The sequence below is a fragment of the Phascolarctos cinereus genome, unplaced genomic scaffold (genome assembly GCF_003287225.1).
Source record: "Phascolarctos cinereus isolate Bilbo 61053 unplaced genomic scaffold, phaCin_HiC Scaffold_726;HRSCAF=1367, whole genome shotgun sequence".
NCBI classification, from domain to species: domain Eukaryota; kingdom Metazoa; phylum Chordata; class Mammalia; order Diprotodontia; family Phascolarctidae; genus Phascolarctos; species Phascolarctos cinereus.
In genome coordinates this window covers 22,545,589-22,617,677 of record NW_027556098.1, presented here as the reverse complement: position 1 = coordinate 22,617,677, position 72,089 = coordinate 22,545,589, and the positions used below count along the sequence as shown (strand labels likewise).

The following is a 72,089-nucleotide window of genomic DNA, read 5'->3' as shown; positions in this document are numbered from 1 at the left end:
GAAGGCTCTCAAAAGAGTATCATAGACTCTCTTAAGGCCTGAAGATTTACAATTCTGAGGCTCTCTAGCAATATCTCTTATTCTATCTCTTTTCAGCCTCACATTGTTTGGCACCTGTTGCACCAGCATGGAAGGCCATCTGGATGCTTTCCAATACCTTTCTTTTCTTGCCCCTGACTGCTCCTAGATTAAGCCGTGTGGTCTTCCCTAAAATGTGTGAAATAAAAGGTCCCAAGGGTATGATGAAACCAACTTGAATTGATCTCAAGAGCCAATTGCTAAATTCAGTATGAACATTTTCACTTCGGAAATTTGTAAATACCACATAAATCAGGGTTTGATTTATTGTTTATTGATGGTATAGATTTGAGAAAGCGATGGAAAATGTTAATGTAGATTCAACTTTAAATTAATATATATGCATATGTGTATATATGTGCGTGTACATATACATATACATACACACATGTATACATAAATGTATATATGTATGTGTGTGTGTGTGTATACACATTTTCTTCCTCAGAGGATCATGTTTGTAAACATTTAACAGGACACCACTGAAAAAAATAAACCTATTGCATTCACCATCGATTGGCTTGTTTAGTTATTTTAAGAAACCTCTTTAATTAGAGCAGTGAACTCCAAAAGAGATAAAAAAGAGATACAATAAGTGTGATCAGGAGGCCTTAAGCTAGGGAAAGATGTACTTGAAGACCAGGTAGGGTATGATTTTTGTTGTTCAGGAACTCAGGAAGGATTGAATTTAGCCCTGGAAAATCCTAGAGATCATTTAATCTAAACCTGCATCTGGTAAGATGAAGAAGTTGAGCACACACACATACATACACACACATGTACACACACACACACGCACACACGCACACACACACACACACACACTTCTGTATCCATTTTGCATAGTTTGTGGGGTTTTTTGGTAGTAGTATTAGAGATTGGCCAGGTGGCCACTTGCCAGGTGGTACAGTGGATAGAACACTCATCAGCGAGTCAGGAAGACCTGAGTTCAAATCTAGCCTTACAAATTTACTAGCTATGTTACCCTGGGCAAGTCATTTAAACTCTGTCTTACTTTCCTCAACTATAAAATGATGTTAATAATAGTACCTACCTCCTAGGATTGTTATAAGAATATTTGTAAACCTCTTAGCACAGTGCCTGACACAGAGCAGATACTTAATAAATGCTTACTTCCTTCTTCCTTTCCTCTTTTCTCTCTCCCTCCCTGTCTCCCTTTTTCTTTCTGCCTTTCTTCTTTTTTCCTTCCTTCCTTCCTTCCTTCCTTCCTTCCTTCCTTCCTTCCTTCCTTCCTTCCTTCCAAAACAGGAAGGAAAAATAAAAGGCAGACCAACACAGCTATAATGATTCATAAACAGATAGTATAGCCCTGACACCAGTAGAATTCTTCTAACTCCTTTAGAGTACCCTTATCTAACTTACACATGATTGGTATATACAAAGGGTTCCTGGTAACTGCTTTAACTAGACCAGTACATTGTAAAAAAAGCTCTACCTGGCTTTGCCTTCCATCTTAATGTAAGATAGTGTTACTTCTAATAACATTGCCATTTTGATCAATCTGTAGTCCTGGATGGGGCTATTTTTCCTAAAACTATCTCTCTGCCTAAGACAATTGAAAAATTGAGTTGCCAGAAATCCTGATGGGCACATATATCCTTTTGGTATTTGTGTACCACCAGTGCTTTGGAACCATCAATAAATCCTACAGTTAGTTTAAACCAGTCTGGTTCTCTTTTAGATGCATCACAGGTACCTATGAGTAAATGAATGGAATTTTTAAAAATATTGAGTGTTTACTGTGTTTAAATTTAAGTTAAGGGTTTGATTATTGGAGGCAACACTATTCATCTGTTCGTAAGGGGGCTATACTCAGGCATTCTGTGATCATAGGATCTTCCCCAAATCCTGACACAAGTGATAGGTAAGTATTCAAGTATGTAGACATACTACTTGGTTGTGAATTTGACAATGAAAAAATCCAAATAATATTTTAAAGTAGAGAATATTAATTTCTGAAATTATTAGGTCATAGCATTATATGACAGAGCTGAACTAATTTTTGGTTGTTGTGCATTCAGAAACCTTTCACTGTTGCCAAATTTTTGCAGCCCCCATTCAGTTATGGGATCTCATATCCCACAGTTTAAGAAGCACTGATCTAATTCAACACCCTCATCTCATGGATGAGAAAATGAGTGATCCCAGAGGTGACATGCCCAATATCACATAGCTGGTAAATAGTAGTGGGAGTACTTGAACCTAGGTCTTTATGCACCTTAATGAAAGAGCTCTTGTTTTAGCGTCAAAGCACTAGGATTGAAAAATGCCTCTGCCACTTATATCAATATGATTTGGGAAAAGTCATTTAATTTTTCTGGACTTCATTTTCCTCATTTGTAAAATAAGGGATCAGGTTAGATGATTTCTAAGATCCTCTCCACCTCTAAATCTCTGATCCTATTAAGACTATATTTATTGAAAAAATGACAGATTAGTTAGAAAACAGAATTTATTCTTGCATAACTTTCTTTAAATACTTTATGGACCTGTGATGTCACTGGTCTCTAGCTATTCCTTCTATCAAACATAAAGTGTAACCTATCTAGTCTTAGTAGACAGTCTTCATGAATTCATCCTTTGTCCAAATGTATCTTAAGCCTCTGTAAACTTATCTAGACTAGTTCTTGGAGAAAGGAAGGAAGGAAAGAAAGAAAAAAGGAAGGAAAGGATTTACTAAGTGTTTTCTATGTGCCAGGCACTATGCTAAGTACTTTACAAATATTTAATTTGTTCCTCACATCAACCCTGGGAGGTAGGTTCTATTATTATCCCCATTTTGCAGTTGAGAAAACTGAAGTGGATAGTCACTCAGCTAGCAAGTGCCTGAGATTGGTTTTGAACTCCAGTTTTTCTGACTTTAAGCATAATACTCTATCTGTCAAGCTGCCTCTAGGTATGATTTTAGCTCTTATTTCTCTGGCAGACCCTGTTTCCGACAAAATATCTGGTGCTATGGAATACAAATAAAAATTGAATACATACACATATATGTACACACACACATGCACATACATTTCTCTTTATAACACTAATGTTGATGAAGCATGACTCAAGACAGGGCTCACATTGACTCCAGAAGTCATTGATCTCTTTTAAATAATGATGGAGTTGGTATATCCCCCACATCAGTGGTGTCAAATTCAAATAAAAACCAAGGTGGGGCAGAGTGAAAAGGTAGGTAGAGATCCCTTTAGGGTGCACATTTTCTTAGAAAATTGCATATTAACATAATCTAAGTTCTATTATATTTTTATTTATTTTGTTAAATATTTTCTAATTACATTTTGATTTAGTTGAGCTACATTCTGAGTATTTGATAATTCTACTCCATGAAATAATGGCAACAACTTGAAAGTCCAAACCTGAAAAAAAAAACTTCTTGAAAATGAATCTACTTGATGTTCCAAAATACCTTCAACTTGTGGGTGCTGCCCTCAAACCTTTGGAGAACTGCAGATTTGATTTCCTGATAAGTCAGTTAATAAGCCCATAATGTTTTTGGAAATTTACATGGATTTGATGAATGTCAGCTGTTGTCAAGACTGAAGGACAGGATGGAAGAATGAAAAAAGCAAGGGATAAAGATTTAAGTAACCTGGGTTCTACTATTGAGTCTGTCGCTAATAAAATGTGTGACCTTGAACAACTCACTGTAACTCTTGGGTTTTAGTTTCCTCATTTCCAAAAATGAAGAGCTTGAATTATCTGTATTCTAGGATCCCTTTAAGCTATAATGATACATGACTACAAAGCACTACTGCATAACATTGCTCAATGGTAGCAATAATGACAAAAATGTGACTAAACTACATTTAAGAAGTAATTTATCTTACAAAATGTGTGCATAATGTTGCATCACAAATTTATTTATTTTTTTTCCTAATGTGGTATCCAACATTTCTAGCCCCTAAATTTACTACATTATTTCAGCAGTATGTTCTGGCATTGGGTGGTCTTTATTCCACTGTCCTCTTGGATTTCTAATGTTGATGTTGTGAAGAAACATTTTTTTCTCCTTAATTTTTGAACATATGAAGTACAGCAGATTTTTTTTTTTTGGCCAGGAAAATCCCAACAATGATCTCCCCACAACCTCCATTAGTTTTAAATCCTCACCTTACAAATACCTCACTTTCCAAAATCAGCAATAAGAAAATGAGTCTGCATTCAAATGAATAGCACAGAGGATTTTAGTCTCGATTCTGATGGTGGGCGATAGCTATCTTTTTTTACTGTGTTCATTTGCATATATCTTTGCATGCAGTTAATCCTTTACCTAAAAAAGAAACTTTCTTATATGACTTGTCCTACATTTTACAATTAAAGCTGGAAGGAATTGGTAGACTTCACTATAGGGATTATTTCGTTTTCATGATTTTCACAAACAATCAACATACCTATGAATTGTCAAGACTTTAATCAATCTGAACATTTATGGCATATGTTCATTTTCTTGAAATCTTCATTAATTAAATTGTTATGTTATTGAAGCAGTAATAGAAAGAAATCTCACTTTTTCTTTCTAAAATAAACATTACTAAATTCCATAAATGGGAGATGGGATATACTTTTGGCTAAAACTTCATATTCTGTTCATGACTGCTTAAAAATGTATATTACTGTCATATATTTGATACTCCAACAGATCCATATCTTATTAATGTGCTTATTACTTTCATTGCAGATACCAACCCATTTGTCCCTTCTTATCCTGTGTAATTATTGTTCATGTCCTTTTAAAAATCTTCAATAAAAGATATACCCAACATGAAAGAGACCTTCCTCTAGGTCTTTTAACATTTTCTGGGTATAAGTGGAGCACATAGCCTGTTTTTTTTTTTGTCCCTTACTCTCACTTCGTGATCAATCTACTTCCTTTTGCAATCAGAAATGTCCTCCATCTTGTGTATTTATTTTTATGCTTTTATATTTTTATTTTATTTTGTGCCACTTTTGACAAACAAGTGATCACTGACAATAGGCTTCTGCCTCCTTTAATTCCTCTTATGCCACTTTCCATTGTCCTTTAGCTTCCCTCCAATTCTGCTTCTTCCCAGATCATTGTGTTCCATTATTTGCAGCCAAAAAGTATTTTTCCCATTGTGAAAACACTCCCAAGTGGAATCTTGTAAAATTATTCTTTGTTTGGGATGGTTTCATGCCCCTTTCAACAGTGACTCACTTACGTGTGTGCTTTGAAATATATTGCCACATATATCATGATTTATTAACATTGGTCTAGAATGCAAAAAGCAAAATAATATTTAAGAAACTATGAAGATGACAGTCACCAAAGACAATTTGGGGAATAGGAAAAAAAAAACACTTTTGTATTTATAAAAAGAGACAAGGCAACATAGGGAAAGGAAGGATGCAAAAATAAAATGATAGATGGCTGGAATAGGAAATAATATGGAGATAAGATAGAGAAGAGAATCTGAAAAGGGGGAAATTTAAAAAAATATATTATTAATGACTAGCGTATCATCTTCAACTTAACACAAGTTTCTTAACTAGCTTTCACTTAGTCTAAGTGACCAAAAAATCAGAGGGGAAATGAGGAGGAAGAGAAAAGCTTAAAGATACATGGTATTCTAGTTAAATTCACATCCTCTGATAAAAAAATAATTGGAAGCAGCTAGGTAGTATAGTGGATAGAGTGCTGGCCTGGAGTTAGGAAGACAAGTTCAAATCCAGCCTCAGATACTAGTCATGTGACTCTGCACAAGTCACTTAAACTCTGTTATCATCAATTTCCTCAACTGTAAGGTGGGGATAACAACAACATCTGCCTTGCAGGGTTATTGTGGGATTGAATGAGATAATACTGAATGAGATAATATGAGGTAAGGTGCTTAAAACAATATCTAGAAAGCAGTAGGAACTATGTAAATGCATATTCCCTAGCTCTTGTACAAGAGTGTCTTAGAGCCAGTTCAAACAAGGTCACAAGAACCAATTGTTAAATTTTCAATGTGAGCATTTATACCTAGGAAATTACCAAATGCTACAAATCAGAGCTTTATTTATACTTTTGTTGCTATATAGACAAGAAATCAATGGAGGAAATGGTAATAATACAGATTAAATTTTAAAGTATCTTGACTGTACTTTTTTTTTTTCCAGAGGGCTGGTTGCTTAACATTTACCAGCACCCTATTGCTTGTTCACCATCATTAGGTTAAATTATAATCAGTCATTTATGTAACTTTGCAAGTAGACAGGTACCTTAGTCTACTCCAAAAGTCAAGAAAATGAGGCTCGGAGAAGATAAATGACTTGCCCAAAGTTTCACAGCTAGTTAGACTTGTTTAGGTATTGGCAATTAGTCACACATAAAAGCCAAATGGGCAACTATTTTAATAGTGTGATTTGAAATGCCAGAAAGTCTCTCTGCTTCTGGAAAGTCTCTCTACAAGCCAGATGCATAGCCAGTAATATCCATATTTGACATGTCATTCTTCTGTGCTTTTTATTTTTTGGATTTATCTCTCCTGGAACTTCTTCTTCATCCTCCACCCTAAATGTAAGATTCATTACACCCAGAATCAAAATTTGGCCTTCTATTCTCTCCATGCTGACTCTCTGAAAGAAATTATTCTTTCTCATAACTTTAATAAGATACCAGTGTCCATGTAGGTGGAGAGAACATGGGCTGATTTTCTCAGATTTTCCAGGCACACCCAATCTATGCTTTGTAGATGCCTGTTCTGAAATTTATGGCTATATCATTAGTCCCAATCTCCAATTTAGGTTTGAGTACATCAAAGTGCCTGAAAGATAACAAGGTAACAGTTTTGCTTTTTTTTTTAATGATAGTTAACAGTTTGGAACTACTTCCATGTTTCTAACTGACCACATATTGTCTACTTATACTCTCACCTAAAATTTAGTAAGTTGATTCCATCATTTCCTTTCACATGATGATTCCCTTTCTTAATTTTCTCTTTTCTGAATAGGATCACTATTTTCAAAGCTTTTAGCCTCAAAACATTAGAGTTATCTTGGAATTCTCCCTTTTCATCCCCCACAATCCATCACCATAGTGTTGTCAATTCTTTCTTTGAAGTGTCTCTGGGATTCCTCTGTCTCTTCCTCCCTTTTCTTTTTTAAAGTTTTATTTTTATTTTTTATTAAAGTTTTTTTGTTGTTTCAAACAAGTTACTTCCATTTTGACCCCACCTCCAATAGAGAAAAAACCATCAAGTAAAACCAATGTGCACAGCAACTGCACCTGAATACATATAGCATATGTAGCATTGCACATTCGTAATCCTCCACCTCATTATTTATGGGAAGAAAGTATATTTTATCCTCTGTCCTTTTCTCCTCTCTTTTTCTATCCCCATAGACATGATACTTATCTAGGTCATCACCTACAACAGTCTTCTGAGGACTCTTTCTGCATTCATACTCGGCCCACTCATGCTAAATTTATCTTACTAAAAAATGTTGTCATCACATTGCTGCTCTGTTTAACTGTTTGTGATGGCTACTGATTAGATCAATTCCAAAATGCCCAATTTACCTATACAAACTTATGTCCTATTATGCCTTAATGTGAACTCTTCATTTTGGTCAAACCAAAGCTTAGTTTCCTTTTCTCAAATTTTCTCTATTTTTCTACTGTCTCCCTTGACTAAAATTCTCACCTTTTTTTTTTTTTTTTTACCTTTCCACATCCTACCTATCTTTCAAGGCTTAGGTCAAATCTTATTTTTTTCCCCTTATTATCTGTGCCTTAACTGGCTGTTTTAAGGGTTTTTTTTTTTACACTAAACTTGAGATTTCATAGTGTAGGGAGTTCTTAATGAAGAAACTCCCTATACCAGTGCAGATAGGCACCATCTTTGTAATTTATATTCTTAGAAGTTGCCTGAGGTACTGTGGAGTTAAATGATTATTAGCCCAAAATCACACAGCCAAGTGTATGTCAGAAGCAAAACTTTAATCCAGCTCTTCCTTAGATGGCTCCCTATCCATCTAAATATTATGCCTCTTGGTTTATTGTTGTTGTTGTCTTTGAATTGTTTCGCTCATGTCTGACTATTAGTGACTTCATTTGGAGTCTTCTTGGCAAAGATACTAGAGTGGTTTGGCATTTCCTTTTACATATGAAGAAACTGAGGAAAACAGGATTAAGTGATTTGCCCAGGATCATACAGCTAGTAAGTGTCTGAGGCTGGATTTGAATTCAGGTTGAGGCCGGGCACTCTATCCACTGGTATTATTTAACTTTCTAATTGTTTATGTAGTATAGGGGAGCACTTTGTAACATTCTCCTGTTCTTGTCTCTATTTCCTGTATATGTCTTGTTTTTTTTTTTTTTGGACAATTTACTAGCTGCTCGTTTTCCACTTGTGACTATCATGGTGCTCAGTACCATGTTGGGCACACACAGAGCAGACATTCAATCTATGATTGTCTTTATACAGCCCTTTATGTTTTGTAAAGTATTTTATGTATGTTACTTCAGCTGATCCTCACCACAACCCTGATAAGGTAGGTACTATAGCCTTATTTTATAGACAAGGAAACTGAGGCAAACAGAGGTTCAGTGGCATACCCAAGGTCACACAACTAGTGGTTGAGGCAGGAATTGAACTCTGGTCTTGCTGAGTCCAAACCCAGTACACTATACCCTGCACTAACTAATAGATCCTTATCTGTAAAAGAAGACATCACCAAGAACTTAACCTACACTAAACTTCAATGAACCTGAACTATCACGGGATGTGCTGCTGTAGTGCAGTCTCCATCACTGGTTTGATCTGTGACCTTTAGCAATCCAATCCAACAAACATTCAATAATTGTCTACCATGCATAAGGCACAGCACTGTGTGCTAGAATTCTAACTGAAAAAAAAAATACAAGCTGGTCCCTGCACTCAAGGACTACGCATTCTACTGAGACATTACAATATTAGAATGGATAAATTGTACAATAAGAATAATAGCTAACCTTTACATAGTGCTTAAAGATTTGCAATGTGTTTTTCATATATCAATCTCATTTGATCCTCACGAGAACCCTGGGGGAGGAGAGTAGACACTATTATTACTCCCATTTTATAAGTAAAGAAACTGAGGGTAGAAGAAATTAAATGACTTGCTCAAGGTCACACAGCAAGTAAATAACTGAGGCAGAATTTGAACTGAGAGCTTTCTTTCTCTAAGTCCATCCTTCCATCCACACCACTACCTGAAGAGAGAAGACAACAAATAAGGGCATCAGGAGATGCTTCCCACAGGAGATGGCACAGGAGTAGAATGTTCAATTCAATTCATCTTTATCTATCTATCTATCTATCATCTATCTATCTATTCATTCATCCATTTATTTATTTGTTTGTTTGTTTGTTTACTTACTTATTTTAGGCAATTGGGGTTAAGTGACTTGCCCAGGGTCACACAGCTAGTAAGTGCCAAGTGTTTAGTCTGAGGCCGGATTTGAACTCAGGTCCTTCTGACTTCAGGGCCAGTGCTCTATCCACTGCGCCACCTAGCTGCCCCTCAATTCAATTCAGCAAGCATTTAATAAGCCTTTTGACCTCTCTTCTCAGCAATGAAACTTAGATAATATTATCCATCCTATTTACCTCACAAGGTTAGGGTTAGAGTTAAATGACATAATCTATCCATCAATAAATATACATATCAAGAACTTTGCTAATATGAAAGTATTTTAAAAAGTGAGCATTTAAAAAGTATAAATTTCCATAAAAATGTGCTCCCATTAATGTTTTAAAGAGATTAAAGTGCTCCCATTTTCAGAAGATGTGAATTTTAAATGAAAAAAGGAGCAGGATGATAGGTGCAGTTCAATAGCCTGGCAGAAGAACAAACTCATCTGACTTAGGACAGCCACAGAAAAAGAGTGGAATATGAAACTAGGAACCAAATTTTAAAGAGCATGTGTTTTTCTTCATTGAAAACATGGGGGCAATCAAATGCTTCCAATTTACTGCTAGCAAAGACCTTTTGCATGGGATAGATGCAAACAACTTTACAAGTGCATGCACCAGATGTCAGAAGCTAGTCGTTAGGAAGAAACTATCTTTGGTTAAGAAATTATTATAGAACCATATGCAGTTCAAATTTATGAAGACATATACATCATTGTCCTGGGCAAGAAGTGTTTTAAGTATTAATATTCTCTTCCCATAATTATAGACTTACAGGCTACAAGCAACCTGAAGAAGACACCTGGTTTACCATTTTTTCCAGGTAGAATTACCCTAAGTCTCTTCTAAAGAAACGTCTTCTGCCCCATTATTGAGATTTTTTAGAGAAATTTTTTCTTTCGCTTGGTATTGCATGCCAGTTGATACTATATGTCATTTGGATTAATGCCACTGGTTGGATCCTGCTTGGATGACTCCAGACAATTCCTTCTCTTCAATGTCAGAATTAGACTTCTGTTTCTCTGTTGCCTACACACACACACACACACACACACACACACACACACACACACACACATCTTATTGCCTTTAGATGTCCATTTAGGGAGAGGGGATTAGCTCCTAGAGCATATTGCTCTATCTGCCATCCCATCAACTTTGTTACCGCAATGATGGAACTTAGAATATGGACTGATGCTCACTTATACCTTTTTGCAGGGGTATGCTGGTAAATGTTTAACAATTGGTTACTTGGTGGGGGAGGGGGAGATGTACACACAACACACTGTAAGTTTAATTTTCATTGCTAACCTTCTCTCCATCATTTCCTTAAATCTAGACAATCAACAAAATAAATCAAGTCTTTATTTGCAGCATTTGGTTATTTCTGAGTTGTAAATGCACATGCTGAAAATTCAACTATCTGCTTTCCTGAGCTAGTATGAGGTGGCTCGACACATTCTTGTCTCTTAGTATTCTTAGTGTGTTTGTCATACCAATGGAGACAGATTTGGTTCAACAATAACAAATATCAGAATAACCCTGAAAGTTTGGTCCAAATCTTTCTTTCTCCATTCTCCCTGGAAACAGACAATGGCTATTTTCTAGATTGGATGAATAACACAATGTCATTCTACCTCCAGTCTTCCCTTCTTCAAAGAAAAACCCTCTTTCTTTTTTTTTCTACGTGAGAAAGCTTCTCCAAATCTCTAATCACTTTTGTGGTTCTCCTCTGAATAGGCAGTGCTAGAGACAAAATGAGAGGCCCTTGGTATTAATCTAACCATCTCTGTCTTACTATATATCCTTGTTGTGATACTTTTCCACTCACATGATTAGGAGTCACTTAGTATGACTTAGTTTTTTTATCTGTAAGAATTTCTATTCATGGTAGATACAAGTAAGATGCTTCTGAAAATTATTGAAGCATCATATGGCTAAAGAAGCTTCCATTCAAATCTATTTGAAATTCTTTAATACTTAAATAAAAGCAATCACACTAAATTTTTTTTAATCACTGTCAACTTGTTTGGAAAATATTTCTTTATTATAAAATGTACAGTACAGTGACCATATCAACACATTAGAGCAGTCATGGAAATAACTGTCAACCCACTATCCAGGACTATTTAAGGTTAGATTCTGGATAACTGACTTGGTGACCTAGGGGGTGGGCTGCAGAGAGGTCCTGGTGTACATACCTTTGATACCACAGAGAAGAGTGAGAAGCTTTTTAGGTGGCTCTAATCTATATTCTCAACAGTGCCAGAGCTTGTCCTCTTCTCTGTCCCAACCTATTCCCTTCTCTTATTGTAGCTCAAAACACCCCTCCTAGCTATAAGAAATCCAATATCACCATCCTTCTCACTGCCAGGTAAAGGGAGAGGTGACTAGCAAAATAATAGGGTAGTGAAATTGGGGGAGATTGGACAGGACCTGAAAATCAGTTTCCACATCTGCAGTCATATAGCTGAGTCTTGTAAAGACCAATAATTTATGAAAATGAGACAGAGATCATTGTATGTCTTTTTAGTCTCATAGTCTAGGTTAAAAAAAACCACACACACAGACATAAAGTATATGATGATTGAATTCCACCCCTGTAGAATGGTTCAGAAAGTCCTTTCATGCATAATTTGTAGGGTTAATGTTTGAAAACCTTTTATTAGAAGTAGATCATTCATTTTCTAAATCCATGATCAGCCATCTTGGTTTTGAAGAAACGGTAGAGAAAATAGCAGGTAGGTGAGTAATCATTTGATAGAGTTGATTATGTGCAAGGAGGTAATTAAATGATGCATCCTCAATGTGGTAACAAAGCACTTTATGTTCTTCAATCACTGCAGTTCATTTATAGTTAATACTTCTTTGGTATCCTTAAGGTGCTTGTCAAGCCACTGGGGGTAGCTTTGCTTTAAACAGTAACATGTAGCTGATATCTTGGGTACCATGAAATATCACATGAAACCATATCTATCCTGTAAACATGAAAGGAAATCCCCCAAAGGTGCTGGCTCCCCATTAAAGTGTCTACATTGCTTCCTTTGGAAAGAGGAGAAAGGGTCCAAGTATCCTATGAAACCAACAGGGCATTCATCCATCACAGCAATGTTCTATTAACAGTACTCCCCTTTTCAGTGGTAGCTTCTTTTCTAAGTGACACTTTACTTGTGCTTATTTTTGCAGTTTTCTTGGGAGTCCATCAATGCGGAAAGGTGTATTAGAACACATGAATATAAGTTGTTTTAGAGTCACTGCCTAATATGTTTTTCGCAGTGCACTTGTAAAAGCCCGCATCTCTTTGTGTGGAGTGCTGGATGATTAATGAGCCCTGAGGGTGAAGGAATTTATTGCCATAAAGGCGGGACTGAGCTCCTGCTGTCAGATGTGATTTGTCTGGTAGCTCCCACGTTATTTCAGCTTTGGGAATCCCAATAGCCATGCAGCTCATTTTTACTGTGTTCCCTGGTCGAGTATAAATGACAGGTGTTGGCTCACTGGTGATTCGGGGAGGGTATGCTATGACAATGACAGGAACGCTCATAACAGATGAGCCGTACTCTGTCTCAACCTTGCACTGATAGGTTCCTCTGTCAAACACAGAAGCCTCATGCACAGTCAGTGAGCCATTCTCTGAAAGGGAAAAGCGTCCGACTACTTGAGGGCCCTCTAAGACCATGCCACTGGGCAGTGTCCAAGATATGTGGGCTTTCTGACTTCCTTGAGCAATGCAGTGAAGTTGCAAGGTCTCACCATTGATGATGCTCACCAGGTTTGGGTATTGATTACTAATTTCTGGCTTCAGTCCAACTTTCAAAGACACCAGTCTCTCAGTATAACCAGCTTTGTTCCTAGCCACACAACGATAAGCTCCTGCATCAGCACCAGACAGACTACTGATGTGCAACATGCCATCTTTTTTGTGGTAAAATCTCTGTGAGTGTTTCCCACTCTGCAGTTCTGTTCCATTTGGAAGAATCCAAACAATGCTTGGTTCAGGGCTTCCCTCTGCTGAGCAGTTGAGGTTGATAGTATGACCTGCCATGGCAGTAATTTTTTCACTGACTGGGTTCCGGAAAATAGGTTTCTCCAAAGGATCCATTACAGTGAGCTGTACGATCAGCTTAGCTTCTCCCCCCTCATTGCGTCCAATACACACCAGCTGCACTGAGTCTGTCTTTCTCAGGCTCCTAATATCCAATGTGCCATTGCGATGGACAGTGATGCGGTTTCCATAGTAGGGAGCTGGAAGGATCACACCCTCTGGAAAAGCCCACAAGACCCGTGGTGCTGGGATGCCTTCTGCTTTGCAATCAATGAGTTTGCGGCTCTCTCTTGCAGCTATTTCTCTAACAGTTGTTATGGCATTGGGGTAGCCATTGATTGTGGGGGATTGGACATTAACATGGATCCAGACAATTTTCCTGTCCTCCCCAGCACTGTTCCTCACCACACATGTATAGTTCCCACTGTCAGATCGCTGTGCTTTTTGAATAAGAAGGGTGCCATCTCTAAACACTTGGTATTTATCAGAAGAGATTGGAATTAATCTGTTGGTTGGAGAAAGCCATGTCACCTTTGGGGTAGGTTCTCCTTTAGCTTCACAGGCCACCGTGACAACATCCCCATAAGGAACATGGATAACGGAGTAGGTTTTGTTGTGGATTGCTGCAGGTTCAGCAACCACTTTGACATGAATTTTCATTTCATCTTTCCCAATCTGGTTTTCAGCAAAGCAGGTGTAGTCTCCTTCCTCCCTCATTCCTACTTCATTGAAGTAGAGTGTTCCATTATTAAAAACAACATATCTCTTTGTCCGTCCACCACTGTCATCTGACTGCATAAAGGTATTGACCATACTGCCATCAGGAAGGCTCCAGGAAATCTCAGGGTTGGGAAGGCCTGTAGCAACACAGTCAACCTTGAGGTCCCCACCATAGATGACTTTGTGGTCATTCTCCCTTTTGTGTTCTATCTTAGCAGGTTTCATCATCACATTCACCTTCAGAACAACATAATCATCACCAATTTTATTCCGAGCAACACACAGATAGTCCCCTGCATCTTTATCCGTGACAGAATGCACTACCAAAGTGCCATTTCCAAACACCTTGATTCTGGTATCAAAGCTAAACAGGAAAGAAAAGAAACAAGATGTAAGTCTCTTGATCACACATCCTGACTTCTGTTCCCTAGAACAAAAAGGAAACATATGCTCCTAGAGAAATATCCACATATCAGCTGCTACTGGGAAATGTCAGATGGGTTTTGTAGCCTTAAGGGAATTGTATCCAAATGCTAAAATGATTTACTGCACAAGAGAAGACCTCTGTGGTCTATTGTGAACTTGAGCTGACCCGACCACTGATTTAAGAATTTGAGATTTGGTCAAAGATATTAGCTCTGCTAGTACAAGTGCTTCTTTGGCACATGACTTACTTGAGCATTAATATCAAAAGAAATGCCACAATGAATTTACATTAACCTTAAGGAAATTGAAGTTTATTTTTCTGATTTTTAAAGGAAAAGATCATTTTTTCATTATTTTCACTCAAGATGACTGTGTTTTTCATATATTTCATAATACTAAAAACAGCATGGCAGCAGCTGTCATTTTAATCATATAAAAATACTCCTATACAGAATCTTGTGGCTAAATTAGGCTTCCTCAGCACCTGGCAAAAGGAAGCTTCCATAGGCGATGGTAATTAGAGCTGGCTGACACTTGCCAACTAAAACCTCGACTCTGGCATTAATTTGTCTTTGACTTGGAACGACAGAAAGTGACCATGTGCCACGCTTCCTCTAGGTAAAAAATTTACAAAATGGATTTCAATTAAAGACATATCATCATGATGATCATCACTGGAAAAAATTCTAGCATGTTAGTATGGTTCTTATAAACACCAACATGCAGGTAACTAATTCAGAATTGTTTTTGACATTCAACAGTACAAAATCTAGGCAGTTTTTAGTGAAAATTTAGCTTCACAAGTATCCAGATTAAGACTCAATCAACCAACTAACAAGTATTTATGAAATATCTACTGTATTCCAGGCAGATAATTACCAAAAAACAGAATCTTATGGTTGAAAGAGACCTCAGGGAGTCATCTGGTATAATGGTACCTGAATAGAGAGTCCCTTTTTACAACCTCTTAGGAAAGCGGTCACCCTGCTTCCAAATAGAAAATTGCAGCGAAAGGAACACGACTGCCACTTTGGGAAAGCTGTAACTAATGAGAAATTTGCTCCACTGTTACTTCCACTTATTGCCCCCAGCTCTACCTAACAGAACAATGCTAATTCTACAACCACTTAACACCCCTTCAAATACTTCCCTGCTCTCCAATTTCTTCTCTCCTCTAGCTCTAGCTTAGTAAATATTTTAAAAGTACCTTTGATTCAGAGAGGACTGAAAATGCTGAATAGGCACAATAAGTCATAGATATTATTAATCATTAATATATATATTCAACCACACCAAAAATCACACACCTTAGGCCTACTACATTTGGAAGAGATAATCACACTTAGAACCATGAGGAAGCATATGAATGTTAAAGGATAACTTCAAAGTAATAGTTTCTTTTTTTAATGATTTATTATAAATATACCATTAAACATCAATACAAGCAATCGCACTTAATTTGCAGCAATTTATATTCAAAAAGAATGAATGTCACCAATAAAATGCTCACTTGTTCTGGAATCAGAGAACCCAGGTTCAAATTCTACCTCTGATATACATTAATCCTCCGGCAAGTCACTAAACCTCTAAGATTCTAATTTCTTGTCTGTATAATGAGAAGGTAAAGGTTCATTCCAGCCCTAAAACTAAGATCCTATAACTTTTCATTCCCATCAGAATTCTTTACCCATTGGTTTCAATTAACTTTTCCATATATATATATATATATAGAGAGAGAGAGAGAGAGAGAGAGAGTGTTTTATGCAGTTGTAATTTCTATATACTTGGATCTCCTAGTTCTGTTTTTATTCACACTGTTTTATTTCATAAAACTTTTTCATATTTATTTATATACCTCATATTTATTGCTCTTAAATACATTCTGGTAATCCATCACATCATGAAGGTTCTGAGAACTTGGCAGTGGAAATCAACATTGAAAGCCTTACAAGACTGTGGAGCTTTTAATTACACAAAATAGCAAGTGATTATATAGAGGTCTGTTGTCAAATACCAGGCTAGTTAAATGGGGAAAGACTGATCCTCAAAGTATGACCTTCAGGTGATGAATAGTTTTGGCCACAGTGTCTTATAAAAGATACAGATGAGTTCAGGATCTGTATCTGTGACATTGCCAATATTGACAAAATCACAGCTGTTTTGAAGTGCTGAAGTGTAATCATGGTATTTAGAACGCCCTCAGAGATATTGTTCTAAACACATTCTAAAGAATATCACTTATGAGTGGTGGCAGGGATCAAAGAATACTTCAATATCATGTTGTGCACTCAGCTGCTCTATTGATTCAAGAGGCCACAGGATGCTGAGATCCTCAGCCAATCACCCTGAGGCACCAATGTTTCAGGTCTATGGAATGCCACACCTGCTGCAGTTATTTATAAGAATTGGAGCAATGCTGGCCTATACACCCCTTAATGAGAAGAGTTTGGCTTTATTGTTAAACTATTTGCAATGATTTCTTAAAATATTTGATGAAGAATTCTTCAGCACTGTTTAGTGCCAGTGACTATGAGGTTGCCCTCCTGGATATCATCGGAAAGCTGTCTAAGGAGTCAGAAGCTTTTTGTTCTCTTTGGGTCTCTGTTAAGCTATCTATATGTTCTATTTGTCCCTCTCTTGCACAGATATTGTACTTTAAAGCTGTGTTTATGTAAAACAGAACTGATATTTAAATAGTCTGTTTTGTTTGAGGTAGAAAGTGCAAAGCGGGGTGCTTCAGCCCTTTCTTCTCTTTTAGACTTGCTGCCAGCGTGTGCAAGAAGGGATACAGAGAATGATATGCTCTATATAGGATGTTTCAGTGTATATTTGCCAAAATGCTTGATTTCTTGTGGTTTCATTCCTTTGACACTAAGCACTTTAATGATCCCTGTGAATGTTAAGTGACAAAACACCCTGATTCCTAGTATTAAAGGTTTAATTCATATGTAGCTCTTGACTCATTCATTTGTGCTCATCTTCTTCCTAGTGCTCGAGGTAAACATATTGTTCCTCAAGCCTTTTTCTCCCTGCCCACATTGTTGAAGAATGGTGATTTTTGTCACCGAATTTTAATTCTAATGTACATTCTAACACTGAAAAAAAGCATTATTGTGCATCTATAGTTTTCTGGGAAAGTTGATCTTTCAGGAGCTGTTTTACAAGTCTTGGAAATAAATCTTTTTTCATTTAAAAAAAGAATATCACTCATGTCTTCAATGAGAGATAGTGTGGAATCACAAAGAAAGAACTGGACTTGGGGCCTGGAAGACTAGGGTTCAAGTTCTATCTCTAATAATTACAGGTCATATGACCTTAGGAAAGCGACTAAAACTCTCAATACTTTCAAGAAACTTTCTAAGACTAAAAGTTTCAGAGAAAATTTCTACCTGCATTTTCAGAAGGAGTTGACTCATCGGTATTTCCCTATACCAAAGGTGGAGAACCTGCAGCCTCAAGGTCACATGTGGCCCTTTGACTGAATCCAAATTTTGCAGAACAAATCTTTTTATTAAGGGGATTTGTTCTGTGAAGTTTGGATTGGAATTACAGGTCTAATCCCAGTTCCAAGTTTCATGTGTCTAAAGTTTTTTTTTCTTTTTCCAATTGTATCATTGTTCTAAAAGGAAAATGAGATTCTATATGGGATTGAATTCAAACTACCATCATTGATTATAGAAAACAACTTTTTACCCATCTTGTTTAAAGAAATTGGTCCTGATTAACATTATGTTAATGAAACTGGTTAGATAACCAGTGGGGAAATCAATCAATCAATTAACAAATATTTACCAAACATATCCTTTGTGCCAGGTACCATGCTGAGCACAAGGGAATTCAACAACAACAACAAAATGAAGCAATCCTTGCTGTCAAGACTTGGGAAAATTAGGAAATTTGCAAGGAAATTAAATGGGAAGAAAATGGTCTAATTTCAATTGCTAAGGGGAGATTTTTTTTTCTTTTAAATAAGTAGAATGAATAATTAGAAAAAAAAGACAAATGTGGATAGCTACATTAATTTTTTTAAAAAACATATCACAAAGCAATATGGTAAGAAGAAGAAAAACATACTGTGGAAATATTTATGGCAAATACAACAAATAAAACTTGATAAAATGTAAACAGCTGCTAAAAATGTAGATAAATGGTCAAAGGAGAGTAACAGATAATTTTCAAAGGAGGACACAAATCATTAACAATCTTTTGAGAAACGGTCAAACTCACTAATTTACTGTAACCTCACTAATTATATATGTAATTAAACATATCAGCATATGACTTATTTTTGCATTTATGCATACGTAAATTCATACACATATGTATTTCCTGGTAAAGTAGGACCAAATCTGAAATTCATTAGTGAAGGGAGCTCTTGGTTTAAAAAAAAAAATCTTCTGACAATGAAGATCAGTCAGTAAATTTCCAATTTATAGCCTCAGTTGCCTGGAGCATTGAAAGATTAAGTGACACAGGGCCAGTATGTTTCAGAAACAGAACTTGGACCTAGGGCTTACTGACTCACAGGCTATTTCTTTATCCAGCATGCCTCCCATGAATAATTAATTAACAAATAAGTTAAATTTAAACAGACTTGAGGTGCTACCTCATACCCATAAAATTGGCAAAAAAATTAATTAACAACATCAAAAACCAGTGCTATCAAGGTTAAGATGAAACAGACACACTCATTCGTTGCTTGTAAAGTTCAAACCAGGAGAATCTTTCTAGAATGCAATTTTGGAGTACACAATAAAGGTTACCAAAATAACCATATCCTTTGACTTAATAATTCCGTTGTTATTCCAAGTGCTTTAACAAAAAAAAAATTAAAAGGCTCTATCTGTTCAAGGATTTTTATAGGGGCATCATTCATCATAGTAAAAAATAAACATACAAACAAACAAAAAAAATGGAAAGAAATCAAATGTTCAAAATAAAGGAATAGTTAGATAAATTGTTAAATAGATTGGGCTGGAATACCAGAATGTATTTAAGCATGACAAGTGTGAGACAAGTATGAGGAAAAATTTTGTGAAAAAAAAAGTGATGTGAATAAAAATAGAGCTACAAGATCTGAATATATGGAAATAACAACCATGTTAAATAATACATACACATAAGGAAAAGTGAATTGAAACCAATGGGCAAAGAATTCTAATGGGAACGAAAAGTTACAGAAGCTTAGTTTAGGGCTGGAATGCACCTTCACCCTCTCATTATACAGATGAGAAATTTGAATTTCAGAGGTATTGTGACTTGCCCAAGGATCCATATGTATCAGAGGTGGAATTTGAACTTAGGACCTCTGATCTCAGAACCAATGTTCATGTTATTGGTGACATTCATTCTTTTTGAATGTAAATTGTTGCAAATTAAGTGCAATTGCTTATACTGATGTTTAATGGTACATCTATAATAAATCATTAAAAAAAACCAATTACTTAGGGGGAAAAGGAAACTCTAGCTTAAAAATTGTTTTAAAAGTGCCTTTGATTCAGAAATGATGAAATGAAATGACGTGATGAATAGGCACAATAAACCAGGAATATTATTAATCATCAAGATATATTTAGCTGCACTGAAAATCACACACCTTAGGCCTACCACAGTTGGAAACAATGATCACACTTATAACCATGTGAAAGCATATGAATGTTAAAAGATAATTTTTTAAAAAGAGGTCAGTTACATGTTAAAATGAATTGCATGGTCTCACATTTTCCTGTTGGAATGCCAATTGATTGTGCCAAAGCCAACTGAATAACTATGATGCTATCTCCTTTAAAAATCTACCAAATGGTAGTGTGTATATTCAGCTAGAACATTTGGGGAGGGGTGTGGAGTAGATTTATATGGACTGCAGGTTGAAATTCTAAATTGACTGAGATTAAAAAGGATATTCCAGATGTACAAATGTTTAAGGAATATTAAAAGAATATTAGAAAGTTGTGTGAGGATACATCTCCTTCATGGAAAATGACCAAGAGAGGCTAAACACAGTAGAAAGACATTCCATGTGTAAACTGATACTCTGGAACTTTGCCACTATATAGATGTTTCCTAGGGGATGATCCCTGGGCACTAGTAGAAAGGTTGTGAGGTACCCTAGTGCAAGCCAGATTATACAACAAAATGGCTCACATAAACCAGACTTCTTCATGGAGGTAGAGGTGAGTAAGAGGGTGGGTCTGGATGTATTAAATGCAATTAGCATTTACTTAGCACTTAACTATGTTACTATGTTCAAGGCCCTGTGCTAGAGAAGAGAACACAATGCTTTTAATGTGTGATATTTTAGAGAGAAGCAATAGTGTAGCTATAGACTTTTTTTTTTTACTTTTGAATACTCCAACATCCTGTGTATTTTGAGACAACAAAATCTCATGGTTCTTTCTTACCATTCAGTGGAAATGTTCATGTGAAAATGAAAAAACTGTCTCCCAATAAGGTTAATATAAATACTGCTTGTGAGGCATTTCATTTTAAATTGAATTTTGTATATCTCTTATTTCAATGATAAAGAGAAAACTGATGAACAGACTTCTAAAAAAAGTTTCCAATCATTCTTGTTTGTGGGTTTGTGTGTGTGTGTGTGTGTGAAGGTGTCAGGGTAAAGTGATTTGCCCAGGGCCACACAGCTAATAAATGACAAGTTTCTGAGGCCACATTTGAACTCAGGTCCTCCTGACTCCAGGGCTGGTGCTCTATCCACTGTACCACCTAGCTTCCACTCCAATCATTCTTTAAAAAAATAAAAGAGACATTATTTTCCCCAACAAATATTCTTAGTATAAATAATTCATACCTTATATATTAGGTCAGAGGGCAGTGAATGAGATTCATTTATAGAGAATGTCTGTGATCTTTTGCATAGAGTTATTTTAAGGGGAATTTAAACTCAATAATGATAATAGCTAGCAAATAAAAAAAGCTCTTTATAAATAGTATTCTTATTTTATCTTCAGGTAGATATTATTATAAGTCTTTGTTTTACAAATGAAAAAGAGGCAAACAGAAGTTAAGTAACCTCCCCAGGGTCATATAGCTAATAAGTATTTGAGTCCAGATTTAAACTAGTCTTCTTGACTCCAGGCCCAGTGCTGTATCTACTGTGCTACTTAGCTGCCAATAAACTCCATTATTTATTTCTCTTTTAGAGGGAGGCTGCCAATGTATCTGGAAGGGAAAATCTCCATAGAACTTTGTGTATTCTCCTTAAGAGGGATAATTAAGCTATCATTTGTGTAGAATTAAGTGACAGACTGGATCTATCACTTACCTGAAAAGTGAATCAATCATCCTCTTAGAAGGCAGTCTCCAGAGGATCCTCGGCCATGGATCTCCTGAGGCACTGCAGTTCAGGCGCAGGGTGCCGCCATAAGTAATATCTGTCTTGTGAGGGGAGCTCCCAGTGATCTTGGCATTGGCAGAAGTCTTCTGCACATTGAGATGAACCGTTCTCCTGGCTGACCCAACCATGTTAGCTGCCACACATTCATAGTTTCCACTGTCTTTGGGAGAGATGTTGCGGATGTAAAGCGTCCCATTTGGGAAGACAAACAAATTCCCATTGATGAATTGGGAAGGACGGATTTGAGTGCCATCAAAGATCACCCAGCGAATACTAGGGAAAGGAGCTGCTTTGGCAGTGCAGTGAATATGAATACTGAGTCCAGGAGGCAGTGAGATGTTTTCCTGCCTGTCTTGGTGAATGATGGGAGGTAGAGCTACAACATGTAGGCGGATAGCCAGGCTATCTGCCCCAGCAGCATTACTTGCTATGCATTTGTAAACTCCTCTGTCTGAAAAGGAAGCCTCCTTAATGGTTAGGGTACGGTTCTCATGAAGCATAATTCTAGCCTCAGCAGTTGATACACTCCTCCATACTTTTCTATCTGGAAAAATCCAAGAAATTTGTGGGGGTGGTGTTCCTTTGGCCAAGCATTCCATTGCAATTGTGTCTCCAAGGTAAACTGTGACATCCTGATAGTGGGAAGCTAATATTTGGGGCTGCAGAGCTGTCACAGATAATGTGACAATCATTTTGTCTACACCATGAAGGTTCTTTGCAGTGCACATGTATTGACCTCGATCTTGGAGCTGGACATTCCTAATAATGAACGTGCCATTTTTAAATACTTCAAACCGTTGTGTCCTTGTGTTGGGTGTCATAAGAGCTCCTGGAGGGTTATTTTAAAAAAGAAAAAAAGAAAAGAAGAAAATTAGCAAGGTATAAAAATATTTCAATCAAAATAACTACCAATTAGTATTATCCAATCTGACTCCTTCTTGTTGTGGTAATAGCATATTTATGCAGTGCTTTGGATTTACAAAGAAAATTCTTCACAGAACTGTCTGAGATAAATAGTACAAATATTATTAGCCTCATTTTATATGTGAGCAAACCAAGTCTCAGAGAATTTAAGTGATTTGCCCACAATCATGCAGCTTGTAAAACACTTAGTAGTGGGAATGGAACTAAGTGGTAGACCTAGCTGTGCCTTGCTAGTTGGAGTTAGAACTTGGATCTAGATCTTTGCACCAGACTCTGTTCTCTCTTGGTTCAGGAGGGTTGAGGCAAAGTGGACTTCACTTAAAGTCAGAGGACCTTGGGCCAAATCCTATGTACCTTGTGTGAGTCACCTCTCTGGGCTTTAATTTCTTCATCTGGAAACTGATGAAAATACCACTTTCATTATCTGCATCGTGAGGCAAAATGAGGATGGGGCAGGGTAGGGCTTGCAGTGCTAGAGCCAGCTCTTTTTGGCTCTTGAGAACCAACTTTTAAATTTCTAATTTCTAAATTTCAAATGTGAGCATTTCTATCTCAGAGATTGGTAAATGCTATATATCAAGGCTGAAATTGTTATTTTGTTGATTCTCAAGACCGCAGATGAAAATTTAAGATGAGAGGGCCAACTGCCTCCTGTCTCCTGAGCTAAGGATTTTTTTTCTTTTTACATTTCAAAATACAATAAAATATTATTTTAAAATTGCAAAAGATATCGTTGGCTTGTAGGCCATACAAAAACAAGAGGCAGTAGGATTTGACATACAAATAGTGGTTATGACCACTGGTCTAGACCTAAGAAAGTGGTGGAGAAAATGTTGATAATGTACATTAAACTTACAAGTGTATCATGAGTATATTTAATTTTAGGAGTGCTGGTTGTCAAATATTTAGTAGCACACCCTTGGTTTCGCTAGATGATTTGTAAGGTCCCTGATAATTCCACCACCTATGATCTCATGTAGAAGAAAGAAAATCCTAGTGCCAGACCCTCTATTATCCCTTTGAATTTATTTTCTTCTCTTTGAATTAGGAGATATGCCTTGGCTCAAGCCAAAAATACTTATGATAAATAACAGATTTTGCACAGATAACAGTCACACAGCATTTTTACATCAAAAACTTGTTATTTTATCAATGTTGGATGTAGATTTTTAACTCATCTATAATTCAGTAGGTAAGTCACAGAGAGATAGCTGAGGTGCAGATAGGTTAAGTCACTTGTCCATCATCACACATCTAGCATCAGAGACAGAATTTGAACCTCGCTCTTCTTCCTAACTCCAAGTTCATCATGCTATCCAATATGACATCCTACTTCTTTATAGTAAAAATGACTCTACACAGTTGGTCTATAAGTTCCAGAGCAATAACCACTTACCACTGTTTAAGCCCAGATTTATTAAAGATGCCACCACCCATCCTTCTTCATGAAAAAATTTCATATTTTCTCATTTTTGAGACTACAGATTAGCACAATGGAGGAGCAGAGAAATTTCCCTTCACTCATATGTGTATGTACATATGCATGTGTATATGTGAATGGTAAGTTTGAAAGGGTAATGGTGAAAATTTATTGTCACTGGAAATACATGTTGAACATGATGATGTTGGGTTAAAGGCACTCAATCATATTTCTTTGCCCTAAAGTGATACGCTGTATAATTAGGTTCTCCACTGATCAAAAGCCCATGGGGTAGCCGAAAACCTCACTATTCCAGTGTACAGAACTAGTCCAATAAGACGAACTTAGAAGACAAATAAAAGGAAGAATATTTTAATAATTAAATTCATCTAATAATGGATTCAATGGAGTTCAGATCTGGACTCTGACACTTACTAGCTGCATGACCCTAGGCAAGTCCCTTAACCCTATTTGTCTCATCTCCTCATCTGTAAAATGAATTGGAGAAGGAAATAAGAACCCACTCCAGTACCTTTGCCGAGAAAACCCCAAAATGGGGTCATGAAGAGTTGGACACAAGTGAAACAACTGAACAGAAACATGTATGTATATTGTGTATAACATATACACAATATACATATATGTATATATATACGTGTATATATATATATATATATATACATATATACATATATATATATATATACATATATATATATATATATATATATATATATAAGTATGTTTGTGTATAGATGCACATTACTGTGAAAATAGAACTGAATCCTTTTTATCCAGTGTAAAATATGAAATGGGCAAGCCTTAGCCTCTATAATTCAGTTTAATTGAGGAAACATTCAAACAGTCAAATATTCACTCCTCACAAGATTTTCCCCCCAAACCTTCTCTCATTAAACCCTCCTACTTCCCCTCCCTTCTCCTCTTTCTCTCAGCTGTGGACCTCAGATCTCACTTTACAGACACAATTATGCAATTCTACACTGCTTCTTTCTTTACTATTTCTCTTCACCTCAAAACCTCTTATATTATCCCCTATTCTCTCCACCTTCTCCTAGTATCTGACAATAAGTTGGCCCTTTTCCTTGCCAAGACCAAACTTTCTTCATGTGCACTTGACCTAATCACTTTCCAATCTTCTACAGCAGAATGGGGCTTTAATCATTTTCCCTTTTTCACTGATTTTTAACCTGTCTCTATCCTCTTGTTCCTTTCTACTACCTCCAAATATTACTTAAAAACAAAACAAAACCAAACAAAAAACTTCACTAGACCCTATAATTCCTTAAATCTATCATAGTCTATTTCCCTTCCCCGACTTTAGCCACATTCCTGGGGGGAGGGGAACTATCTACACCCATTGCCTCCACCTCTCCATTCACTTGCTGAGTACACTTTGCAGTCTGGCTTTTGACCTCACCACTTGACTAAAACTGTTCTTTCCAATGTTGTCAATGACCTCTTAATTTCCAAATTAGAGGGTTTGCTTTTTTTTTTTAGTCCTCATTCTTCTTGATCTATCTACTACATTTGGCACTGTTGACACTCTTTCCTATAGGAACTCTGTCTTTTCTGTACTACTTGATCCTGGTTTTCCTCCTAACTGTCTAAATCAAGTTTTCTTTGCTTCACAACTTGGCTCCCAATCTATTTTTCCAGCCTCATTGAAAATTACCTCCCTCCCTGACTCTGTGATCTATCCAAACAGACCTCTCTTTCCTCACACAGGATACCAGATCTTATATATCCATACCTTTGCATTAGCTATTCCTCATGCAACAGTATGTGCTCCCTATTTGCCTCTAATTTATAAAATCCCTCTCCTTCTTCAAGATTGGTTCAAGCACCATGCAACCTTCTCTGATCCCCTCGACTGCTAATCCTTTTCCTCCACAGTTACCTTGTTTTCACTAATTTGTATGTATTTATATTCATTCTTCATATATTTTTATGTATGCACTTGTCTCCCCTCTTAGAATTATATAAGATCCTTGAAAGTAGGATTTAATACATTCATTATATATGTATCCCCAGTGCATAGCACATAGTAGGCAGTTAAATACTTCTTGTTTGATTGGATTATAGAATGGATGAGGTATTTCTCACTTTCAAAAGAGGTAATATTCTCCCAATGACAACATATTTACTAGATTCTGTAGTCATGCTCTGATTGGGAATTACTTAATAAATCCACTATAAGCACTTCTAGGTTCTGGAATAAGAAATTGAGATTTAAATTTGAAACCATTGTTTTTGTATGATAAATGAGGAAAGATAAAAAGAGTCCTCCATCTCACGGGGTGCTTTTCCTAAGGATCCAATATTTCATTGACTAGGTATCTTATCTACTGATCCAGATTACAATTGATCTACACCTGGGTAGATATTTCTCATGAGTTTCTATGTCTGAAAAAAGTTAATCACCTGGTGGCTCGCCTTCTAGTGACAATTGTATCCACATGTAATTAGGCTGATTCTTAACTGAGAAAAACACAGTTAATGCCAGAACTTGTCCTGATAGAATAGTACCTAGCAAGAGCCAACAGTCCTGGCTCTGTGTGTGTGTGTGTGTGTGTGTGTGTGTGTGTGTGTGCGCATGTGTGTGTGTGTGTGTGTGTGTGTGTGTGTGTGTGTAATATAACAATCCTGGTGTTTGAATAAACAATTTTGAGCTTAAGTCCTGACTCTGATTTTTACTATCTGTGTGATGTTGAGCAAATCACTTAAACTTCTGAGGCTTCAGTTTCCTTGACTGTGAAATCAGGAAGAGATTGGAATAGATGGCCTCTATGGCTCCTTTTCCACTCTAATCCTAAGAGTCTTACTTCTGGCATATCCTTGGAGAACTAAGAGTCATTTCCATATTGCAATAACACATGGGGGTTTAGTAGAAGAAATTTTACAACACTTAGAAAGAGGGGACATCCTTTCTGGAATAGTTCTAGCATTAGGTGATTATTTGTCCAAAGTATTCTTGGTAAACCACATCTCTTCCATGGCTACCCCAATTTTCTTCTCATTCTTAGAGGGTATGAATTGTCAATGAGATCCCTTTTGAGTCCCCAGACTCATGGGATGCCTACAAATGACTTATCTGATCTCCCCAATCTAGCCTAACCATTTCTTTTTCTGAACAGGTTTGGGTATTTTTATTTTACAGGATCCTCTCTAATCAGCTTCCCCTTGGGCTGTATCCATTATTAGAGCTGGTTGAATTGAATACTTCAATATCTTACCTGTAGAAACCTTTGTCCAAGTAACAAAAGGCTTGGGCTCTCCATTTGCATCACATGGAAGGACAACATCTGTTTCAGCAATGATGGATAAGGTGTGAGGGGACTTGGTAATGATGTGGGGCTTCTCTCCAAGTGCCCACAAACTAGGAGCAGGAGGTCCTCCACTGAATGTGATTTTAGAATTACTATGATGGACATTTCTGTAGGAATGAATGGTAGATGCTGTATAAGGAATGGTCCTCCAAGTAGGAAACACTGGAGGAGTATTTTTTAAATTAATCAAAGGAGGTGATCTAGTACTAGGACCATGGAATATTGAAGGTGCTCCAGGAATACCTATGACATTGTGGATGGTACCCTGTGTAATCTGGCTGTACAGGCCTGGTGTTATTTGTTTCTCTCTTGTACTCACTGAGACAGGCAGGACAGTTGCTGGTGGCTTAGGAGTGATTCTGACTTGTGTGAATATAGGAGTCCTATTAAATAGAAAAGGAAATCTTCCATTTGCCGTGTAGGGGATTCTAGGACTTGGCATCTTTGTAGCTGAGCCTTTTTGTTCAGAATGTAATTATTTCCAAACACTTTGGGGTTGGCATTAAACTGGTTGGTCCCTGGCTGACTGGGTCTACTAGGGATGATTGGATTGGGCCTCTGCAGTGGGATTGTCATTGTGGTTGTTGTTACTGTGGTCATTCCAGGGAGTCCTTTCTCCGGACTGTTCTGTGAAGGGTATGATGTTATCTCTGGTTTGTTAGTAAAAGGAAGAGGTGGCTGGAAAGTTATAAAATGTCGAGATGAGCCTTGTGTTGTTATATGTGATGGCCTTGCAGTCAGTCTTGGCAGCTCATGCTTTTCAGGAACTATGGCAGGTGGCTGGTGGAAAACAGGCATCCTCCCTGGATGATAGGGAGGATCTGAACCCTGGAGTAAGCGGTTGTTGGAACTACTGCCCTGTATTTCCTTGAACTGCTCCTGTTTGGAAGGCAAATTTATTCTATTTTGGTTAAAATTGGGTGTGGGAAATTCATTAGGACTGAAATTTAGCTTTGTTTTCTGATCATCTATTTCAGATGTTTTGCTTTGTGGGGTCCCTACATGATTAAATATGATGTTTTCTTTGGACTCCATCAGTATTTGGGTGGTTGTACTAGAGGCGCTTGAAAAATGTAATGATGGTGTTGTGGTAGATTCTGTAAAAGGTACCAAGGCAATTGGAGATGGCATCTGCTCCACTGGAGATGGAGATGGTGCAACAATGGATATCACCTCCTTAGATGGTTTAGGTGTGACACCATGATTGTCTAATCTTATGGAATGGGTAACAGCTGATACAGTCTTCTTAGAATCTTGTCCGACAGGCCTTCCTTGGGCTGTGATTTCTACTTGACTTGAAGGATATTCTTTTTTTCTGCTTGAGGGAACAGAGGATGCATATTTTCTTCCTGTTGAGATGGGTCAGGGACTTCAGTTAGTGTTACAAATTTGGAAGGAAAATCTGATCTCTGTGATTCTTTGAAAACTGATGAATCTTTACTAGTTTCTTGAGAGCTAGTTACACCTGGATGTACTACTGGGGGAAGTGTGGTCTGAACTATCCTTTCAGGCACCCAGCTTGATGTACTTGAAGACCCCAAACCAAAGGATTCTTTTTGAAATTTTGTAACCTTTGAGTGAACTGAATCAGAGGGTGACACAGGGAATAACTCACTGGGGGCCACAGTTCTGCTTTCATAGCCATTGATATATGTGACTCCATAATCACTTTCAATTTCTTCATTTTCTGAATCCACATCAAACAAATCCTTATACATGTATGAAGTTGTTTCTTGTACTGGATGGTGGGGTAAAGGTATTTCTGTGGTGGAAGGAGTTGTAGTCATATACTCTTTTGGTCTTTTCTCATGTGAGGCCTTAGTTGTCAAAGGAACAGTAGTGAGAAGGCCTATGGTTTGCGTGGTGGCTGTCATAGGCATAGCGAATTTACTTGTAGGATAATTAGTTGTTTCTGTTTCAGTATCAAAAGAGGCTACTGTGGTAGTTGTGGCCTGATTTAATTTTGGTCTCTTTGAAACTTTTCTACGTGATGCTCCCTTTGTAACTGCCTCTACATATTTCTTCCTTTCTAACTGTTTTGGAGGAGTAGTTTTGTTTTCAACCCAAGGAGCAGAAACAAGGGAAATATCTACTTTGTTTGCAGTCTTTGGTTCAGTTACAAGAATTCTTGAACTAAACTCTGACTCTGCTGGAGCAAAAGTAGCTGGTGGACTTAGCTTTTTCCGATGAAGTTTGTGAGGTCTTAATCTTTTTCTCCCATTAGGCCTTCTTCGGGGATGTTGTGTTATCAATGAACTAGTGGGAATGCTCTTTGAATAGGCAGTTGTAATGGCTGCTGTTGTGGTAAGCTTTTCATTAGTAGTAATAGATGTCATCTGCTCAGGCTCCAGGAGGGGAATAACAGTACTTACCACATTATATGAGAGTTCAGATACTGCTGTGGTGGATACAGCATCTTGTCTAGCCTTCTCAGATATTCTGTTGCTCATAGGCACTTTTTCCAGTTTTTCTCCTTGAGTGGTCTCATATTCCTTATCATCATCCTGGTGAACTGAAGAGTTATCATGAATGTCTGCTCTATTGCCAATTCTTTGAGCTTTCTTGGTTTTTATCTGTGGGTGCTGATGTGTTGGGATATTGTGGTCCCCAGAAAGTATGTCTTCAAATGCCAAGGCTGGAGGATCTAAACCATCTGAGCCATTCTTTGGAACATCAACATCATTGACTCCAGCTGGGTCAATTGGAATGAATTGAATGGATGGGGGGTCTTCACCATGATCTTTGTTGAGCTGTGAATTGGTTTTCAGGCCTGGGTAAAGGTATGTCACAGTCTCAGACTCTGCCAAAATAATGGTATCCAATGGCAGCTCATCCTGACTTGATACAGAGCCTGCTGTGAAATCAGTATTATCTACAGTAGACCAACTTTCTGTTATTTCCTCATTAGCTGGGTCCTCAGAAAAAGCATTCAGATGTGGTGCAGAATAAGTTGACTCAGAAGGTAAAAAGGTTGTTGGTGTGGGTTCAGTCCATATAGAGGGAGTTTCTGCAACATATGGAGTTTTAAGAGTTCCCAAAGTCCCATAAGCTATTGATTCTTCCACATGAGTGTGTGCTATTTTTGGTTCAGCAAGAAGTGTTCTGAAATCACTCTGCTCAGTACTTGCTGAAGAAATTGTGACTGAAACCAGTTCATCTTCATTGAAGAGAAATTCAGATGCTGAGGACTCTTCTGTATTAGGTGTTGTCTGCACAGCATTTTTCAAAGGGGGACTGCTAATAGGAGGTGGAAGGGTACCTTTCTGTTTCATGGATGAAGCCACTGTTGTTTTAATGATAGAATCAGTATGAGGCACTGCTGTACTCTTGGGAAGATTTTTTCCACGTACCTTGGCCAAAATGTCTGCCCAGTGCTGTGGATTAATCTGTTTGTTTGCCATGCTTATTCTCCTTCGAGATTCAAACACTCTCCGGCCTTCTGCAACATTACTCTCTGGGGCGCTTTCTAAATCTTTCCAGTGTTTCATTTTCCTCCTGCCTTTTTTATTTTTTTTATTCTGTGTCCTAGAGACAGCATCATTTCTTGGCTTACTAGATACTTCTTGGTCTTTTGGAGTAAGCATTCTCCTGGCAGAATAATCCATCTCTTCCATACCTGAACCCCCTTCATCCTCTATTACATTGTCTCTTATTTTCAAAGCAGTCTTAGAACCTAGGTGCTTTCTTAGTTGGCCTCTTTTTGATGACTTGTTTGCTCCTTTCTTATTCACTGTCACCTTAACAAGGAAGTGGTCCACTCCTTGCTGATTGATAGCTATACATTTGTAGTAGCCACTGTCACTGCTTTGGCCACTAGGGATAAATAAAGTCCCATTTTCTAACATATAGGCGTGTGTTGAGTTGGACAATACATTCAATATCTGTTTATTTGGCAGAAGCCAGCTAAGCTCAGCATCAGGTATTGCTAGGGCATTACAGGGCAACATGATTGGTTCTTCAGGATTTTTTTCAATTGTTACTATGTGTCTTTTTGTTGGTTGGATGATAGAAGGTTGGACAGAAACCCTGTATATCATTCTGTCCATCTCATCTCTCACTTGAGCAATGCATTGGTACAAACCAGAATCAGAACGACCCACAGATTTTATGATGAGCTGACCACTACTAAGGACAGAAAATCTGCTGTCTTGATTATTAAATGGAGCCTTCAACATGGAGCCATCAGGAAGCACCCATAGGAGAACTGGGCTTTCAGAGGCTTTCACATTGCAGCTCAAGTGGCAGACAGACCCTTCAACCACAGTTTGAGCTGTTTTCACTTTTTCACCCTGTTCAATCATTACCCAGGTTTTGCTTCTCTGCTGCCTCAGATCTTTGATTGGGATTATTTGTGAAAACTGGGTATACAGTGATAGTAATACTTTTTTGGCAGTACTCTGGCGTCGATTCAGTTGAATATCTACAGATGGTTGCATCACCCAAGAGGGTTCAGCAAGAATCTGGGCTTTCACCCCTGTGTAGTAGAGGGCATCATCATTTGTATCTTGCCTGTATTGATAACTGACTTTGGGGTCTTTGCTGAGCATGATCTCTCGTTGTAATGTTACTGGGACCTATAATAAGCTATCAATTTCCACAGTTTCTCATAATTTTCTCGATTCATTGGGCATTGTAATTCCAAGGCAATGGTTGCATTAATATCAATTTCCTGGGGATCACTTTGGTTTAGTTGAATTTTTGAAACATCTGTGGGCTTCTTGATTTCACAAGCCAAGTTCACTGTATTTCCATGCTCATCAGTCATATTTAAAGTGATGTTCCAAGGAGAGAATTGAACCTCTTCCAGAGAGAGAGAGCTGTCCTCCTCCTCCTCATCTTCTCTCTCTTCTTCATTGATGCTGCTACTGAAGTTTTGTTTGAGAGGAGACTGTATGACAGGCTTAGTACAAAGAATGTCTTTCAAATTGTGAATCTCCTGCTTGTTCAGCTGCTTGGGACTGGAACATGTGGAACACAGCTGGCCGCCTTCATATGCTTTGTCCTTTTTACATTTCAAAATCCCTAAAGTTAAACAATTGAATCAAATTAATGAACTAAGTAATGACAAGAAAATTAACGCACAAAGAATAGTAATTCACATAGCCAATCCAGTAAGAAAAATAATTCACACTTAAATATTAAGTTTTACAAATCACATTCTGCTTTACAACCTTGTGAGTCAGGTAGTACAAATATTCATATCTCCATTTTAGAGGCTGAGGGAAATGAATCTCTAGGTGAGAGCATATGACTAGTGAATGTCTAAAGTGGGATCCAGACCAATGATTTCCTAATTTCAAGTCCAGCTAACTATCTACTATCCAGCTAACTATACACTATGCCACAATGCCTCTAAGTCTTTCAGTATAAGAATCGTCTTCATCTTGGTGGCTATACACAATTTAAAATAAACGTGTGATATATTGGAAAGTGTTGCACAAGGCATGTATCAGAATTATATGCATTGAAAAGGCATACAGGGAATGCACATTGACGATATCATGGATCCAATGAAGAATTAAAGAAATAGGGCAAGAACTGAACTAAGAGACCAGATTACATTGCAAATAGCATTGCACTAGACAATATTTAAAGTCATTTTCATCTGTACAATTCCTTTACTTCCTTTATAATTTTCAATTTGGCTATCTATGGAAAGGATGACAATCTATGGAAAGACTACTTATGGAAAAGTAAAACAGATAATTGAAAAACACGGATAATCCAAAGCAAAATTTTGTTAATATTCCAACCTCTTCCTTCACTAAATATGAAATAGAACAGTCACAAAACTGACAATATGTTTTCTTATTGTCACTTTGTGAGCAGTGAAGAGTCTAAAGGATAAGTGACCCAGGTGACAAGGGGGAGACCTGAAGCCACTGCATAATCACCAAGTGAAATTATTACTACTGCTGAATTATAGTTAAAGACTGAAATGAGCAGAACCAGGAGAACATTGTACACAGTATAGCCACATTGTGCAATGACTGACTTTGATAGACTTAGCTCTTCTCAGCAATGCAAGGATCTAAGACAATTCCAAAAGACTCACGATGGAAAATGCTATCTACATCCCAGAGAAAGAACTATGGCTGGAATGCAGATGGAAGCATACTATTTGCTCTCCTTTTCCTTTGTTGTTTTGTTTTGTTGCTTCATTCTCATGGTTCCTCTCATTAGTTATAATTGTTCTTTACATCACCACTAATGGGAAAATATACTTAAAATGAATGTATAAGTACAGCCCATATCAGATTGCATGCCATCTGGAGGGTTGAAAGAGGGGGGAAATTTAAAATTCAAAATCATATAGAAGTGAATGTTAAAAACTGAAAGTAAATAAATTATAAAAAAATAAATCTACCTGTCTGAAAAAAAAAGAATGTATATTTTTAGGACTCAGCTACAAGTGAAACACTTATTAGGCAGTTAGGCAATTATGACTGGCCCTATAGACCATAATTATTGTCAATTAATTCCAACAAGCATTTATTAAATGTTTAACATATGCAAAGCAGTATAATAGGCATTGTGGACAGAAAGACAAAAATAAAATACTCCTACTCTCAATGTGTGTGTGTGTGTGTGTGTGTGTGTGTGTGTGTGTGTGTAGTTTATTACCACTTGGGAAGTTTAAAAAGTTAAAGAGAGAACAAAGCCCTCTGGGAAAAATTAAAGTAAGACAAACACTGACAACCGATAACTAAAGCAAAAGTTTGGTGGTTGTTGCAAGGGAAAATATTTTACCCGTAACATGCTTATGTAGATAGCTGGTGGTATCACTAGGATCTACTATATTTCCAAATATAGAATAGCATTGCTGATTTAAAAAAGTAAAAGCAAGAATATTTATTAATAAAAAATAGCTAACAAAAATAACAACTCAATACAATTAGTAAGGAATCAATATTTTGTGCTTAGATACAACAATTGGAATGTGCAAAGGCATAGAATACTTTTTCATTACACGTAGATGGCCATATTAGAGGTCACTACTTGTTTAGGCCAAGTAGATAAATATATGAATGCAGAAATAATAATTACATTAACAAAAGTTAGATATTGGGGAGGAGTAGACAATTCATGATCATTGGGCAGTTTAAACCCTGAACCTTCTTTATTTAGAAAGGTGGAAGTTTAAAGAAAAAAACTGTCTAAGCAATAAAATGAATGCATTAAGATGTCTCTAACAAAAAAACAGTTGGGGCGATGGGTTCCTTACTAGTCAATCATCTGTGATTCTAAGATCAGTCAGTTATGCACTAAAGTTCTGTAGGGAAGTCAGTGCATGCTGGAACATGAATGAGATCAAGGTAGCTGCACAAATTATTGCAATCTGACAAAGCCATTAAAATAATGTTTAGTTCAAAGGAGAAGCTTTTGGTGTGAAATATGCCAGATTTAACTTCTTTTTTTTTCTTTTAGCAAGAGTTATTTTTCATCAAATAATCTGGAAAGTTAGATAATTCTGTTGACATGGTAAGTGGAAAATTTAATCATACTGTAAGATGATAAATATTTCACCCACCCAAATTAAGAACTGAGGTATTCTCCCTTGACTTTTCCATATTCTAAGTGTTCACATTGTCTTGTTTCTATGAGATTATGAGGTCCTTGAAGTCTGTGCCAATTTCATCTTTGTAGTACCATGCATGTGAGTGCTTAAAAATGTTTGCTGATTTTAATTGATCTGGATGCCACAGTGCAACATAGTATATACTTGATGAAGTTTTGGACTTGAAATTGAGAAAACCTGGGTATGAATTCTGTCTTAGCCACCTAGGAGTTGTGTAAGCCAGGACAAGTAATTTCACCTCTCAGCCTCAGTTTCCTTATCTGTAAAATGGGGATAATATAACTGTAGTACTTCACGGAGCTGTTGAGAAAATCAAATGAGGTACTTTATTCAAATTACTTTTCAAATCTTAAATCACTAAAGACTATTATTATTGCTCTTTCTCCCTGGATATTTTTTAACTATCTAAACTCTGATCCCTTCAGGATCAGTGTGAAGATACCTAATTGCATTAGAATTAATTAAGTATTAGTGTACTCATTTCAAAAGTGACCACGCAAATGTGATTCAGGTACATTTATCATGTGACATAAACAAAAAATTAGGCTAATCCCATTGCAATGATGCATAAATTCATTTCTATGTTTAGAGAAAGTGTTCAATTATGTCACTCCTTAAAGACAAAGCAATATTAAAGCTTTCCTGAAAAATGGAGTGTTTTGAAACAGAAAACCAGGAAGACAGTCTATCTCTTACCTCCCAACTAAGCTGTCATAGATTCAAAAACACACATATGTCCTAGCTTTGCAAATTTTTCTTCAATTTTCTTTAACTTTCTTAATCTTCCATGCTACCTTCCTCCTAGCATGGAAGTAGCATTTGTTGTACATTTCTTCCTAACTAGAATGCCATTTAATTTTCTAGAATGTAGGAATTTTTTGATAGATGACATCTCAGCATCGTTTGAGCTTTTGAGATCATTACTGTTTGGCAGTCAAGTATCTAATTAAGATCACAAAATTGAAACATTAGAAAACATTTTAGTTAGAACTCCTATCCAGTGTAGGACAAATATCCTTTGTGATGGGGAGCCACTGTTTTGGAGGGGGGAGGAATGAAAAATTCTAATTAATTAGTTATTATTAATATTATTTATTATTTTTAATATTCCCTAAATTCAACTACTTTCCGGTCATTTCTCACCCCACCCCACCCCAGTTAGAACCTTTCACTTGTTCGCTGAGATGCTGGGCTCTCATAAAGTAAGTGTTTTCTTCATCTTCCCCAGAAGCAGGCCTGTAGACCACCTCTGGCCATCACTGCATATAATCCTACTCTTTGCATTCCAGCTTCTCTTTATGGTTGTCTTCCCCCATTAGCATGTAAACTCTTCAAATGAAGGAACTTCCTTGCTTGCTTTTACTTGTATCTCCAGGGCTTTGCATAGCTTAATAAATCTATCTAATATTGAGTAGAAATGTATCTCTCTTTCAACATATACCCCTCCTAACTCTGTCTTCTAGAGCAATGCAAAATAAGCCCAGCCCTTCTTCTTGTAGCATTTTCTTTGTACCTCTCTCATGTCTTTATCATGTATTATTCTACATCCAACTTCTGAGCTGCCACAGAAGCTAATGTGTTCCCATTCATCAGAGGTCCTTAATCAAATGTATGTTGTTTTTTTCAGGTTGGAGTTGGACTAGACACATAAGTCCCTTCCAAATCTGAAAGTCTCAGTTTCAGTGACTATGTAAAGATGTCAAGTTTCCCTATTAAATTGTTCAGTAACATAGCAGCCATGTTTTGATGAAAACTCTTTAAAAGTCTGTGCCTAGTGAAATGATTTGCATAGTTGATAAATTTAATAAATACTCATTGATTTGGTTTTATATTTTGTAATGGCAACTCTTCAAAGTTTTGATGATGTCAGTCCCTCTTGCTTTATTATCTCATCTCCAAATATTACCCCTTCCTTCTACTATTCCTCAGATAGCACAGTTTTCAGATCATTCATCATTGTAACCACCCTCCTCTGAATTCAGTCTAGGTTATGTATCATGTAATATGTGCTGCCTCAAACTGACAATCCTCTACATTTCCATAAATGGAATCAAAGTTGCATTTTACAAGTGGGGTGTGTGTGTGTGTGTGTGTGTGTGTGTGTATTTGCTTCACTCAAGTACAGATGGGTAGCCTTGGCTTCTATGTATGGAGCCTAAATTTCTTTCACAGATGCCTAGATGGCATAATTTGAATGTTGTAATATCTTACCAGCAAGCAGTTGGAGTATAGACCTGCACATAGTAGGTACTTAATAAAAGTCTGTTGGTTCTAATCAAATAATAGTATGAGGAGTAGGTACTTAATAAATGTTGGCTACATTATATTGAAGTCTTACCTTTAGATCTTGCATCCCATTCAAGGAGCCATTTTAACCCACAGTCACAAGACCATGGATTTCCATGGAGATAAAGATTTTCCAGAAGTGGCATGTTTGAGAGCATTCCAACTGGCAGAGTTTTGATGACATTTTCAGATAAATAAAGGTGTCTTACTGTAGAGAGTCTAAAATAATCCAGAAAGGCAAATGTGGAAAATGTGCTAGGATGAAGCTGATGAAGCAAGTTTCCTTCTAAATGGAGTAACCTCAAAGAAGTTAAACCATTAAAGGCTTGTGGATGGATGAATTCAATCTTATTATGATCAATGTGTAGTCTCATTAAGCTTGAAAGACCCTGGAGGGTTTGTGCTGTTATGACTCTCAACTTATTGTAGCTGAACTTGAAGACCTACAGTAACAGGAAAGAATATTATTGTTCATGTTTAAATACCACAGAAAAGAATAGGGAGCAAGAACAAAGAATGGTGAAATAATTATATTGTACTTCCTCATTAAATGTCAAGAAATAGCTATTTTATTGATCATTAAAGAAAACTACTTTTTTTCAGTCCTTGTTAATGGATTGCATAGGCTGTAATTAATGATGTTCATAAATTCCAAGTTTTACCTGAAGAGAGATTAGATCTTTTAAAGCTCCATTAGGTATACTTGGGATGTCATTGCCATGAATCATGAGCAGCTCCAGTTTGGTAAGGCCTGCAAATGAGTTTTCTGATATGGACTGTATGCTATTAAACCTGGAGAATAAAGAAATAGTGCATTGTTAGAATGCATATGTGTAAGATCTACCAGTCTGCTTACCCAGGTGCAAGTTAACTAGCTGGGAATTTGAAAGTTATATTGGCTCAGATCCTAAAGAACACCAGTCTACCTTTGTTCCAATGAAAGGCAAGGTCCAAAAGCTAAACGAAGCATTCTTTATGAGGCTATATTTAATTGGAGGCCAGTCACTGGAATTTGTTCTTTAACATTTACCATTTCAATTAACCAGTCATTGTTCTTTGTTGTTGTTTTATTTTTAAATAAAAACGCAATAAATGAGATATAAATTTTTGATTGTTACTGATCCATATGTCTCCTCACTAAAATGCTTCTCAGAAGTGGTAATAATGAATGGCATCTGACCAATTCTGGTTAGGAAAAAAGATTGACAAGAGAGGCCATCAGAAGCACCATGGTGCTACCTTTCAAGAAGTAGTATACAGTCACCAGAAATAGAGGTTAAGGAAGCAGCCCTGGAAAATCTCATTTCACAATGTTTCACAGGATGCCCTGATCAAAGATCATAGTCACTGGTACCTATAGAGATTCAGAATTTACAAATATATTTACCAGCAATATTTTCTTAGGCTAGAAAACCCATATATATCATTGTTTATTCCCACTTCTGAAAACTTTAAAGATTTAATCACTAAAGACTCAGTTTTGAAATGAATGGGAGCAGAGATTGGGAATAATATATATCAACTTGGGGGAAGGCAGTGCCAAACTATTCTGCTCCAAAAACTCTATTTTGAAAACATTACAGACTTGCTTTAAGTCAACAGACAAAAATGTTTCTGATTTTACTTCATGTACCTAAGGGACAAGGGGTGACTGTTTAAACATTGAGAGTCCACAAAAATACGTGTGTGTGTACTTGGTGCGTGTGTGTCTATAAAGAGGGAGGAGTTGGAGGGAGAGGAGAGAGAGGGAAAGAGAAAGAAGAAGAGAGAATAGCTAGATACTAAGTTCCTCAAGGCTGTGTTTACAACTTGCCCCATTTTCTTGGAAACAGATGAGTTTGGTGCTAGACTATTAATCATTAAATCAATAGGTAGGGCCAAGGGTAAAGCACACGTGTATTTCTCCTTATAGCCAACTTTTGAAAGAACCTTCTAGCTAAAAAATTATGAGTACAGGAAACACAATATCCAGCAGCAAAACCATTCCTTGCTATAATTTCAATGACTTCAGAGGACCACTTTAATGTTCACATCATTACATAATGCCATCTTATCCAAAGGAAAAAAAAGATAGCATTATGGCAATATATTAATGGAAAAGGCTTTCAAACATTTCCTTCTTAGTTATCTCAACCCAAAACTGTTTTGTAAGAAAGGCAGGAATAGCCAAAACAATGCATACAATAATATATATATATATATATATATATATATATATATATGTATATATATATATATGTATATATATATATACATATATATATATGTGTGTGTGTGTATGTGTGTGTGTGTGTGTGTGCGTGTGTGCATGTATGTCCAAGCCTCCATTGTTAGCCATGTTTCACACACTGATCTTGAATGTCCTGCATTCACCAAGTTCTCTATTCCCATTTTGAGCTTCTATTGAGTTTTCCTGAATATTATGCAAATGGAAAGGAAAAGGAAAAGAACTAAATCTGTGCCAGTTAAGTATTATATTTGCAGAATCATTGCATGTTGGAGATGGAAGAGACTTTAAAAATGTTCTATTCTAATTCCCACAGTTTTCAGATTTGGCAACTGAAGTCTAGTTAGAACATAGAGCTAGTCAGTAGTAGAACCAGAATCATAGGATCAAAGATTTAGAGTTAAAAGAGATCTTAGTGGCCATTGAGTCCAACTCCTTCATTTTACAGATGAAAGAAGTGAGGCACAGAGAGGGTAAGTGACTTGCTCAGGATCACAAGCAAGTATCTGAGGCAGGCTTGAACCCAGATCTTCCTGATACCAAATCTAATGGTTGGTCTCCAGACTGTTAGACTAATAGGCTGATACTGAAAGTAGTCAGTCAGGGAAGTATGATGGGAAGTACATTAACACATAGAAGTTGGCAGAAACAGATGCACCTCTAGATAATCCCTGCCATGTGGATGAAAACTATTTGTAGAGTATATAACAGGGAAGCTAGCAGCAAAGGATTGCTTCTGCTAATGGAAATGCTCATCTTGCTCACTGAGCTCCAAGTTGAATCTGACTGAGTTGAGCATGAAGGAGACAGAGAAACATGTTCCTTCAATGAAGTCAGAGGTCATGATAACCTATGTACAAGTGTCTACCATATTCTTAGAAATCTGGGTTTCTTCATCTTAATATGATTGTTTCCTGTATCTCTCTGTTGGTCTCATTTAACTCAGACACATAGGGAATAAATGCTTGTACATAGTTCCCTTGAAAGAGTATTTGCCATGTATTATCACAGATTATTTCTAAATGAGATTACAGAAGCAGAGATCTTGGATTTCTACCCCTCCTCCATGGGATTATGTTTTTGATACACAAGCCCTATGACACTCAACTATTTTCTGCCTACTAAATATCTCCTTGCAGTTAGGTAATGGCTTCAGTGGAGGCTTTTCATATCATTTTCAATGTATTGTTCATAAAGATATATTTCATTCTGGTAGAAAGAGTAGTAAGCATTTTAGGGGGAGTCTAGACCTGTGATTTTGCTGGTGAAAGGAGATGCTTGCAAGGAAACTCCTCTTACCAGTTCAGAGACACACTTTCCTACAACATATAAACTTAGGAAATGCCTAGAGCCATTGGGAAGTCAAATGCCTTGCCCACAACCACACAATCTGTATAAGAATGAGGTGAGATCTGAATTTGGGTTATTGTGTTTTAAAGACAGCTCTAGGGTCAACACACCCTGCTACCTCTCAAGACTTATTTAAATAGTATCACTTACTTGATGAATTCAAATCCATAGGTTTCTAATATTTGTCTTGAGCAGACCTTGTGTGATGTATCTGCTCTGCAGTATGGAGATATCAACAAAATGCCCAGGAAATCAATGTTTGTATGAAACAATAACATAAAGCTCAAGCAAGACAGTTAATGAATCTGAATAATAAGAAGCCAACCCTCCCCCCCAAAAAAAGGTCACCTTTCAAATTATGTTTTTGCACTGGAAACCCTCTACCAGGGGTAGGGAACTTGTGGCCTCAAGGCCACATGTGGCCTTTTAGGTCTTTGGGTGCAGTCTTTTGACTGAGTCCAAGTTTTACAGAACAAATCCTTTTATTAAGCAGATTTGTTCTATGAAGCTTGGATTCTATTAGGTTGAGGAATAATCAAACTTGACAACTACAACATCCTGTTCTATAACCTATGATCATGATTCTGCAACATAATTCACAACTCACATGAGAGAGGTAGATTACCCCGTAACACATTAATTGTTCTTGGACTACTTTTTTTTTTTGCTAAGCTAAGTAAACTCAAGCAGATTGAATATAATTATATTATATTATTATATAATAGAAAATAGCACATTAGATTTGAAGTCAGAGGAGATGGATTCATATCTTGGTTCTGCCAATCACTACCTGTGCCACTTGAGTAAATCACTTAACCTCTCAAGGCCTTAGTTTTCTTATCTCTAAAGTGAGGAAGTTGGATTCAATTGCCTCCAAATTCTGCTCCAGATCTAACATCTATCACTATCTATGATCATATTAAGAGGATCATGGGGTTATAAGCCAGTTTCTCTTCCAGATGAGCTCATAGATGTACATGATTTTTCCTTGGAACCAAGGCCTTTCTGTGGGCAATAAGAAAAAAGTGTGATAAAAGAAGGTATGGAATTATAACCAAGATGGATGATAAATAAACATATGGAAACAGAAAGAATGTCATAGTTAGAAACAAAAGGCAAGGAGATCCTTAGGAAGGAGGAAGTATTGAGTGGTTAATATAGGGCTGGTGCAGTTGTCAGAATACCTGAGTTCACCATTTCCTAGCCATTTGATCCATGACAAGTTACTTAATGTCTTACATACTATTTATTGCTGTTGTTGTCCAGTTGTTATGGTCTTTGACTCTTCGTGATCCCATTTAGGGATTCCTTGGCAAAAATACTGGAATAGTTTGCCATTTCCTTTTTTTTTTCTTTTTACATATGAGGAAACCAAGGCAAACAATGTAAAGTGACTTGCCAAGGATCATAAAGCTACTGAGTTCTGAGGGCAGATCTGAATTCAGGTCTTCCTGACTCCAAGCCCAATGCTCTATCCACTGAACCATCTAGATAATGTTTATTCTCATCTGTAAAACCATAGGTGTTAGAATAAATGCTTTCCAGATCCCTTCTGCTTCAGATATTTTAAGATCCTGTAAGAAGATGTTATGCAGAAAGATATTGATCACTTTTTAAAAAATTATATAGCTTATAAATAATTAATTAGATTTTAAAATAACAAGAAATTTGAATAAGTACTTGTGGAAATAGCTTATTGTCTTATTGTGCCCATTAAACTCTTTCCCCCTTTTCTTCCTGATAGACAAAGTCATTCTAGATGACTAGATCTGAGTGGGGGGTGGAGGGGACTAGATCTGTGATTTCATGCATGTAGGAACTCCCAGCGACAAAACTCTCTCTACTGATTTGGATTGGCAGCTGCTCTGCCTAAGTTGCCTAGGAGAACTGAGAGGTTAACTGACTTTCCCCAAGGTTGCATAAGTAGCATGTATCAAAACAGGAATTAAACACAGATTTTCATGATTCTAAGACCATTCTCTAACCATTCAATGACATCTGCCTCTGAGAGGATCATTTTAATAGACTTCATTTTTCAATAGTTCATATTACTACTTCTGCTCATTAGTATCTGAATATGTGACACTCAGGCAGTTCTTGCTATACAATTTGCCAAGTTTTGTTTTTGAAATAAAGTGTTTAAAGGCACGTTTAAATTCTTCTTGACTATTTACTCATGAGTATACCTTTCAGGCATGTGTTTGTTTATCCATTATATAGAAGACAGTATACTATACTGGAAAAAAAAAGTTTTGAATGTTGAGTTAGAAGAACTGGGCGTGAAAGTATAGGAAGTGACAGCTAAGAATAAGTGTATGACTATGAGTAAATTACGAGGCAACTGGGTGGTGCAATGGATAATAGAGTACTGGGTCTGGAGTCAGAAAGACTTTTCTTCATGAGTTCTCATCTCCCAGAGTTGAAATCTGGCCTAAGACACAAGCTGTGTGACCCTGGGCAAGTTCCCTGTTTGTTTCAGTTTCCTCATCTATAAAATGAACTAGAGAAGAAAATGGAAACCCATTCCAGTTTCTTTACCAAGAAAACCCCAAATGGGTCATGGGTATGACTGACAACAACAACAAAAAAAAAGAGTAAATTGCTTAACTTCTTGAAGCCTTCATTTATTCTTCTCTAAAATAACATTTTCTCTACCTCTTTGTAAGATGTAAATTAGATGTAAAGGGGTATGTGTTTTCTTATTAAAATAACAGAAATACCATCAAAAGGAATTGTCATAATTTGTTACTTATAAGTCAATTTTCCCTGTGGGTCTATTACCCACACATGTCTCTAAAAAACTAAGACCTCACTGGATCAAAAGATATCTTAGAAATCATATTAGGCCCTCATTTTACATGCAGTGAAATTGGGGATCATTGACCCATGGTAGCAGAAGTATCAGCTAAGATAGGACTCCACTTCATGTGTTATAATAATAAAATGTTCTTTCCACTATTAAACACCCTCTCCCTAGTTTCAATCCTATGGAGAAGGAATTAAAGGGACAACAGAGACAATAATTGTTCCAGAAGACATTATATTTTAAAGAAACCATGTTAGAAGGAAAGAGGCCAGGAATGCCATAGGGAATGCTATACTAGAGTAGAGAATCTACTTTGAGTATGAATCAGAAGTATATTGTTTTCCACAAATATTTAGATTCAATTCCTATGGTGCTCCCCTCCTTCATCTACTTTCTTCTGTCAGCATATGAACCTGTTTTGAAAGACCTAACCAAACATTAATTTTTAGTAATCCATATTCTGGTCCCTAAGAAGGAGAGGACCAAGGATTTCAATAGGCAACACAGATATATAAGCTGGAGTGATTCACCCTTATTCATAAGTATAGTGGCTCACTGTGAGAGTGAGTCCATTTGCCCTGGCCTGGAAGACAAGTCTAAGGGGAAGAAGACTGGATTCATAGTCATGGGATCAGGGTTCAAGACCCAATTCTATCACTTATAACCTGTGAAATCTGGGGAAAGTCACTTTGCCCCCTCTGAGTTGTAGTTTCCTTTTACATAAAATAAGGAGGTTGGATAAGACAACCTCTAGGATCTCTTCCAGCTTTCAATATGTGATCTCACTTTATGTGCTCAAATGAGGCATGTCAAGAATAAGCTTGATCACTCCTATATAATTCTCCAGAAGCTATTTTCAAGAGGAAGAGAAAGTTGAAGAAGCTTCCAGGTTGAAGTGATGACTTGGAAGACATGTTCAAATTCTAGAAACATGAAATTGCCTAAAAAGCAACCTGTGAGTAAGGGAGGCAGGACAGGTTTTCTCTCTTCTTGATAGTACATAAATATAAAAAAGGACATGTTGTTTAGGACTGCAGAGCAATGTCATCTACATAAGAAATTGAGTTTTAAAATGAATAATTTATTATTTATGAAGCTCTTAAGAAATTCTAGAAAGGTGTCATAAAGTTTAATGAAACCACTTCTGAAAAAAAAAGGCCAATTAAGCAGACGATAATCCCTTTTTTTCTTTTTTTATATTTGGAAAGTAATTTATGGGAAAGTCCTCCAGATCCTCTTGTGTAGGAACAGGAGTTATTTCATTATGCACTGATTGGGTATGTTGTATACAGTTGTGCAGTAACATGATCTTTCCTCAGTATCCTGCCAACAACTTCACCTTCTTCTTGAAAGTTTTAAAGCCTTTCCAAACTACTAAAAAGGCAACTCAAATTCTAAGTTTTATATGTAGTGGACATCTACCTCTCCTTTCCTCTACTCTGTCACATTATACAATGCCATTTTTTTCTCTTTTGGGGTATTCCTTCTCTCAAGACAACATTATAGTAGTTAAACATAGTTATGGTAGAACAGAATTATATTAATCCATTTTTCAAAATTGTATAGCTAGTAGCAATATATTTTGAATCAGTTCACTCCCTGAATTAATTGTTCACATGTCTATAATATTATTATAGATTAAAACAAAATCTTGTTGCCATTCACTTTCAAAAATTAAAAAAAAAACAGCAGTGAGCTTCCACTTTTTTATCTTTGCTGTTTTATGTGGAAAAGCTATCAGGGCATCCTAATATACTGCCCTTATTCAATAGATTTTTTTTTTACTGGTCTCTCCTTCTCATTTTTAAATATTTATCTCGGGTGTTGAATAAAAGTAACCATTGCTTTCTACTGGAGAGGAGAATAAAATTTGACACTGAGAAAACTGAACTTTTGGATATAATGTGAAAAGAAAATTTAAGCTTGTGTTTGTAATGGGCTGAAATCCTTTTCCTTTTGACCTTCCAAGGGTAGTTGTGAGAAGAGAGTTTTGTTAACTGTAAAGTGTTACAAAGGCTCAACTGTCACCACTGTTATTATCTGATTTGTCAAGAACTTTAGCACATTCAAAGATCCACTAGTATTCCATTAAAGAGGATATATCCAACATTTCTTTTATTATTTGACAAAATTCAAGCCACATTCCTCCTTACTCCCTCTCAACTGAAACAGGGAGAGGAAAATCATATAATTCTACCTTTTAACCATTGTCCACAGGAGAATTGCTTAGTCGTGCCTTTGCAGGGTGATGTGCAGAATGGGCACTTACAAATGCATATTAGTTATATCCCCAGAAACATACATAGATAGAATAGTCCCTAAATAGGAAGTGCAGATAATCAGAGCATGTGTAGATGAGAAGCAGAGGGAAGGGACAAGGAATCTAAATCTCCTTTTCATCTATGTTAACCAAAATATGGAACTCGTGTTCCAGAATGGGACTAAACAAGCTTTATCTCCCCTGTGGGAAAAGTGATAAACCTGAACAAATGTCAGATACATAGAAATGGAAATATTTAGCTTTCCATTTTTATTTCCCAGGCTATGCAACCGCCATCCCTGTCTGATTTTCAAGTGATTCAAACCATGAGGGTTCCTACACCATTATTGAGAATAGTATTACATGGTCTATTGCCTTGGACTTGCAAAGTTTTCCTTATTACCTTAACTTTTTTTTATTGTCTCATTCTACTATTTCACCTATTCCCACTGAACTGAATTATGATCTCTTTAGCATTGTTGTATATTTAAATTTTACTTATATGATTATAGAACTCATTACTTCCTTTAAAAAATATAGCACTTCATTTTCAAGAAAATAGTCCAACAAAGAAGCTTTTCAGGCATTTATTTTCCTATTTTCTGAAATTTCTGAATCATCTGCCATCTTTCCACAATCAAAAGGATCACAAAGTTTGTAGTAAAGAGACCATTCATAAGCAAAAAGAGAAGTAAAATCACAACAAAATTCAAAAGAATGAAAAAATAATAGTTCTATTTGGCATAATGCATAGAAATACCCATAAAGAGGGTATTTTTCAAATTAACTATTTTTCAAAGTAACTATTTTTTCAAATAGTTCAAATTAAATATCAACTTTTTTTATATGTCAATACCAAGCACCTAGTTGACTTTTAAAAAGTCACAATATTACACTCATTCTTTTTGCTCTGCTAAAATGTTTCCAAAAGGTTACTCATATCACACCATATTTAAAGAAATTAGCAGAATATACATTAATTTCCCAGAATCATTAAGGCAACACCAGATCTCCATAACTAATATTGTCAATAAAACTTCTTACTAAATTGAAGTTGATAAGAAACATCCTTGTTTTTAGACCTTGTGAAGCCCATTTCATATGAGAAGTGATTATGGATTTTATAAAAGGACAACATTTAATATAAAGACTTCCTTCTATTCCACATCTATATTTAATTATTCAAAGGTTATTAAGAAAAAAATCTACATATTTTTAAAGTTCTTAGAAAATTGTGGTACAAACCCCAAATTGATTCTTTCCACATGCTTAGAAATCCTTGCTGGCACTGAAGCTAAAGATCGAAATGTGCAGTGAACTTCTGTAGGAACATAGCATGCACATGGGTGAGGGCATGCAAGTGAATCCTGAGGATGTCCCCACAACAGGATCAGCACCACGGATAGTGCCTCCAAAGTTGCCTTCTGCATCTTGTCAAGCTTCATTATTTTTGGTACCTGTTTTACAATAATAATGATGATGGTGATGATGATGATAGTAACAATCATAATAATAAAATATGCTTTTAGTTTTGATGAGCCATTAGTTTCTTTTTCTAGAACTGTTTTCTAAAATTATATTAAACTAAAGGACTTTCCTAGACTTCAAATAATAAATGGATGTTTAGCACCCTTATGTCATTTAAGAAAAGCAGCATATACTTTAATTTTTCCCTTACACTTTGTTTTATATTCCACAAACTCAGAGTGGTTAGTTACTTTCTAAGCTTCTTATTTTTTGTATAATGCTCAAATGAGCTATGATCCTTTCTTTCACAAAATGTGATTAGATTAAAAGATCAACCATCACCCTTAAAAAAGAATTTCACAAATGATTTCATTGATATATTTTTAAAATTTTCAATATCATTGGTGATAATTGGTAATGTTTTCCAGGGGCAAGTTCTACCTGTCAAAGAGTTTCTTAAACATATGTTGCTATTTTCATACTTCCATGACATTTCCAGCTATGAACCAATAATAAAAACCTTGCTAGGGTGTGGAAAGACATTCATTTCACCAGTGTTTCATTTGAATAAGACCATTCTTTTCATTAAAAGGAACCACATGCACTACTTCATGACAAACAGAGGTTGCTTGTCAAGGGACATCATAGTCTTCATGTTTGGTTTCCTCTATGGAAACTTTTATGAGCAGAATAGCAAAGAACTATCTTTTCCCCGAATTTCAGGGGTGGAAGAGTCTTCAGAGACCAAGAACATTTAAATGAGCAAAAAGACTGGACACATAAAAAAAGCAATAATAGAAATACTCCAGAAGCTACTTTTCATCTTTTCACACAAGTCTAATGATCATTACACAAAATTTTAAAAATACACAGCAATTCTACATCTTTTAAGATATATGTTGCTTTACATCAAAATAGTTCTACTTCGTATGGAATGAAAACAAATTAAAAAAATATATTGGTCCTTTTATTCCCCAGTCTCCTGGAAAATTATAAAATCCACAATAGATAAATGACTCTCCTCACCCTTACCATTTGGAACAAAAGGAAACAAAACAATACAGATATTAGAAGGGGACGGGTAGAATTAAATGGTCCAGGAATCTACATTTTCTCCAAACTCTGTTTCCCATCTTAGGCGTGGTGAGGAAAATGGAAGGGGGGCTCTATACAGAGGTAATAGTTGAATCTGGTTCTTAAGAGGTGAACTTTGGCGCCACGTCAGGGGAAGAGTTTCTTCTCTGGCCTGAGTCCTTCACGCCTTTGCTACTCAAGTCTGACACAGGTAGTAGTAGCCTTTTCTCAAAGGGATGCTACTAAGACGACCAACGTTTCTCTGACCCGCTGGCTGCCTGACCAAAGAGCTCATATTAGGCTTCCCACAGAAATGACTCCCACACCACTCATTTTCTCCTCTCTTCTGCAGCTCTTTCTTCCCAAACCTCATTCCCTCTTTGGAGAACTCAAGGGAAACCGACTGTATGGCTAGCTAAAATCCACAGGGATCTCACTGGGCTCGGGTTCCAGAAGGGGGATGGGGAAGAACTCAGGAGGACCCAGAGCAGTAGCTAGCTGCACATCCCGAGTCTTCAGCCAGTTTCCAAAGCCTCTCGGTGGCTCTCTGGAGGCTGCTCCAGACTGAACCGCTAACCAGAGACAAATTGGGGCGGGGAGAGAATGAGTCAAACTTCCTTTCTCTCAGGGAGGCGAACAATTTATTTGGGCCGGCCTGCTCGCTCTACTCCTGGACGAGCTCCAGATCCTCTGCTCTCGTGCGCAAGGAGCGCAGAGCCATAAATTACGCTAATACTAATAACAGGGGCAGCCTGAGGCAGGCTCTCCAGCAGCTTCTCTCCCGGATTGACGCCAGATCTCATTCTCCCTTTAGGGCACGCTGATGACTTCCCCAGCTTCCTTCGCTGAAGCGAGAATAATTGCGGGAGCTTTAGTTCCTTTGTCGCGGAACTCAAAGTCTGGGTTTTAGCTTATTTTCCTCTCTAGGGTCGAAATCTTGACCTCGAGAGCGAAGAGAACGGGGATTGTAGGGTGCGGTGGAGGGGATGCTCTCGGTGTTTGGAGAACGTAGTGGGAAGTGGGGGAGTTGCATCTTCCTTTCTCCCTCTCTTGGACATTTCAAGGGTAGATTCTGCCCCACCTGGAAACTCCTTTGACGATTCTCTAGCGTCTCAGAGCAAGACAGCATTATATATGTATATACATATGTGTGTGTATATATACACACATACATACCTACATATATACACACACATACATACAGATGTATCTACATCTATTTGTGTGTTATGTATATAGTCAACGCGCAAAGGCATCTTGAAGGCAGCAGGGTTTTGGTAGGGGACCTGATTCAAATCCAACCGCTCTGTAAATGCAACCCTTCTTCTCTGCTGCAATCGGCATATACCCTGCAGAATTTGAGAGTTTTAACTAGCCCCTAAGCTTGTAAAAGAAAAGTAGCTGAAAGCAGTTAAAACTGAGTCTTCCCGGGCCTCCAAGATTTCTTCCAGGAACAATGCATGGGCCACCCCCCAGACCTACTTCCCTCTCTCCCCTTTTCTCTTCCTTTCCCTCCCAAGGTTAAGCCATTTTGATAACAGTTATCCATTTTTCCTTTCTGAACCAGCTGCAAAATGTGTGTGAGGAATGGATAAGGAGGTACAAGGAAAGCCCCCAACAGCCACATTTACCTGAAGTTTGGAAAAGCGACGTCCTACACATCAGTCTGCAGACCCCATCCTCTTCACACGGTGCCAGCGGAGGCGAAAGCTAGGAACTCATGGATAAGGCTTGTGGAATGAGCTCTTTCCACGAATTCTGGGCTCCTGGGCTTTTTATTCCACAGCACCAGCGTTTTCCAAAGTCCACGCCTCACCACCACCTCCACCCTGCCCCACCCAGGGGGAGACAATGCCACGAGCCAAACGTCAGGGACCCTTTCGTTGGCTGGGGTCTGAGGTCACCCTTCTGGACCCCTCTTCATCTTGCCCCATCCAGAAGAGAGAAGAATGCAAGCATCCCTGCTCCAAAGCCCCACTTAGACAGCTAAAGTACCATCAGCGATGACGATGACAATGACAAGAGCAGCAACAACAAAGATGCCCTTTTGAAGAGTCTTCCTTTTTCCAGAGAAAATCCAGAAATCCCAGCTGGGGAAGGAGAAAAGAGAGGAATTCAATCGGAGTCCATTCAGAAAGTCTGCTGCTTTGCCCAGAGCTCTTTTCCCAGAAGTGTTGGAAACTTTTCTTCTTTTCCTTTAAGGGCAGAAAGAAGTAACAAAGTTTTCACTCCTCCGTGAAGAAGTGAGTTTTCTCTGGCAGACAGCTCAGAGCCCGTGTGCAGGCAGGATCAGACTCTCCAAACTAGCATAAGGAGAGCAAGATTGAGGTCTTGCAATACGAGACCGGCCCTCCCTGCTTTTCTCCCTCCTCCTCCTCTTCTTACTTCCCCCTCCCATTTTCTCTGCCGGTGAGGTTGAAGTAGGAGTACACTAGTCTTGATCTCTTCTTCTAGGATAGGAGATTCTCAGGGATGATCCCACTAAGCATTGAGGGAATTATCTGTAAGGATAATAAGTTTCCTATGGTGAGTAGGTGAGATGACTTTGGAGGGGAAAATAGGAAGGAAAGATGTAGTTAGTGCCCATTTTCCTAGTCTCCAAGGACAAAGGAGGATTCAAGTATAATTTCTGGGAAGAACAGTACAGGAGAGACAAAAGCAGGAAGAGGTGGAATCTATCAATCAGAGAGTATAGCTTCTACAGGAAAGAGTGAAGAGAAGGAAAAAGGAGAAAGTGGGTAAAAGGAAAAGTCACTATTTGTTTCCTCTATGATATCCACAGAAATTAATCAATGAACAAATATTTACTGAGTGCTCATGTGTCCATTATCATGCTTTGATGCTCTCAGTGGCTCTGTGATCTAATCCAGTGGGTACTCCCTTCACTGGTGCAGGTCACAATCTGCAAACATATTTTTTTCCTATGTGGTCTTGTCACCTTTGTGACCTTGGATTAGTCATTTAGGAATTATGAGAATGTTCTGCAGCTCACTTATTTGTATTATGAGGATTTGAACTTAATGACCTGTGAGGTTTCTCCAGTTTTAAATCCATGAATCCATTAACCAAGTTAGTTAATTTCCTTTTTGACCTTACAATGCTATAGGTTTACTTAGAAAAGGACATAATATTTAAAACACCATTTCAGTTTAAAATACTTTTTTTTAGTGCCTGAATTTTCTCTCTGATGATTCTTCCTCGGTCTCTTTTGTTTGATCTTTATCCAAGCCATTCCCTTTAATTGTGGGTGCCCCTCAAGATTTTGTCTGACACCTCTTCTTTTCTTTCTCTCAACACTGCAGTCTATCTTCCACTCAGTTATAAAAGTACTCTTAAAATACAAATCACTGCCTTAATCAATAAATTCCAGTGTCTTGCTATTGCCTCCAGGATCAAAGAAAAAAATAATCCTCCATATGGATTTTAAAGGTCTTCATAACCTAGTCCCTTTCTACTATGTCAGTATCCTTACATCTTATTCCCTTCCATACAGTCTACAATCCAGTGACCCTGACCTGCTTGCTACTCCTCACATAAGACAAAGTACATCTCCAGACTCCAGGCATTTTACTGGCTGTACCTCATGGCTGGAATGTTGTCCCTCTTGTCTTGACCTCAGAGCTTCCCTGGCTTCCTTCAAGTCTGAGTTAAAATCCTACATTCTGAAAGAAACCTGTCATGGTCAATCTTATGGCTGTTGCTTTCCCTTTGAGATTATCTCCAATTTATCCTCCATATACCTTGTTTTTACATAGTTTCACAATCATCTTGATCGTTAGACTGTGAATTCCTTGAGGGTAGGGATTATTGTTGTTGTTGTTGTTGTTGTTGTTGTTTGCCTGCCTTTGTATCCCCAGCATTTATCACAATTCCTAGAACATAATAGTTGCTTAATAAGTGCTTATTGATTTGACTTATACACAAATCACTGAGTTAGCGACTGATGGAGATACAACTTTGAATAAGATGCTCCCTGCCTTCAAATGACTTACAAGGTAGTAAGACAAAATAATCAATGTATACATTGTAATACAAAGTATTGTGAAAGTACTTAAGAGAAATTCAAATGAATTGCTACGCTATTTCAAAGGAGAAGTAACAGTACTGGTTATGGAGAATCATTTGTTCAGTCAAGAAATGTTTACTAAGCACCTACAATTCAGCAGGCATTGTACAAAGTGCTAAGAATACAAAGAACGGTGGGGAAAAGGTCTTTCCTTCAATGACCTCATGATCTAATGGGAGAAGACAACACACAAAAATAAGTTGAAGGTGGGGCAGCATAACTGATGGGGTGTGTGTGTGTGCGTGCGTGTGTGTGTATGTATATGTGTGTGTGTGTGTATGTATATGTGTGTGTGTGTGTGTGTGTGTGTGTGTGTGTGTGTGTGTGTGTGTGCAGAGAGAGGAGGTATGATAAAGTACAAAAGAGTTCAAGGTGGGAAATTATGAGATGGCTGCCCTGGGTGCTCTCCTCACCTGGAAGATCTGGGAGAAACTCTCCTTTGTCCATCATCCCTCCTCTCTAATCAGAGGGAGAGAGGAGCACCAGGGGCAGGGGGTACTAGAAATCAAGTAGGGTTACTTTACAAAGGCAATAGGGTATATAACATTTAAATTGTTAGAGATGTTAGAAGATGAAATTCTAAGCAAAGAATAGAGATAGTGATTAAGGAAGTGATGTGTGAATTCTGGACATACCAAGAAGGCCAGGTTGGCTGGAGCAGAAAGCACTGAAGGAGACAGGTGTGAGATAATAATGGAAGGATGTAATTTCATTAATAAAAATCAAGCCAAAGAAGATGCATTACTATCTACCTTGCTGCTACACTTAAGGACTCTGTGGCTAAACTCCCAATATGTGTTGCCTTCTCTTTGGAAATGTGACCTCATTGGAAGCTGGGATTGTTTTACTTTTCTCGTTGTATCCCCAACACTCAGCAAAGTGCTTGCCACATAGTAAGAATTTAGCAAATAGTTGTTCATGTATTCATTTAATAGGGTTAGATCATCAGCAGCCTTATATATCAAGTTAACAGGCAATAAAGAGGGTTTGAGAGGTTTTATTCAGTGATGTGATATGACCTAGGCATTAGGAAGATTAATCTGGCAGCATCTTATAGGATGGATTGGAAGAGGAATAGTCTGGAAGCAAGATCAGTTAGAAACCTCTAGTTTAGATGACAAGTAAGGAGGGCCTGAAATAGGACAGTGTTATACAGAAAAGATAGGAAAGAATCCGTAGGAGGGACTAGGGGGGCTCAGAGAGGTGAAATTATAAACTTTGGGCAACAGAACTAATAAGCATCAGTTACAATTCAAACCCAGGTCTCTCTGGACTCCAAGAGCTTTCTGATATATAACACTCTCTGTCCCATATTAGATACATATGCTATATTTGCTCCTAAGACTAGGGAAAATTAAGAGCTAGCTTGCCAGATTTCCAGATTAAATTATCAGGAGCTCTTATTTTATTTCTTGTTTAAAAACAAGCCTATCCCTCTACCATATTTGGAACCATATATACATGTCAAATTGATCTGTTGCATTTATTACTTGGTCTATAAGTATAAGGATGGAAACCTTTTTTTTACAAGTGTCTGTGGTGCTATTTGCCTTTTGTTAGAATCTTGCCTAAACTAAATGCCGCTACCATTTGTCAGTAGTTTGATAGCATGCAGTCTTATAAAGACCTATAAAATGAAATGACATAACTGGGAAGTTATTGTTCTCTAAATACACTTCTCTGCTCTGTGTGTTCACAAGCATGTAGTTGTATGTACTACAGCTCAGCCTTTCTTTGTTCCCTGTCTTCCATTTAACTGAGCTCCCATTGTGGGTTGTACCACCCAAGCTCAAACATCACTATTCTTTTCTTGCATTTGGGGAGAGAAATTTTCTTCCCCAACACAACAAGAGCTGTCCATGCCATCAGATGGCTGCTCAGCTCTACTGCTCTTGAATTACGGATGGGAAGAGGTGAAGATTTAGCTTATTTAACATCTCATAAATAAAAGTATTTATGGGGCATTCTTCTTGTGCCTGTGTCTTTTTCCTTCTCCAATCCCTCCCTCCTGCAATAAAGCTGAGAAGTGAAAATAAGATGAAGACTAAAGCTACATGTAGTTATCTGACATGCAGTCTATCAGCTCTTCAAGACCTCCATGTTCTACATTAGACAATTATGTTATACTAGACTCTGCTGGGGCTACAGTAGTCATGTGACTCAGTTAATAGTGATTGCAAATGTGGCTCCAGAGTCACATAACTGTAAGTACTTCTGCTTTAGAATCTTTATAATCAGGAGAATACAGATCCTTATTCCTATAAAAGTTTCCAAAAAAAAAAAAAAACCTTGGCTGAACAGGAAATCCCCACTCAGCACTCTGGGGTTAGTCTCACAAGGAAATCTCATGAGTAGAGTAATAGCAATTGCAAATGTAGTCTTAGATGATCAGAAACAGATTTTTAGAAATATCCAATTCTATTCAATCTTAACCCTCTTTGAGGTAAACTTAAGTAATGATGTAGGCCACAGGTTACTGAAAATGAGAGGGGCAGTCTAATTATGGACACCTGCATAACCAATCAGAGGAACTTTGTTCTAGGGCAGTAGTCCCCAATCTTTTCTAGTATGAATACCATTTTTTGATATAAACATATTTTGTTTATTCTCCATGTGTAGTACTATTAGTATCTTCTGATTGAGAAAATATGCAACCCCAAATTATTATTAGTTACAATTATATTTCTATACAGTTGAAATGCTTCATGGGGTAGCGAGCTTCCTACTCCTTGGAGAAGGGAGGCATTCAAGAGCAGGGTATGCTATGCTTGGGTATGGGCTGAACTAGCTGGTCACCAAGTTCCTTTCCAAATCTCAAATTCTCTGAGAAATTATAAATACAAATATATGCATATGTACCCATATATGGACTAGTCTATTGAAGTTTGTTTACTTACAGGTTTGGATTTAAAGAACCCTTGAAAAACTCTGTGGTTCCCTAGAAGTCCAAAACCCATTTTGCTCTGATATTACAAAGACTTTTCTAGGCTTCCTCTGGGTCATGTTAAAATAGGACAATAGAATATAAAACTACCAGTATTATAAGTTGAGAGTTTATTTTAAACTTGAGAGGGTTTTCCTTTTAATTGCTAAGTATAAGCTGGCTATGTTTACACAGGACAATAATAACTGACAGAAAAAGAATTTTTTTTAAATTAATCATTTACTTAGCATCACATAGGAAAAACAACTGGTTTTAGTTAAAGATCAATAATATGTACAGTTATTGTTCTGAGTATTGGGAATATAAATAAGAAAAAGACTGTCTCTGTCCTCAATCTAGTGGGGGAAGGTAATACATGAAAGGAAACTGGGGCAGGTGCCAGAGGTTATCTGTCTTGGGGAATGATGTTCATGGAGGGGAAAACAAGTGAAGCATCTGATGAAAATGAAAAAGAAAATGAGGCTCAGAAAGGAGTTTATTGCTCTGTCCTACAGCCCTTCTATGTGAAGGGAGAGGCAAGTGGAGATACTGAGGAGGTGTTGATATCAAAGCTGGATCAATCTCCAGGATGATGAGATTTCAAGTGACGAGCTTATGCTATAAAAGTCATAATGTTCATGGTGTTGAAATCAAGCAAACAGAGTAGCTTAAGGGAAATGAAGTAGTTTTACTCTATTCAACTAAATTTTTAAAAAATGATTCTGAATTCAGCCAAAATAATTTAGAGCATAGAAAATGGTCTCTGTGGTATGTAGGTAAACATAATGCTTACTATCTTTTTATCTCTATCTATTTATCTATCTATCTACTGATCTGTCACTTTTGTATAGTACTTTCCTCACAACTACCCAGTTAAGTAGTAAAAATGTTATAGAGGCTGAGAAAGATAAAATTAATCACTCAAGATGAACACGAATTTGCAGGCTCATTTTACTGGGAACTATCATGATGATGAGCTTAACATATGAGCCAGTGTGTCAAAGGTCACTTATATTACAGTACCACAAGAAGGCAAGATACATCAGAACAAATCAGAAATAACAATAATATCCCATTTGGAAATGCTTTGGTGAAAATGGTACTGACCACTGAAGTGGGAAAACTATGAGTATGTATGAAATTATCGGGAGATATGAAAGTTTTTATAATATGCCAGTGATAAACCCGTAATAAAATTATAAATGAGTCTTACCAGCTATAGACAAGGACTTCATACTCCTTTTTATTAGTAATCTCTTTAGCTTCAAGTTACATAAGAGCTGAGAACAGATTAATGAATAGCAATAATCATAAATGAGTTAATTCCTAATTTCAAGTTAGATGAAATAAGATTAGAAATGAAGGAGCTATTTCACTCTAAAGGGAGATGGGCTGAGGCAGCTAAAAACATTGAAAATTAAAATGATTCAAACTCTAGTATGCTACATAATGATTGAGTGTCGAAGTGGTGATGTCACAAATGAAAGAAAATAGACATATTTAGAAAAGAATATTGAAAAGGAATTATCAAGAGGATGGGGCCAAGATGGCAGAGTAGAGTAGATCCAAACTCTTCCAACATTCCCCTCCAAATAACTTTAAAATAATGCCTCAAATCAACTTCTGGAGTGGTGGATTAAACAAAAGGGTGAGACATTTTCCGTATCTAAGACAATTTAAGAGGTCAGCAGGGAAGATCTATAACACTGGGGTAGGGGCTGGAGTGCACATGATGGCAGCACCAATGGTGGGGCTTGGAAGTAGCTACAACATTGGCAGCAGAAACCTCAGGAGCTCTCAGCCCAGAGATGGTAAGGGAGTCAGACAATTGGTCAGAAAGAAATTACAGGGGACCCTTTGCTGGCACTGGGTGCTGATGGGACTGATTGGTAACTCTATTTCTCATAAACAGTTCTGGGTAGTGGTTCCAGCTCAGAGAAGAGTGCTTGTGGTCAGTCACAAGGGAGCAGAGGTCCTGGTGGCAATTTCAAGGCAAAGAAGAACACTCATGCCAGAAAACAGGGCACCTGGTCACAGTTCCAGGGCCAAGAGGACTGTTAGTGGTTGCAGAGGAATAGGGACCCTATTTTGGTAAAGGTTAGAGAAAAGACCAAGAGAGCAGTGACCAGAGCTCTCCTCTTCCACCTTGGAAGGACTTAAGACCTTGTAGAATTCCAGAACTAGCTCTGAAAATAGCAACATAAAAAAGCCTGCCACTTAGGATAGTGCCTCCATACCCTCAGGTGAGCAGAGCCCAATGGGGGAAACAACCACAGAGAACTTGACCATAAGAATCTACTACAGTAGTGGGGAAGACCAAGACACAAACACAGAAGAAAACAACAACATGAGAACAGCAACATGCAAAGAAGCCTCAAAGAAAATGGAAATTATACATGAGCCCAACAAGAATTCCTATAAGAGTTTAAGAAAGAGATGAGTGGTAGAAGGAAAATTGTGAAAAGAAATGAGACTGATGCAAGAAAAGTATTAAAGGAGAATTAATAGTTTGGCTTAAAAAGGCATCAAAAATACTGAAGAAAATAACCTCTTAAAAAAGATAATTGATCTAATGTTAAAAGAAGCACAAAAATTCACTAAAGAAAAGCAGAAGAATTAAAAGCAGAATAGGCCAAATGGAAAAATAGTGCTTCTACTATATAATTCTACTGATGTTAATTGAGGATTATAGATAATCCTTTACTTAAATGTGTGGCCTTGGGCAAGTCCTTTAACATCTGGAGCTTATTTTCTTCCTCTGTAAACCTAGGATCAAGTATAAAGCACTATATAAATTCAAGCTGTTACTTTTTTTATTATTCTGAGATAGTCAAGGCACTGAAAGACCATGAAGAACACTTGGAGAAAGCAAAGATTACATTTCATTCAGTATAAAAAAGCACACTGAATAAAATAATTCCTGAAAAATTAGAGTTGGGCAAGTGGAAGCTAATGACTCATGAGACATCAAGAAACAATACAGCAAAGTAAAAAGAATAAAATGTAGGCGGAAATGTGAAACACCTTATCAGAAAAACAACTGATAGGGAAAAGTAGATTAACAAGAGATAATTTATGAATTATTGGACTATCTGAAAGCCATGATTAAAAAGAAAAGAACATACACATTACATTTCAAGAAATTGTCAAGGGAAATGGCCTTGATATTTTAGATCCAGATGTTAAAATAGAAATCCAAAGAATCCTGATTGCCTGAAAGAGAGCTCAAAATGACAGCTCCTAGAAATATTATAGTCACAGTACACAGTACCCAGGACATAGAGAAAATATTGCAAGCAGCCTGAAAGAGACAATTCAGATATCATGGAGCCACAGTTAGGATCACACAAGATTCAGCAGTTTTCACATTAGAGAATTGGACGGCATGGAATATGACATTCTGGAAGGCAAAGGATCTAGTATGACAGTCAAGGATAACCTACTCAGCAAAACTGAGTATAATCTTTTAGGGGAAAATGGTTATTTAATGAAATAGAGAACATTTAAGCATTCCTGATTAAAAGGTCAGAGCCAAATAAAAAAGTTCACATTAAAACACAGGACTCAAGAGAAGCATAAAAATATAAACATGAAAAAAGAAATCATGAGACTTAAAGTTAAACTGTTTATAATTCTATATGGAATATAATTCATGTAACTGCTAAGAACTTTACTGTTATTAAGGCAGTTAGAAGCAGTCTACATAGATAGAGGACATGGGTATGAATCACTTAAATTGGGATGATCTCAAAAATGAAGGGGTGAGAAAGAGGGATACACTGGGAGAAAGAGGAAGGAAGAGTTAGAATGGGGAGGATTATCTTTCATAAAAGAAGCATGCAAGGAAGAACTTTTATAGTGGAGGGGAAAATGAAGTAGCAAGGGGCAATGCTTGAATTGCATTCTCATTGGAATGGGTTTAAAGAGATCATTGTACACAGTAACAGCAATGTAGTAGTGATAAGCAACTGTAGAAAGACTTAGCTACCCTAAGCAATACAATGATCCAAGAACATTCCAAAGGATTCGACTCATGATCAAAAATGCTCTCTTATCTCCAGAAAGAGAATTAATGAACTCCTAGGTAAACTGAAGTATAGGGTTTTTTTTCTGCTTTGTTTTTCTTGCTATTTTTTGTGATACGGCTAATCTGGAAATGTTTTGCTTGATTTCACATCTAGACTTGATATCATATTGCTTGCCTTCTTAATGGGGGGGGGAGTGGCAGAATTTGGAAGTTTTTTTTTTTAAGATTGTTTTAAATAAATAAATAATATAATAAAAATAGAAAAGATACTTTCCCAGAGATGTGGAATTGTAGAAGTAACCACATATATTGTTGTGAAGAAAATTGGTGAAATTTATTATATCAGCAGAAATTTTTATATATTTTTTTGTTTTATTTTATTTTTCAAAATGATCTATGATTTCATCAGTTTAAGTACTCCCTATATCTTTGTAAACTTCTGTGGCCAATACAATAAATCAAATGGCGGGTGGACAATTTCCTGAGGATGAAATTAGCAAGGTTGGTACTCAGATAATAATCCATATCCAGACCATATTCAAAATCATTCCACTTTGGTACAGATTGCCAGATTTTGAGCAATATTGGTATACCAAAGTAGGCTTTCAAAAGTAGTTCCAGAGGACAAGTATTTACATATCAGATCTTATATGCTTTTTATTTGGTCCTTAAGTTAGACAAAATGTTGACTGGCTAATAAATGCTTGTTGAATGAAAAAGAAAAAGAAATTAATAAACTTGATACCACAATCCAAAGTAAAAGATCAATTATATTGAAGCAAAGTAATTTAAAAAGTGGATATCTGCTATCACCATCATTAATGGATACATTCTCCTACAATATTTGACAGAAAGCAAAAAATATTTCATAACCTGTTCATAACAATTTATGCTGTGATTGTTACTGATATGATAAAGATGATGCTACTTATGAATACTCCTAAGAACAAGCAACAAATATAATAATAAATGAGAAGGCTTGAGGAAACTATTTAATACATGCAGAAAGACATCAGATGATTACAGAAATATTTAACTGGGATACACAATAGAAAGCTTGACTAATGTATTGTACAATTAAGGCAACAAAAAAGACATATGAAAATCATGTGGGAAAATATGAACCCACCTCCACCCTTGTCATCCTATTTGCTATTGATGAGCTTTTAGTGTGTCTACAAAAAGATGAGGATTTATTCTAATGCTCTTACTCAATTTGGATAATCATTTATTTTACCCACCTGTAAAATAATATGCAGAAGATGAAATATAGAAGAATAGTAGTAGGATAGAGCATTGTTCCAAAACCCTTTTATTACTGAATTCCAATGGGGAAAAAAGATGAATAAAAACAATAGTTTATTTCCATATTATTTTTTATATGAGGCGTTTCATATACATGATCACATTTGATCCTGTTATTAATAGCTGTATGCCTGTGTATAGCAGCTAAGTAGTGCACTGGATAAAGACCCAAACTTGGAATCAAAAAGACATCCTCATGAGTTCAAATCTGAACTCAGATACTTAGTAGCTGTGTGACCCTGGGCAAGTCACTTAGCACTGTTTGTCTCAGTTTCCTCTTCTGTAAAATAAGCTGGAGAAGGAAATGGCAAACCACTGCAGTACTTTTGCCAAGGAAACCCCAAACGAGGTCATGAAGAGTCAGACAGGACTGAAATGACTCAGCAACAGCACCAAATGCCTGTGTGAAAGTAGCAACAAGAGTTAATTCATGAAATTGATGTACGATAAGCTCTAAAACCAGAAAAATCCCCTTACTTTTCTCTGACAGTCCTTGGGAACAGGAATTGCCCTCATTAGTAGAGATGGTGATGGACACACACACACACACACAAAACAAAACAAAACAAACCCTTTCTCCTGTCTGGTCTCAATTTTCAAGTATGTAGAAAACCAGATAAAATGAATGTTAAAATGAGTTCTATAGCTTATACCACATAAAATTACCTTGCAGATTTCATCTTTCTGTGAAATTTAGTGATTTTTCAATAGCTATTCCCATAAGCAATTGATATAACATTCTTAAAACAATGAAAAACAAAATTATTCTCTCTCGTCTTTTTTTTTTTTTGGAGTTGTAGATCTAAAAGAATCTTTACTTTTACACATGGAAACATTTATTGTAAAAAATGCATTCGGCCAATGCTGAATACTTAAAATTATTTTGTCACGTTTGCAGAGGCCATTTTTTACAACCCATTTTGGCTAATATTTATGCTGACACCATTCCACATAGTACTCCAGGCAGCTGGCCTGCCTCAGGATGGAAACCAAGAGACTTGTGGGGATTTAATATAGAAGTTGGCCTAGAAACTAGAAGAAAAGAACATCATAAAATATATTTTTGTGCTCTTTTAACTGAAGGCAAATGGATGCTACTATCTAGTGAGAAAAAGGTCTGAAATAATCTTACTTGCCAATTAACTCTGTTAAGGCACATAATGATATGATATTTTTTAAGTCATTTAATTCATAGATCAGTAAGAATGTCCTGGATTAATTGACTAGGAACTGACTCCTGAGGAGTGCTTAAGTAATTCTGCTCATATATGGGACAAGTACATTTACATTAAACCAGTGATTTCAAACTCAGATAGAACTGATCCCCGCAGGCCATATTTTGACATAGAAAACTATAAATGGACATTATCTATGTTGTATTATATTTTTATTTATTTTACTAAATATTTTCCAATTGCATTTTAAAATGCTTTGAGCCCAAATTTGTTAGTTTTAGGGGAGCTTCAAGTGCTAGGCCTAAGTTTGACAACTCTGCCTTAAATTACTTTCAATGTAGAAGCAAGTTATTTTTGGTTTACTTTATATATGACAGGACATATATATTCAGGATCTTGCCCATTTATACTTGTACATCTAGCTGTTAAAAGAACAAGCTTGGAGAACAATATGAGACTGTTCAAAATCAGCTAGTTTCAATTAACTGAAAATAATATATATACATACATGCGTATGTATATGTGTGTGTGTGTGTGTGTGTGTGTGGTGTGTGTGTGTGTGTGTGTATGTCTTCATGACCCCATTTGGGGTTTTCTTGGTAGAGATACTGAACTAAAGTGGTTTGTCATTTCCTTCTCTAGATCATTTTACAGATGAGGAACTGAGGCAAACAGAGTTAAATGAGTTTCCCAGGGTTACACGGTTAGCGTCTGAGGCCAGATTTAACTCAGGAAGATCAATCTTAATGACTTCAGGCCCAGCAATCTATCCACTGGGCCACCTAGTGGCCCCAGTGTATGTATACGCATACATTATACATATAACACCACTTCTATGGCTACCCGCCTACTTTCATTCTCAGGTTGGGTACCATGGGGAAGATGATTACAATCCATCTTTTACGAATCAAACCTAGGTTTTCTGACTCCACTGAGGTCTAGTCAGGGATGTATTGATAAACGTTTAACAACTGACTCTCAAAAAAAAGTACATGCAGCACATTTTAAAGTTTAATCTGCATTATTAACATTTTTCCTTCATCATTTTCCTAATCAAGAAGACAATAAATAGAGCCCTGGTTTGTAGGATTTGTCCATTTCTAAGGTATGAATGCTCATACTGAAAATTTAACAAGTGGTTCTCATGCCAGTTAAAGCTGGCTGTAGCAGCTCCTTGAGTCTGATGTTCCTTGAACAATGATGATGCCTTTGCAGTTCCCCTGAATCTTTTTTTTTCCTGTGCCCATTTTCAATTAAAAATGAATGTGACAGAAGAATTAGCAGCTAATATACTGTGTCCATTGACCAAAAAGGATCATGTGATGTGTTCTTTGTTAGGTCCAAGCAACTCAGGAAAAACCAAGGTCTATTGTTGCGCTACTGAAGAATTCCTCCTCCTCCATCAGGAAAAGGTTGTCTTTGTTTTCTATTCCTCTGGACTAGCACTTCTTTGCCTCAGGGAGCAACATAGTTGAATAATTTCTCTTGTCTCCACATGTATAGCACCATTCAAGTATGCATATTGATGAAGTACTTTTTGGATATCTATTGATTACTCATATTTTATTGATTATTCATAATTTGCTTAGCATTTAATGAAAGACTCATGACTCAGTCTTTCCTGCCAAGGAAAAAAAATGACTATCTTAGTCTTTTATTTGCATTAACACAACCATGACTTTTTGTAACATATGAAATTTATGTGCTAGCCAGAAAGAAAATATGTTTGAGCTCCACTCCTGATTATTCCTACTTCCTCTTCTATACCACAGAATCCTCCTCACCCCTGGGCTTCTCACACTGCAAGTATATTCTTTCCCCATAGCCCCTTCCTCTAATTTGATGGTTTCTCACAGAACTTCCATTTGAAAGAAAGCATTCAGTCTAACCATGTCTTCACTCCTCTCCAGGCTCCACTCCTGACTTTGTCTACCATATTCCCACCCAGTTTACCTCTGCCTCTCTCAGACTCCTTTCACCTTCTTTTTATGTCATCTTCCCCCTCCCCCATTAAAATGTAAGCTCCATGAGGTCAGGTTTTCTTTCTCATTGTATTAGTTTTCCTTGTACTTGACACAGCACCTGGAACATATTAAATGTTGGCTGAGGACTTATTTTGATGGTTTCTTGGCAATGCGTTCTGGATTGCCTTGTGACTTTTCATATGGAGGACAAAAGCAGAGAGTGTACGTAGAAGAAAACCTTAATTTTCATAGAAAGGATTTCCTTTTGACCTCTCTTAGGTTTTGCCTAAATTCTAAACTTTAGTAAAACAAATATGTAGAAGAGGAAACAGCTTTATAGGAAAGAGCAAAGAAAAAAATACATACATACATGCATATATATATATATATATATATACACACACATATACATATGTGTATATATATATATATACATATACATGTGTGTGTGTATATATGTATACACACACACACATACATATAGGTATAAGTAGGTCAAAGCATAATTCCAAAGATAAACTACATTTAATACACATATGTTTGTGTGTGTCTGTGTGTGTGTGTAAAATGAAATGCTAACTCATTATCCAAGAACCATTTAGTAAGAGTAGTATTTACTCAGTTTATTTTAGTTCATATTAGTTTTTTAAAAGATTATATTTAATTTTCATTCACTAAACAAAAATTTACTTACCTAGTTAATGCTTTACTCCCCTCCTCAAGAACTTTCAATGGCTTCCTGTTTCTTCTGAGATAAAATACAAATTCCCCAGCTTGACATTTACAATCCTTTCATAACCTGGCTCAATTCTACATTACCAGGCATATTTCTCATTACACTACTTTCTTTATGAAAATAGCTTTCACATGTGTAACTTCAGCATTTTGCATTTCAGGCGAATTGACTGATTTGCTGCTGATCCCCATACTAGGCATTCCAACTCCCACCTCAATGATTCTGCACAGTCTATCTCCCATGCCTTCAAATTCCATGGGCCTCCTTGCTATTCCCCAAACTTGATATTCCAACTCCCACCTGTGTGACTTTGCATAGGCTGTCACTCATACCTAGAATGCATTCCCTCTAGTCAGAATCACTGACTTCCATTAGAGCTTAAGTTAAATGACACCTCCAGTGGGGAGCCTTTCCTGATCCCCTTAATTGTTATTAGTTATCTCTCTCCTTGAATAATCATGTACATGCTTATCTGGTGACATAGTCTATGCTTCTCTCCACCTCTCACCTTCCTCTTTCCCTCCCTCCTTCTACCCAGGATAGTAAGTTCTTTGGGAACAAAGACTATCAAGGACTATTATTAATTTATTATTCATTTTTGTCTTTGTAGCAGCAATGTAGCTTAGCATGCACCTTGAACACACAGTGTGTTGACTTGGATGAAATAGATTGATGTACCCATATTAGTGAGATTGACACTCACTTAAATTGCTGAATTATTAAAAGTATGTAATAATACTTCTGCGGAGGTCAAATAGTAAGGACAGTGAGGAAAGAAGATAAATGTCATTTAGATTGAGCATTTGGTTTAAGTTACATGCTAAACCTAAAAATGAATTAAAATAAATTACTCATAGTGGTGCTATGTCTTCCATTGATCTTAGATAGATTTAGTCACTGTGTGGAAATATTCCTATCTTGGGTCTTCCTTCCAACTTTTTATAATCATCAGAAGTATCACTTAAAAAAAGAACAGACTGATCGATTTAAGAAATATTAGCAATACCTCCCAGCAAAGGTAGATTTCACATACCTCACAACTGAGAAATTTGTCACACATCCCCACTACTGTGCTGACTTATCTCTATAGCCTGCAGTCATAGCAGCTAGGTCACTCTCCTAAGTAACTGCACATGAATTGTACATGAAACGGCATTTTTGTCAAAAACTAAACAAAACTTGCAGTACTACAGTTTCAATGCTAAGAACCTAGTGCCCACTTGCAAACTAAGCAAGCTCATATTTCCTCAAAGTAGAATTGACTTTTTATAAATAAATAGTAATAATATAAACAAATCTATTCAAATGTTTCTGAGCTGATCCCTGAATGCTATGTGAACAATGTGCTTGACATTGGTCAGGAGGTGAAGAATCACATTCACTGAGATTGGCTGGTGGGGGGAGGGTATGGGAGGAAGTTAAGCGAGTCTTTGTATTATTTTCCAGGCTTTAGACAATAGAGGAAAACATGTTTTTCGTTTTTGTTTGTTTGTTTTTTAACTATTTTGGAGGTTGATTCAGTTTTTGTGGTTGTTCACTCATTTCAGTTCTGTTTGACTCTTCATGACCCCATTTGGGGTTTTCTTGGCAAAGATATTGGTGTGGTTTGCCATTTCCTTCTCCAGCTCATTTTACAAATGAGAAAACTGAAGCAAAGAGGGTTAAGTGACTTCTCCAAGTTCACACAGTTACTAAGTGTCTGAGGTCAAATTTGAACTCAGGTCTTCCTGACTCCAAGCCTAATGCTTTATCCACTACACCACCTAGCTGCCCTGTTAGTTAGTTTTTGATATAAAAAATAACTCATTACAAAGATACACTTGTAAAGCACTGTCTCAATGCAATGTGGTATAGTGGCTAAAATACTTATCTTTATGGGAAGAAAACTGGGGTTCAAATCCTATTCCTGAAAATACCTGTGTTTTCTCAGCAAGTCATTTAATCTCTATGTAAGGCAGCTAGTGGATAGAGTACTCAGCCATGGAATCAGTAAGACCTGAATTTAAATCTGGCCTTGGACATTTACCAGCTGTGTGACACTGGGCAAGTCACTTAACCTCTGCCTCAGTTTCTTTAACTGTAAAAATGTGCATAATAATATCACTTACCTCCCAGGTTGTTTTAAGAGCCAGATGAGATAATAATTGTAATACAATACTTGGCATAATGCCTGGCACATAAGTGCTATATAAATGATATCATCATTATCTTCATCATCATCATCATCATCATTGTTAATCATATGCCCAAAGCAATGCCTTAGGACTTATTCATGGTATCATAGATGGATTGGGATCTGATAAGGCTCAAACAAATCAGAACTCCTTTGTGCATGTATGTATAATTTAAATCACAAATTAAGAAGGCTTTAAAAAGACATAACAGTTGACACTTCACAAAATAATTACTTCTTACAGTTTTTTTTTCCTTAATTGATATTAAGGTCAGAGAATCATAGAGCTATAAGGGAGCCTAGTTCAGCTCCCTCACTTTACTAATGACAAAAATAAAGCCCAAAGAGGAAAACTTTTTGTTCAAGGTCATATAAGTAATAAATAGTAGATCCAAGATTTGAATCCTGGTTTGATTTTTAATAAAAAAAAAATCTTCTGATTCCAAATTCAGTGCTCTTTCCATTTTACTATGCTATTTCCTTTGATACTTAGCTTAGCATCTGTTTTATTCTTTAAAAATAACAGTTTGGTTTTTAAAAAGTATTTATTTAAAAAGAACTTTCAATTAATAGTTGTACATAAAATTACATAACTTTCTGTTTAAACTTAAGTAGTATTTTTATTTAGTTTATTATAGTATACAGGAAATAGAGGACTGAATTTTGAATACAACTACTTTCAAAATTTCCTGCCAACTATTCCACACAAAACAAATTAAGACATGCAAAGGTTTGGAAAGATCCATGTTGTTTACTCAGCCTAATGTTCTCTGTCCTTAAGTGACATACACCATTCATCTATTATAAACTGTTGCAAACAGAGAATAAATATTTTTTAATTTTAGGTCTTTCAAAAAGTACTCTCAATAATTGGTTCCCATATAAGCTAATATTACCCAGTAGGGGTGTGTGTGTATTTCATATATTGATACAGATATAGATATAGATATAGATATAGATAGATAGTATTTGTACAAATGTGTATATATTCACATATACTTACATATACATATTTATTTCATTTTGCTATTTCAATCTAACATAAAAAGCATTTATTAAATACCAACTATATTCTAGGTACTCAGTGAGTCTCTGTGGACACAAAAACAAAGATAAAGGAGTTCTGGTCCAAAAGAAACATATTCTTCTAGAGGAAAACAACATAAATTCATACAAGTAAATATATTTATGCAAAGTAAATTCTTGTTGGACAATGAGGGAAGAAGCAGTAACGGGAGGGAGTGAATCAAAAAAGGCCTCCAATGGGAAGTGACACATGAGCTGAGCCTCAAAGGGGGATCTTACCTTTCCCTTTACCTCTTAAAATCCCTAGTTTCCTTGAAAGATCAGCTTAAACGTCCCTTTGTACATGAGGTCTGCCCTGATTTCTCCAAATGCTAATGCCTCTCCCTGAAATTAAGAGAGAGAGAGAGAGAGAAAGAGAGAGACAGAGTGTGTGTGTGTGTGTGTGTGTGTGTGTGTGTGTGTGTGTGTGTGTGTGATTAAAGCACCAGGCCTGGAGTCAGGAAGACCTGAGTTCAAATGTGCCCTCAGACACTTACTTAACTAGCTGTGTGACTGTGTGACTTTGGGCAATACACTTAACCCTGTTTGCTTCAGTTTCCTTTTCTGTGAAATGAGCTGAAGAAGGAAATGGCAAACCACTCTAGTATCTCTGCCAAGAAAACACAAAGAGTAGGACACGATTAAAACAACTGAACAACAACAAAAAATACACAACACACACATACATAACAGGCATACATAAAAATAGATACAGAGTATATATACATATATACACATATGTTGATGCATGTTTATATATGCTTATATGTGTGTATGTATGTACATGTTTGCATGTTTATACTTTTATGTGTTCCTATTATGTCTTTGTATAGAATGTAAGCTTCTTAAGGTCAGTGCCAATTTTTTTTTAATGCCCAGCATCTGACACATTGCTTGGGAATTGCTTGACACAAAGTAGATCCTTGATAAATATTTGTATATTAATTGATTGGAGAGAGCTAGAGAATATATTATTATGAAAGCAGTAGTCTTGAAGTAGAAAAAAAGCATTGACCAAGAGTCAGAAAAACTGGGTTTCAGTCCTATGTCATTCATTAGTTGTGTGACATTGCCTCAATAGCTTCATTTGTAAAGTGAAAACAATATCAGTCCTGCCTATGCAATTGGCTTATTATAAAATTCAAATGGGACAATAAAAGTAAAGTGTTTTTGAAAACACAAAAATATTGCATGAAACAATTATTACTAACGGAAGACAGTAGTGTTCTCTCTAGATTGAAGATTTCCTTGTACAAGTCCTCACCCATCCGAATTGTTGAATTACGTGAAAATTTATTTGAGATTAGCTTGATTATATAATTATACCATATTTCTATCTTTGGCATATCCCAATGAATCACAGCTTTCAATATGTAGTTTCTAAGAATTGTTCTGATCATTAGCATTACAATAAATCTCTTCCTGAATTTCTATAACCCCAGAGAAAGTATAGATGTTCCTAAAGGTTTCTTCCAATAGGCTTGCTCTCCCCTCCCCCACATTAGAAGGTCTGAGGAATCACAAAAATCCTGAGAAAGGGAGCTATTGATTCCAATAAGCTAACAAAATTTCATGAACACTGGCAATATGTCTCTGTTACAGGAAACATTGAATAAATTAGGAGTTATGATCTGGATTTGAATTGTGTTGTTCTTTATTAATTAAAAGGTGCCACTTAACTTGACTTTGAACATGCCACTTCAACTTTCTGTACTTCAGTTTCCTTTTCTATAAAATGAGTGAGTTGCCTGTAAGGTTTCTTCAGCTTTGAAACTCTATGAGCACTTATTCAACTTAAGTATATAACATTTACTTTCCTTGTTACATTCCTTTTTCTTAGCTTAAAAAGAAATCAAATGGATTACAACTTATGAGAATGGTTAAGCAGAGGGGTGATATTTTTAAATGAGCTTTTTAAAAAATAATATGACTCATATTCAGTTAAGAACCTACATTTTTTTAAGTGAAGAAACTGATCTATTAGAGACAGTAAGATTTATGCAAAAGGAATAGAACACAAAAGCTAAATTTATTGTTACTGTTGTACCTGGCAGATTCACATAATAACATTAAGGATGTAGACATTAAAAGCAATGGTCTTGCCTTCTTCATCTAACTTTTTCTCTTTTCACAACTTTTGTTAATTAATTTTAAACTTTTTTTTAAATTTGATTTCCAAATTCTCTCCCTTCTTGCCATACTTCCCTCACCCATCAAGGCAAACAACATGATGTCAATTATACATGTGAAATCATAGAAAACATTTCTAGTTACTCATATTACAAAAAGAAAGCAGGAAAAATAAAGAAAATTATTTTTCAACTTGCATGTCACCAGTGCTCTCTCTGGAGGTGGACAGCATATTTCATGGAGTACTTTGGGATTATCTTGGATCATTGCACTAATTAGAGTAGCTAAATTCATGACAGTCAATCACCATGACAATATTGCTGTCACTGTGCACAATGCTCTCCTGGTTCTGTTCACTTCATATTGCATCAGTTCATATAGGTCTTGCCATGTTTTGTTGTTTTATTTTGTTTTTTTGGAAACCTTCCCCCTCATTATTTCTTAAGGCACAATAGTATTCCATCACAATCCTATGGCACAACTTTGTCAGCTATTCTCCAATTAATGGATATCCCCTTAATTCCCAATTCTTTGCCACCACAAAAAGAGTTGATACAAATATTCCTGTACATATAGGTCCTTTTCCTTTTTCCTCGATTTCCTTAGAATACAAACCCAGCAGTGTCATTGCTGGGTCAAAGGATATGTACCAGTTCCACAGCCCTTTGGGTATAGTTCCAAACTGTTCTCCAGAATGGTTGGGCCAGTTCACAACTCCACCAGCAGTTCATTAGAGTACCTATTTTCCCTATCACCACCAGCATTTGACATTTCTGATAGGGATAAGCTTCTTTAACTTGAATTTCCTTAATCAATAGTGATTTAAAGCATTTTAAAAAAATATGACCATAGGTAGACCTGATTTTTTCTTCTTAAAACTTCCTGTTCATATCCATTGATCATTAATCAGTTGGGGAATGGCTTTTATTTTTATAAATTTAAAGCAGTTCCTTATGTATGTGAGAGATGAGACCTTTATCAGAGAAACTTGCTGTAAATATTAGATATTATATACTTCTCCAAACAAGAGCAGAGTTTTATTCCTTTTTATCTTGCTCCCCTTCAGAGAGTATTTTTTTTCCTAGTAGAGGGATGGACAAAAACTCTGAGATATGTGTGTGTGTGTGTGTGTGTGTGTGTGTGTGTATGTTTCCCCACTAGCCAGATTTACACACATGGACATACATATAAATTCAATGCCAAGACACACACTTTATGCTTGAGTACATGTTTATATGTTTTACCCTCCCTATCCTCCCTTCACTTTTACCAGAGAATGTAAATACTTTGTACCCCCTACACTCATACATCCGTGTATTTAATAAATGTATGTTGGATGTAATCAAATTGAATTTAATTACTAGTCTCAGACTCAAATCAATCAATAGATAAACATTTGTTAAGTGACTCCTTTTTGTCAGGTGCTGTGCTAAATACTGGGGTTACAATGAAGCAAAAGACAGCCCCTACCTTCAAGGAGCTCACAATCTAATGAACTGAATCAAAGTCTTCCTAGCTTTCTAATATGTATACAAACTGGCATTCTGCTAGCATAACCTTTAAAAAGCAGTGTGAAATGGCTATACCAATGATTTAAATGAATCAAATCCAAACTTTCCTTTAACTAAGTTTTGAGCTACACATTCTGCAGATTTTTACTGTTATGTTGCCTGCCTTAGAGTAAATATGGTATTAATTTTATTTTTTCTATCTTTTTTTTAAATAAAATTGAGG

The 72,089-nt window shown here is 36.7% G+C and overlaps 1 protein-coding gene across 1 annotated transcript; it reads right to left on the bottom strand.

Moving 5' to 3' along the window:
- Nucleotides 1–11,531: 11,531 nt before the first annotated feature.
- On the bottom strand, nucleotides 11,532–51,108 carry MXRA5 (matrix remodeling associated 5). The gene is given in 10 exon segments (XM_020992887.2): nucleotides 11,532–14,635; nucleotides 21,980–22,880; nucleotides 27,650–28,210; nucleotides 28,213–29,082; nucleotides 29,085–32,318; nucleotides 32,321–32,764; nucleotides 37,660–38,050; nucleotides 38,270–38,399; nucleotides 47,496–47,707; nucleotides 50,423–51,108. Coding segments are annotated over 9 exon segments (8,640 nt in total). The 5' UTR covers nucleotides 47,696–47,707; nucleotides 50,423–51,108; the 3' UTR covers nucleotides 11,532–12,726.
- Between the last annotated feature and the right edge of the window lie 20,981 nt (nucleotides 51,109–72,089).